Below are 72,089 nucleotides of genomic sequence, written 5' to 3' on the forward strand. Positions count from 1 at the left end.
GTCCTTTCTTTTGTAGATTGGATTCGTACCTTCATCCCCGGACCCTGTTTGGTTCAAGACCTTATGGAGTAGTTGACGGTCCTTTGGATTGTCTTTTGGGTTTACAAGTTCCTAAAACTTGTTGGCGACTCTTTTTGCTCTTTGTCTTTCCCTTTGGAACGCCACCGTACTTTAGTGTATGATCACAGTGGGGTTCAAGTTTGGGGTTATCGTAATGCTTGAAATATTCCCTACAGTTTTTGGCGACTCCACTGGGGAGGATTTCTATTTATATTCCTGAAATTTATTTAATTTTGGCAATTATTTAGAATGAGCGGATGAGACTTGAAAAATTCTAAGTATTTCATGTGCGCGATTTGATTAACATTATTGTCATATGCATTAAAAAGGTCCTCATGGGAGTACCCCATGAGTCAATCCATAGGAATTTTACACGTAGGAAATTTGGGAAATATCTTTCATGACTAGAATCGAAAAGATGATGCGAAATCTGAAAAATTCGAAGGACACAGAAACTTGCCAAGGCATGTAGGAACTAGCGTCTAGAAAACAGGGCTTGTCGCTCGTAAAAAGTTTCTGTCGCCTGGCGACAGAAGCTTTTTTGCAGCGACAGTCCCTGTAGTCTGGCGCCAAGTTCTTCCAATACTGAGCCAGGGGTCTGTCTTCTTGCTTTGACCATTTCTAGTGTTGTTGGCTCGATTTTGCTTATTGATTGAGTCATTTTCTCACTTTTCTGAACCCATATGTGTTCTACATATGGAAATAACCCTCTGGGGGTTCCTGCTTCACCTGCCCAATGGAATATCCCACGATCATGTGCAAAGTTCAGATTTGGGTACGTGTAAAGTCTGTGAATCCACCAAACCATGGAGTCGAGTTCGATTTCATCTCGCACTCGCGGAATCCTGTCCATTCGCTCCAACCCTCCTGGTAGGCTTGTGTGCAATGCATATGGATTCTTAACCATGGACCTTTTTTGACTTAACCCATATCCTCGAACTTTAGAGAACTAGAGCCATGGTTAGGTTGCAAACTCATCTTGTGACTATGTGAACTACTTGTGCACCCTTGCTTGTATTTATTATATGTGCTAATCGTTTGTTTGACTTGTGTTAAAGACTAAATAAATTGACTAATGACTAAAAGGTCTTTGTCTAATTAATTAATTAATTTTGAATTAATTAAAGGCTAATAATTTAATCAATTCGACTTAGTACGACTTTAGGCATGTCCATTTAGAGTAAAATTACTAGAAACAGTCCAGATTAATGTTCCAGCAATGGCGCAGGAATTTGGACTGTGGCGCTGCAGTCTAGTGTCTGTCGCCTGGCGACAATTTTGTCGTCTGGCGACAGGCTCTAAACTGTAGCGACAGTCCTGTTGCTTTTAGCGACAGTCCAGTTCTTTTGCTCGAGTCATCACGACGAGTTTAATTAACAGTCTACTAATCGGATTAATCAATTTGTTAATGGTTCAAACCATGTTTAAGTCTTTAATTGAGTTTAGGCACTTAAAGTCCCATGGTCATACACTAGTAGTCAAAGCATGTCACTCACATACACATAAAGCACACACATAACATGTTTGTCACATCATGACCATGTCTAGAGAGTCTTGAATGCGAATTTTCCGTCATTTTTTTAGGGGGGTAAGTCGGATATTAATCCTCCAATTTTTAAAATACCCTTAAAATATATACCCCATTTTTTCACTTTTTCTTTTAAATCTTTTAAACATAAGTCAAGTCAATTAGAGTCAAATATTAAAACAAATATGGTTTAAATTACAGCGCGTGGTTAAGAAAGGAAGGGCGCTTAATCAAAGACAACACTTTTGTTCAAGTTTTACTTTTCGACAAACCAGTCGGTAGGAAAAGGAAAGCTAAGAAGGCAATGGTTAGTCAAGAAGAACTTAATGAAGTCAAGGGACAGGTAGCCAACTTGGCTGAAATGCTGCAAAACCTATCGCTGCAAATAAGTAATCCTGAAAAACAAAAACAAATGGACCTAATCCAGGAAAGCTTGGGCAAACTGTCCAGCGACTTTAGATTTCAAGAGATTAGCTCCCAAGGGGTCTCGGTGGATAAAGACCTTCTTCCACAAAAGTTCAATCCCAATGACATCCCTAAGTTCAAGGCCATGGATAACCCCTATTTTCATTTAAGAGCTTTTGAAACTGTAATGAGTATTAAGAGGATAGATAGAAAGGCATTTCACTCTGTATTTTCACTATCCTTAGAAGCTGTATGTCAACAGTGGTACTTTTCACTTGATAAAGAAAAAACCTCTAGTTGGGAATCTATTGTGAGCGCTTTCATTGAAAGATATAAATGCAATATACAAGTTGAAACCGATCATAGAGAATTAGAAATGCTGAAACAAAAAGAAAACGAGGGTTTTACTTCCTTCTTTAATAAATGGAGGGAAACCACTGCAAAAATGGTTGAAGTGCCTAGTGAAAAGGAATCCGTCAGGATGTTCATTAAAAACCTCCAAGAAAAATATTCTAAGCATCTCAAATATCAAAGCAATTTAAATACTTTCAAAGCGGTATATGACATTGGAATTAACATTGAAGATGACCTTGCTAAACAGAAAATTGCTAATAACAACTCAAGTAGTGGCTGGAAAAATAAGAAGAACGACAATCCTTCTTCATCCAAATCTACCCACTCAAATAATGTTAGCACTTTTCCTCTTAATGAAGTATTGGCAATGAATAATAATCAAAGACAAAAGAAACCATTTAGGAAGAATTATACTCCTATTGGTATGAGTTATGACACCGCATTTGATCGTTTACATGCAAAAGGTCTTATAACTCCTATTGGACCATTTGGGGACCCACCTGTCGAAAGGAGAACGGCTAGCTGGAACCCAAATGAACATTGCAAATATCACCAAGGTAGGGGTCATCCTACAGAGAACTGTTGGAGATTAAAGGAAGCCATTCAAGATTTGATTGATAGTAACAAGCTCCCACTACCTCCTGCAAGTAAGAACCCAAGTATCAATACTGCACCGCTATCGGATTCTTTGGCTATTTCCGACGAAGAAAACCAAGAGGATCCATCTAGCCTCATAGAGCCTATCGAGACCATTGAAGAAGAAATCTTTGAAGATGCTCTCGAATTCCATGGCCAGGAACCCGCAACTAAGCAAGAAGTAGTAGCATTGACATTAATACTTTCGGAATTGAAAAAATTAATCTCACAAACCTTCGAGGCCATAAAAGAGAAAAATGAGTTGCTTAAAAATAAACCTCCTCTTAAGCAAAAGAAACCATTTCCTTTCCAAGTAATTGACACTCCCAAAAAAGACAATAGGAAATATACTCCAATTGGGACATCATACACAAACATGTTCAAAATGCTCTTCGAGAATGGAAAAGTTCAACCTCTCGAGCCAAGACCATTTGAATCGCTGAAAAGGACAGACAAATATTATTGTGCATATCATCAATCAGGAGGACATACAATAGGGCAATGCTTCAAGTTTAAGGACTTGGTTCAACGTTTGATTGATGAGAAAAAGTTAGTTCGACTTCCACAAGATGCCATGATTAATGGAGTATGGGACAGTGACGATGAGGATGTGTACCTTAAAGACATTGAAGAAACTCCTCTATCAACAATATACCCAGTAAGTGACATTTGGGACGAGGAGGATTCACCCATAGACGTCCTCACTAGGTCCGGGAGAATACAACCTCCCATTTCAACACAACCCACACCTTCTATTCAGCAAATTCCCGTGCCTATTATAGAAGACAACGATGTTGTCAAACAGCTAAAAAAGACTAAAGTAGAAATGAATGTATGGAAACTTTTAGCCACATCTCGAGAACATAGAGTTGCAGTCATGGATGCACTGGCTAAGGTAGGCATAGATTCGGACACCACTCCTGAGGGACTTGCAAACTTCCTCACGAGCGATCTCCCAAGTCCAATTAATTTGGTCACTTTTTCGGATAAAGATCTACCACCGGAAGGTGACAAACACAATAAAGCTCTAAACCTCACAGTCATATGCAAAAGAATGAATGTCCCTATGACTCTTGTGGATAACAGTTCAGCAATTAATGTGTGCCCACTTAGAACCGCAAGAATGTTAGGAATAAGAGATGAGGATTTATTCCCGTCAACCCAAGGAATAAGAGCCTATGATAATTCACGTCGTCAAGCATTAGGGACGATCACTATGAATGTAACTGCAGGCGCAATTGAACATGCTACTACATTTCAAGTAGTAGATATCAAGGCATCTTTTAACTTGCTATTAGGACGCCCTTGGCTTCATGATTTAAAGGCCGTCCCTTCGTCTCTCCATCAACAAGTAAAGGCTATAGTTGGAGGCATTCCAATAACCATTGATGCTTCATCTATGAGGATTAAAACAGTAGAAAATCCACTAATTAATGTGGAACACGACGAGAACGATGAAGATTTGTGGGGCTTTAGCGAAGAGGTCTCCTTAATAGAGGAAGATGAAAGGACCCCTCTTCATTATGACCTCCACTCAAACATGATAACAAATGCTATCCTAAGAAAACAAGGACACTTTCCTGGAATGACTCTAGGAAAGAAGAAAGGAGTAGCTAAACACATGGACTTACCTGGCCTCCCTAAATTGGATACTTTCGGACTTGGTTTTGAACCAACCCGCGAAGACCTTAAACGAGCCCAGGAAAAATCAAAAGCACGAAGAAATGCCCGTATACAAAAAAAGGAAATACCCATGGATCAATATCCTCTCACTTTAAACGGGCAATTTATAAGAGAAGGAGAGGATTACCCTTGTCACGAATTTCCTGAACCTTTTGTTGTAAATGGTATAAGGCAGCCTGGATTCGAAATCTTTTTGGATTGTTGTTTCCTAGACGAGATCCCAGCCCCAACATATAAGGAAAAAGCACCCCCTTGTTTCGACTTTAATGTCATGGGACTCCTCTTTGGAAGGGAAAAGAACGAATCAAGATATGCGGAAGATGATTCTTCACTTATCCAAGCAGTTCTCCAAAGCGAAAATTTCGATCCCTCCGAACTTATCACTCCAATAGAAGATCAAGAGCGTGGATGGCGTAAGACAGTGAAGATAGTTACTATAAATGGAAAGAAGATTTCAATAACTACAGGGCAAGGATCAATATTCGAAAAGTCGTCTGAGTTAGAGTCTGAGTTAGAGTCTTCCCTCATCGAGTCTTCTAAGTCTTTAGTTGTAGCACCCTCACCTTCTTTTTCTACTCCTAGGATAGTTAGCAATCAACTCCCGACGGACACGTCTTTATTTGATGTAATGATTTCTGAGTTCAATAATATGTCTTCTTCCCCTTATTCCTCTTGTTTTTCTTTATCTAAAGATGACGAGCATTGCTTAACTAATGATGAAAATGACAAAGAAATAATTAAAGCAATGGAAACACTTGAAAATAAGACACCAATAATTGAGGATACAGAAACAGTTGATATCTCAAAAGATCCAACCATTAAAAGAGAAGTTAAAATCGGACTGACGCTAAACAAAGAAGAAAGAACCGATTTAATTAATCTACTTAAAGAATTTATCGATGTATTTGCTTGGTCATACGAAGATATGCCAGGCATTAATAGAGAAATAGCTCAACACACTATACCATTAATTCCAGGAATGAAACCTGTAAAACAAAAGTTACGTCGAATGAAACCCGACGTGGCCCTTAAAATAAAAGAAGAAGTACAAAAACAAATAACTGCAGGTTTTATCCGGGTATCCAAATACCCCGAATGGGTCGCCAATGTTGTCCCGGTTTCGAAAAAAGATGGTAGAGTTCGAATGTGTGTCGACTACCGAGATTTAAATAAGGCAAGTCCAAAGGACGACTTCCCTTTGCCACACATCGATATTTTGGTAGATAACACAGCAAACCATGCACTTCTCTCATTTATGGATGGATACGCAGGATACAATCAAATCCTCATGGCCGAAGAAGATATGGAGAAAACAACATTTATAAAACCTTGGGGTACTTATTGCTATACGGTAATGCCATTCGGGTTAAAAAACGCGGGTGCTACTTACCAACGAGCAGCAACTGCCCTACTCCATGATATGATGCATAAAGAAGTGGAGGTCTATGTGGATGACATGATTGTAAAATCAAAAGACTGCCAAGGACATCCAACAGCCTTAAAGAAATTCTTTGAAAGATTAAGAAAATACAATATGAGGTTAAACCCCTCTAAATGTGCCTTTGGAGTTACCTCAGGGAAACTTTTGGGTTATGTCATAAGCTCTAGAGGAATAGAGATAGATCCCACCAAAATTAAAGCAATCATGTCCATGCCACCGCCCAAAACCGAAAAGCAAATTCGAGGATTCATTGGCCGGTTGCAATACATAAGTAGGTTCATATCCAAGTTAACCACGATATGCGAACCAATATTCAAAAAGCTTAAGAAAAATGTACCAATCATATGGGACGATGAGTGTCAAAAGGCCTTTGAGAAGATCAAAGCCTATCTCGCGAATCCTCCCGTATTAGCCCCAGCACTCCCCGGAATACCCTTAAGACTATACTTAACCGTCACAAAGGAAACAATGGGAGCTATGCTCGCACAAGAGGTAGAAAGCAAAGAAAAGGCTATTTACTACTTAAGTAAAAAAAATGCTCGAATATGAAACACGCTACACCCCATTGGAAAAGTTGTGCCTCGCGTTGGTGTGGGCCACAACTAAATTGAGACATTACATGCTCGTGCATACCATTTACGTAGTCTCACGGATGGATCCCCTAAAATATCTATTCGACAAATCCTACAGAAGAACCAGAGGAGGAACCATGGTTCGTAGATATATTGAATTATGTCACCAAAGGAGAATATCCTCCTCATGCTGACAAAAGAGCGAAAAGAGCATTAAGACTCTTAGCTTCCCAGTTTGTACTCATAGGAAATGAACTACACAAAAGGGTACCTAAGGGACGAGCTCTATTATGTGTAGATAAAAAAGATGCTCAAAGGGCTATGAGAGTAATCCATGAGGGTATATGCGGAACACATGTGAACGGCAAGATGCTAGTCCAAAAGATAATGCGAGAAGGATATTACTGGACTACCATGAATAAAGATTGTCATCAATATGTAAAAAGATGCCCAAAATGTCAAAATTACGCAAATTTGCAACATATCCCACCATCTCTTCTCTACACCTACACTTCACCATGGCCTTTCTCTACATGGGCAATAGACATAATTGGAAAGATTACACCTCCCGGAACAGGAGGCCATGAATACATCTTGGTTGCAATAGATTACTTCACAAAGTGGGTGGAAGCACAATCATACGTTAAACTCACCGCCAAGCATGTAGCACTCTTTATCGAAAGAAACATAATTTGTCGATACGGAGTCCCACATGAAATGATAAGTGACAATGGAACTCATTTTCATGCAGAATGTGAAGAATTGCTACAAAAGTATGGTATTCAACATCACCATTCTTCCCCTTATAGACCTCAAGCAAATGGAGCAGTTGAGGCCGCTAATAAGAATTTGAAAACGATCATTGAGAAAATGACTGAAAATTATAAAGATTGGCCTGACAAACTTCACTTCGCATTGTGGGGTTATCGCACATCAATCCGAACATCAACAGGAAATACGCCATTCAACTTGGTATATGGAATGGATGCCGTACAACCTGTAGAGTTAGAAATACCTTCTCTGCGCATTGCGTTAGAAAGTAAACTCGATGAAGTTGAATGGACTAGAGCACGATATGAAGAGCTAATCCTACTCGATGAAAAACGACTAGAAGCTCTACATCATATCCAATGTTATCAAACCCGCATGGCTAGACATTTCAACAAAAAGGTTAAGACTAGAAATATCAAGGTTGGGGACTTGGTATTAAAAGCATTAAGGAAAAATGTCTTAGATCCAAGAGGCAAATTCCGGCCTAATTGGTCTGGACCATATATTGTCAAAACAATCCTGTCAGGAGGCGCGGCTAAATTAACTGATATGGATGGCAATGAATTTTCAAACATGACAAACCTTGACCAACTTAAGAAATACTACCCATAAGTACTTGAGTAAAATACTCAAGAGAGCTACGTTTGGCCTGATTCCTTAAGCAAAGGATACGTAGGCAACCCAGACAGGGTGCGGCCGCTTTAATTTCTTCAGATTCTGTATCTCCGAAGTAAAAAACTCATGTCTGCAAAATTTCAAAACTGGCGCCAGACGATAGTCTCTGTCGCCAGACGACAATTTTGTCGCCAGGCGACAGAGCCCAATCGTCAGCGACAGTGCATCAGATAGCAGCGCCAGTCTTCTGCGAGTGTCTAGACCAGTTTTGCATATTCTGGAAATTTATTCGACTTTCGTACTCGAATTAATTCTCCGAAAAATAAATGTTGTAATTGTTTTCATTGCTTTAATTGAAAGTTAATTAAAATAAAAGCTGAAATTTTATTGATTAATAAAGAAAGGACATTATTGATAAAATAAAAGCTGAAAAATTAACTAAAACAAATTAACTTTGTCTAATAAATCAAAAGAAAAGCAATGTTCTAATCTTTTTTCTCCTTCTTCATTCTTTTCCAATTTGTGTCTTCATTCTCTTCCTCTTGATCCATAACCTTCTCTAGGAGACAACCGTTAGAAGATCTACACTCTATGTTAGTATAGATAGTTTCTCCTTCCGCTAGGACTCCATGTTTCTTCTCTATCCAAGCTTCCTTCTTAGTAGAGTCGACTTTTCTTTTTCCTTGGTTCTTCTTAGCACTCTTCTTTCTAGGCATAATAGGAGTCTTGAACTCAATTCTTTCCCCTAGGAGTTCCTTAGCAGGGATCTTCTTGTCACCTAGACGATACTTCACATTGGTCTTTTCAATTGTGACTTGAGGTTTTTGGAATCTTCCATCAAGCCATTGCTTCACTTTATTTGACAAGCAAGGTGGTTCCTTATGGGTAATCACCTACCATAAGGGCCTACCACTCCAGTATCCATCAAAGCGCTCAATCTCTTGTGACACAGGAAATTCATAAGGACGGCGAAGATCTCCTGTAGGGATGGTTTGTGCGAGACCATATTGTCTCATGACTCTACAAGGAAAGTAAAAGGTTAGTCTCGACAAGCTCGGGAGACGACAATATGCTTGATTACTACAACCAATCATCGCCTCAATCCTCCACCAAGGAACAATCCAGTTTATGGTAAAGTCACCGGCAGCGAACACCTTGCTCCACTCATGGCGACCGATTTTCAAAAATCGTTTCTTTCGGCGGACTATGCAATTTGGAATATATGTGTGAATATCATCGGGAGGATTAATAAGCTTCAGCCTCTCCATGAGCCATATTTGCAAATATGTATTTAAATTAACATTACAGTGTAAAAATAATATTCTTTAGTTCTTGATAAATTAATAATAATATTATTTTTTACCTGTAATAAAATTGGAGAACCTCTTAAAGGTGCCCTCGAATCCTTTCTTAGTGCATCTAACCACAGCATAGTCTCTCCAACAATTAATGGCATTGGATTTCTCCCAGATTCAACTTGTTCTATAACAGATATAATTATCGATTGCCCTTCATTATCTTTACCACTCACTAAGAGCAATTGGTTAAATAAACAATAAAGGAAAGCCCTTCTTTTATAGACACGGAAATCGGGATTGGGATTATCATAAAAATAATGTGCAAATTCTGTCAAATTAACTATGTTACCATGCACTATATGTTTTAAAGCCGTCCCCCTCAAATCAAAAAAGTGTTCGAAATCTTTATAGTAATATTCATTGATTCTAGGCATTACCGCAAGGTCTGTGGAATAATAACCTATGATGGCCCCAAATTCTTCCGGTAAAGGACATATCTCATCATGGAAAAATCTAAAACAATGAGTATCAATATTCCAATAGTCTATGGCAGAATAAATAAAGTCAATATCAAGTCTCATCCCCTTGACTCCAAACATACCCCCCATATGAGAAAGATCTAATGCTTTTTTATCCTTAGCAGTTAAGTGACGACACCATTCATCCATGTACCCACAAAAGGTTCTTTTAGCCAAAGGCATGATTACTAGTTAATTAACTATTTAATAAGCTGGTTAAATTATGCAGTAAACAGATGATTCGGGGGCTATTTATAACCTTTTCTGCACGACAGACTTCAATTCCTGTAGGAAACAGGAAAGCGCGTCTGTCGCGTGGCGACAGAATGGATTACGCGGCGCCAGTTGTTTCCTTAGCAGTGTCACCTATTGCGCGTAGGAAACCGTGTTTTTACGTATTGGATTCCGACTTTGACTTGGCTTATTGTTCTATTCCTCTTCTCATACCCTCAATATTATAATTTTTATTATTTTTATTATTTTTATTATTATTATTTTTATTATTATTATTATTCTTATTATTATTCTTATTATTCTTATTATTATTATTATATTAAAGCTTAATTAACTTTCCTTCATTTTCTTTATTCTTTTTTTTGGGGGAGAGAGTCGGTACCCTCCATTAATATTAAAAATGACGGAAAAATTTTGCGCAAAAATTACACTTTCTCACACACTTACATGCACGACACATTTGTTATACAATAATAAATCAGGCAAATAAAATGTTAATAAATAATAAAATGCATATATATATACAAGTGTCTGGTACATAAGTCATATAAATACAATAGACAAAGTCCCACAAAAGTCAAACATAAAACAAACACAGGTACAACTATGGCGCTGGAGGTCGCAAGTCGCGAGGGATGCCGAATGTATCGAAAAATGTCCTACTCCGTGGAGTATGTCCATCATCGCCCCCTGAACCACTAGGCGGCGCGAACTGCAGCTCAGGACCAGGCCATCTAACCTCACCCTGAAACCCGACGGAAAGAGGCTGAGGCTGCAAAGGCTGCTGCGACGACGAGCCAAACTCGTATGTCCCACCACCCATCCCACCTCGAACGGTCGGCCCGGTCGGAATGTCCTCAGGTGATGACGCCGAATCCTCTACAGCGGCGGCCTCAGAACGACCACCTCGACCACCAGAAGTAGTCCGGCGACGCCTCGAGTCGGACTTAGTAGTCTCCCTCCTAGGCTCGGGCCTCGATCGAGTGCGTGGAGAAGGAATAGGTTGCCCCTGCAAAAGTAAATCAAAGTTAGCAAATGCAACGAAAATAAAGCCAAAAGTAGTAAAAGTAAAAGTAATACCTCCTCAGCGTCGTTGCTACGACAGGTAGCACGGTTCCGCAACCTCACAAGCTGGCTGCGAAAGGCGTCAATGCACCTGGCCATAGCCGTCACCACCTCACGAGAGAACTGCCAGTTAGCCCCTTTGAGCAATTGACATGATTTAGTTAGCTTGATCAAAATGCACTGAGTGATCGACTTGATGAAAGATCGTCTCACTTTAGCTTAAAGCGCCTACGTATTGGCTCATAATAAGGCACCGAAATAATGGTTCAAGGCACCGAAATAATGGTTCAAGGCACCGAAATAATGGTTCAACAAATAAGGCACCAAAATATTGGTTCAATAGATGCACCAAAGTAGTGGTTCACAAAGGCAAAAGCACCGAAGTACCGGCACAAAAATATAAAAACAATGATAAATAATGATATTAAGGGTCAATAGGTAAAGTGATTCTTTGGCAATGTCTCAACATAGAGAGGAATTGTTTAGTGGCGAAGTACGGTCGTGACGAGGTAGTGTCACAAATGGTGGAGATGGCGAAGCAAGGCCACCTTCGGCGGTCCCTCAAGGTAAAGAAGAGATTGTCTATAGCGGCGACATACTGCTGTGGCGACATATGGCCACACCCAGAAAATGACGACATACAGTTATTTTCGACGATGTTCCCGAAATACTGTGGAGGATTGTTACCAAGAATATTGAAGACGACGACATATGGTTATCTTCAACGATGGCGTTCACGAGGCACAGTGGAGGTTGTCACAAACAACAAAAGAAGCAACAACAAATGGTTACTTTCAGAGACGTGTGCTCGACGGTGCAAGATACGCGTTTCTTAACTCTCTTATCTGTTTAACTAATGATTGGTTTGCATGTATCGGCGTTATAAGAATGATTTGGAATTGCAGAACATTTTGAATCATTCTCCGTCCCTATCGATACTTTGACTCTCGTTTTTTGAAACCTAAGTTTCTCCAAACTCAGTCAAAGTGGGGGCTTCTGTAGACACCCATTTGTGTTTCCCCAAAACCAAACCCAGTGATGAATGCCTTGCACGTTGTGTTATTATCGAATTAGGTGAAAGTGATTCGAAAGTCAAGTGTTGCGGTTTAGTTTTAATTAAATTCTTTTCTCTCTGTTTTTGAAAATGACTTTATTTATTTGAAAACGTCCAATTCAGTTTATTTTGGTCCATGATAAGGGTCCAATAATGGTGTAGATGGATGGGGTTTGAAGAGACCTTTCCAACGATATATTATAAGCCCGATTCCGATGAATATTGAGGAAGTTATGGCCAAAATAATAACTGGGTCTAGTTATTTGTTTTTAATACGGTCCAATGATCTAGAGGAGGGCCCAATATTAATTATTATTCCTAAAAATTGTTAGGATTAATTATAGTTTTCTAGAAGTGTCTAGAAAGTTCCTTTTAATTCTAATATTGTTAGATTTAATAATTAATTATTTTTAAAAGATTTTTATTTGGAATAAAATATGGTTTTATTATCTTAAAAATATATTTTTATCTTCTGTACGGATTCCGTAGATCAAGTTGATTAAAGATCAGATTCCGCGTGAAGAAAAACGCGCTAATACAGGCTGTCGCCAAACGACAAGTCTGTCGCCGCGCGACAGAGTCAATTCCTGGCGACAGCGTGGAGTTTTATTCCTTATCAAATTCTATGTTTTTCCGGATTATTTTCATTACAAATAGCGTCCGAATCCCTGTTTTCAGAAATCATCTACCATCATCATTCACAATCATCTACAAACAATATTCTCTTTCTTAACTCTTATTCTTTCTCTCTCTTTCTAAACTAGCTTTTTACATACAATATTCCGCATTCACAAGACTTAGAGTCTCTTAGCCAAGTTCGAAGTTGCCTTCGCCTTAGACGTGAAAGGTTGATATTTTCTGAGGGTTTGGTCCAAATCTAGTCAAAACTTTATTTCACTTGATTTCAATTTAATTCTTTAAGTGTTCTTTATTATTTTCATTGAAGTTTACTAACTTGTGTATTTTGTTATTAGAAAGAGGTACGAGGCTTCAAAGTAAGTAGATTAGCTTACTCCCTATTTCTTTCACAATGTAGATTGCATGCTTATTATTGTTTAATATTCCTAGTATCATGTTAGGATGTTATTTTATGCTTTCTAGTATCATGTTTAGGATGCCTTTACTCTTTCTAATATCATGTTAGTACCATGTTAGGTTTAAAGCTTTGATCTTTGTTGTTTAGTGACATGCTAGGGTTTGTTATTAATCTTATTAGTATCATGCCTAGGATCTTGCTATTATTATTTAAGCTTTATTATGCCTTATCATGATTGTTATGATTATTGTTTCTTGTTTATTTATTATGTTGCTTGATTATATTTTATTGTTGTTGCTTGATCACGCCTTTTATGCAGGTTTAAAGGGAATTTGTACTTGAAATCATGCTTAATAAGATAACTAATAATTTGGTTTAGGCTAATGTGATTTTAATTCAAGTGATCGCCAATAATAGTATTATTTGTGCATTAATTTCAACCAACATAGATTAAACAGGGTAGGTTCAATATAATGTTTGTATGTTATTCGAAAAGCGCACATGAATACGAGCAGAACAAAGTAGAGGCCTATTTTATAGGGCGGGTCCTTTCTTTTGTAGATTGGATTCGTACCTTCATCCCCGGACCCTGTTTGGTTCAAGACCTTATGGAGTAGTTGACGGTCCTTTGGATTGTCTTTTGGGTTTACAAGTTCCTAAAACTTGTTGGCGACTCTTTTTGCTCTTTGTCTTTCCCTTTGGAACGCCACCGTACTTTAGTGTATGATCACAGTGGGGTTCAAGTTTGGGGTTATCGTAATGCTTGAAATATTCCCTACAGGTGCATTATGTCATCTTTGTAAACATTTTACATTGATTTCATAACCCTTAATCCAGTTTAGAAAGGATAACTTTTGGAACATTTCCAAATCATAACTCTTACGACATCTTTTCTTCTACTTTGGTTAAGTTTCCTATTTAGTATATTCGCAATAGTTGTTGTAAATGCATATCCTCAAAATGATATTTGTAAATCATTAAAGCTAATCTAGGATCGAACCATGGAAAGAAAAGTTTGATTCCTTCTTCATAAACATACATTTTAATTGTAATGTTTCTGGATTGTGAATTAATTCAACAATTCCCTTTTAGATGATCATTGATTTTGAGTTAAACATTTATCACAACAATCATATTGTGGTGTTAAATTGCTTATCTCAAACTGATTTTACATTTCATTTTGGAATTCTTGAACTTTTAAATGATTCCAAGCTTTACTTCATTAAGTAATTATCAATATATTTACTTAAATCGTTAGTAAAAGCAATGAAATAGTTAAATCTCTTTGCTAATTCTTGAACTCATTGGTTTACACACATCATATGTTTATGTTCCAAAAGGTCATTTTAGGTCTTTTACCCTTTCAACTAAAAGGCAACTTGGTCATCTTACCTTATCAAGCATGACTTCTAATTCTCAAATGATTCATAATCATATAAGGACAAGAGTCCATCCAATGCAACTTTGGATGTGCAAATTGGTTATGTGACCTAATCTTACCTTGTTTTAAGTAAGTTTACTTTAAATCATCTAATATTACTTTTGTGATCTACATATATCAATGTCATAAAATAAAATAACTCGTATCTAGTAAAAATGAAAACAATTTATTACCTTGGTCATGGATCAACACTTGTCCAAACCAAGTAAAAACAAATCAGTATTCAAACTGACACTGAAAATTGTCTCATCAAAACCGAAAATTGTTCTAAAATCATGATAAAATATTCAGAAATTAAAACTATAAAGCTTCCTTGGTCACTCGAACACTTCTAGTGCAACCTTAAGCTTCATTTCCATGCTAGCTTCACTTGTTTGCAGTTCCTGCGCAACATTCATAATGTTAAGCACTGCAACTTGGTATCACATACCTAAGTGAAAGTTAAAATGTTTATAACATAATACCTGAGGTTGATGCTCTATTCTTTTTTAGGATGTCAAGGTATTTCTGGCAATTGCGTTTCCAATGCCCCTTCTTCTTGCAGTAAAAGCATTCACTTTCACTTGCAGCCTTGGGTTTTGGATTCGCCTTAGGCTTCTCAGGAGCCTTGGCAACTTGCTTGCCCTTGCTCTTGGCACTAGCCTTTTGCCCCTTTTTCTTGAACCCCTTTCCCTTTTGAATCATAAGAACTTCCTTCTTAGGTTCCTTAGGGATTTGCTTTTCAGCACTAACCAGCACTGCGTGCAATTGATTCATAGTCTTTACAGTCGCAGTCATGTTAAAATTCATGATAAACTGGTTAAAAATTTCTGGAAGTGAGTGGAGAATGATGTCTGTTGCCATCTCATCACTGTATGGGTGCCCCAGTTTCTCCATACTTTGAATAACGTCAATCATTTTGAAAACATGATCATGAACTGTGGCATCCTTCTCCATCCTACAATCCAGAATCTCACGATGAAGCTCGTAACTTTCAACTCTTGCTTGTTTCTTAAACAAGGCTTTGAGTTCTTGCATGATTGTGTACGCATCTTGATCCTCAAAACGCTTTTGAGGACTAGGTTCCATGGTAGCAATCATCAAGCAAGTGATGGGCACAGCTCTATCATGAGCTGCCTTGTGTTTCTTGACTTCTGCCGTAGTTGCAATTTCTGGCAGAGGTCCGGGCAATGGGGTGTCAATGACATCCTCTCTACCTTCAAATTTCAGAACGACCCTTAGCATTCTTTCCCAAGTGGAAAAGTTTTCTCCTGTCAACCTATCCTTCTCAAGGAATGGTCGAAGATTGTAAATGTTGTTGTCATTATGATTACGGCTACCCATCTATGTCAAAATAAGGCAAAGTTTAATAATTATGTTTAATTTAACATTAAAGTACCATATACGAATTAATTAGGTAACTTTAAAGCACTTTATTCAATAATAATTGATCCCAATTGAATTTTAAGTGATTCCAAGATCCTTTATTTGTGTAACAGTTGACCGGACTGAGGCCCTACCATCAAGAATTACATTTTCAAGGTGAGTAAACTCTTTACTGATTATAACTCTTGGTTGAATAATTAACCATCACATGCTTAATTATTACCCTTTGCTTCAAGGTTCTAAACTCTTTAGGTAACCTTGTTGAGCGTAACCAATTAAATATGTAGAACGTGATCCACCCCAAATTACCTAAAATAAAAGTGACGCTCTGCTGAGGCCGACCTATCACTCATGATTAAAGGATTGTTGGGTATCTAATTGAAAAAGCAATCTTAATATTACTGGGACCTAGATTCATTTATGTCGTGATTATTTAGTGAACTCTAGCACATCATCAATCAACATAAATAAAATCTAACATGCATAATCTACTAATGCAATAAAACATGACATAGTATGGCCCCTTAGTTCTAAGAAAACTAGAAATGAAAAGCTCCCACTTGAATCATCATGGATCTCCATCCACCTTACTCCTTTGGGCCTTCACTTCATGGGTTTCTTTGGACTAACACTATTTAAATAACTAATTTATTTACTTTAAATAAAAGTTACAAAATACTTAACGGTGCGCAGACCGTATTTAGATTACAAAAATACATCACGATGCGCATATCGTATTTTAGAATCTATGGGCCACACTAGTCTATATATAGCAACATAGTATCATATATTATAAAAGTGCCATATAATAAATCACTTAACATGCTTGTCTAAACTACAACATCGAATGTTCATAATTAAGGCAACGTATTTCCTAAAATATCTTATATTTTAATCATAATTAGATAATATCGCATATTATTCATGACCAATCATAAAATATCATATATTTTAATTTAGGCATGAGATAGAATCAAATCTTATTTTAATCTAGAAAGATAAATCATATTTAATCTTCCATGATTATCCTAACTTTAGGAGATTCTATCCTAATTATTAGCCAATCAAATAATTTTAAAACCAATTATCCTAATCTAATTATGGGATAATCACATTATTTAAATCAATTATTATCCTTTTGGAATATGCTTAGAATATCCTAATCAATCTTATCCAAAATTAATCACTTTAATTATGGATAATTACCATTTTAACAACTTTAAATATGGATAATATCAAATATAACAACTTTTGCAAGATTTGATTTTATCCAAAATAAAACTAATTATATCCCAAAATAATTTTGTAATTATCTTGAAATATTTTTCAAAAAATAATATTTTTTTTTTGAAAACCGAGCACCACCACGCTGGCCACCGTGGTTGGCTAGCCGAAGCTAGCCACGGTGGCTGGCTGCCAACAGCAGCCACTTCCGCAAGGGCAGCAGCGTGGCAACAACACTGGCAGTCGTGGCAGCAGCCATGCAACGCTTGCACGCTACTGCCCACAGCCACCACGGACCTCTGCCCTCCCTTCCCCTCCCACTTGGGCTGCCACCAGGTCGGCAGCCGCCGTGGCTGCGCCACCCAGCCGCGGTTGCCGGCCTTAAAACAATTTTTTTTTTTTTGGTTTTTAATTTAATTAAAATAACATTTATCAAAATTAAATCAAATCAGTCCAAAAATTAAAATTAAATCAACATTCAACTTTAAAATTAGGGTTCATCATAAAATTAATCCCAATTTAATTCTAACTCTTAAAATTAAATCAATGATCATACATAAAACATTTTTATGCATAAATCAATCCGATTAAAATTATGAAACATAAAACAATTCGAATTAAATCAAAAATCAAGCACCAAAATCATATTTTAAGGTATGAATTTTCGAAAAAATCGAAATTAGGGTTGGGGGTTCGAAAATTTCGAACATTTTAGGGCTAAAATTCGGTCCTCTTCATGGCTATTTGAGCATAATTAAATCTCATTTAATCAATTCCAAAAGTTTAATCACATTAAATATAATAATTGAACCATAATTAAATTAATTTCTCCCTCTTAATTGATTATAAAATTAACATGGACTTCAAATTAATCGTATTAATATGATCAAGCGCGTTCATGCAAAAGGCTAACTGATACCACTGTAGGAGTTTATAGGTACTACGCAACGGAAAAATCATGAATCATATTCATAAAAGTACCTAATCCTAAGAACACATGCATAACACACAAGACACATAATTATACCTTTGAAGCGTGAATTCCACGTAGCAATTTGATTGACAAATCAGGGAGATAATAGAGTCCCAAGCGTTGCTCCTCTACTTAGTCCACGAGCTTCGAACGAGCCGTCCACCAATACTAGATTGGTCGAGTGATTGAGGAAAACCGCGATCACCACCTTTAATGGACTAAGCCGACCACTATGATCCACCACCACCACGAACCACCACACTGTCGCCGAGGAGGAGAGAGAGAGCCGTGAGATAGAGAGGAGTATGAGAGGGGTTGGTCTCGTGTTTGCTAATTAGGGTTTGATCACACTGATCAGATAATTGCATACATCTCAACAAACCCTAGGCACCTAGTCTATTTATAATCACATTATAATTAGACTAGGGTTAGGAAGCCCAAAACCCTTCAATCCACTCCATGTGGCCGGCCATACTAGAGGATGAGGCCCATCATGGGCCTTGTCCTCTCGTGCCCGATCTAGACCCTTTGTGTGACCTTATAGGATCCGTACAATTGGGCTTAGGCTACTTTACTAGCCCAAAGATCGTTAGTACCTCTAGTTATGATAAAACGACGACCCAAATGTCCGAACTTAATTATCTCCATAATTTTATCCATTTATATATCTAGTAATTGCACACGACGAAGACATAAATCCTTCAGGAAGATCCAAAGGGATGGACTTTCAATATCATTAGATTATGAATCTATTGATATACGTAAACATCATTCTAATTTGAAATTTTGACAAAGTCATCGTTTAGAGAAATGATGATATGAACTCAAAATCTAATACATATCGATGTAAGAAAACCTAAGGTTCAGTAACTAGAGACAGACAATGAAACTTCATTTGTGATACAATCCTTTGTGCTTAGTTGAAGCATAACTGTGAAAGTTTTAAAAAGTTCAAAACGTCCAGTATGAAGTTCAGAATCAACTTGACAAGATAATAAATACACTATAATATGATTGTAAATGTTGAAAGTTTGAATCAAGACATTTACCTGGAAATATATTCAAAATATTGCAATATAATCGTAATAATGAGAATTTGAGCCAAGACCTAGATAAACATCCAAGAGTTGTGAAATCGTTTTACAACAAACTCCGAAAGAAAACCTTGTGAAGTGTTTATAAAAGGAGCTATCAATCTATATGAGATATATTTTGATAATGGATGAAAATACCCTATCTTTCAACCATTATTCAGGGGATATACTTTTAAGATAAGCTACAAAACTAAACAAAAATACATAGGTCAAATCAAAATGTAGCAAAGGCTTCATATGTGATATGGATAAGAAAAGTTCTAATAAAGTCTTTCTACAAAGCAAGGAATAAAAGATGTATTAAATCGTTTAATGCACGTTCATTCCTATATAGAGCACGGGGTACTACTACACAAACCATACTTAGCACAAAATGTTTGTTGCTCAAGTAGGTGCCCTTATGGAAAATTGTTCCAAAAGGTCAAGTGGGAGTAATATATATAAATCTCGAAAGAGTTCGAGAAAAGCAACAAACAAACATGGTTCAAACCATGGTTGGTTCACCCTATGCTGAATGCGCCTCTTCAATAGGCAAGTGGGAGTATAAGAATCTCGAAAAAATTTGAGAGTCTTGAAAGAGTTCAAGAAAAGTTCATTCGAAAATCTTGAATAAATTCGAGAAATAATCGAATCAAAGCAACAACATGAGCATGATTCACCTCATGTTATTAATAACAACGCGTGGTCTTATTAAGTGTAATGGGAATAATAACCATGTGTTGAAGGTAGTACATTCCAAGTGCACATCCTCTATTGTCGTTTCTTATTGAAAACTAAACAAAGTTGTTGTATAAGTTTCAATTGTTGCATCAAAACCCACTATGATGACTAGCATGTGTAAAACTTAGTTAAAGAAGTATGATTTCATATTGACTAAGAGTTCTAAAATATTTATTTTGGAACATTATGATTATGCAAGTAATAAAGATGATTTGACAAGTTATAACTCCAGGTGGTTGAAAAACCATGAAATCTGAAATAGATTCTAAGTCTGTAAGCAAGTGTATGACACTTGATTAATTTGCCTAATTGGGTGAGACCCATTATAAGCAAAATAGACAAGAAAGAAAAGTGTTTTCTAACCAAATCAAAGACTTGTTAAAGGATTCAACTAGTTCATAGTATGACTATGACTACGATGAAACCTTTACATTAAGTCATGTTGCAAAGATCTATTAAAGATATTTTTAGTGATTTCTGCCTTATGTGATTTGTCAGATGGATTTCAAAACAGTTTCTTGAAATTGTTCAGGAAAGAAGATTTGTATATGATACAATCAAAAGTTTTGAAAATCCAATAATCTTAAGGATGCATAAAAGATCCTTTAATGGATTGAAGTTAGCATCATGGAGTTAATGTTCTTAATTTTGTGACTTAATCAAAATTGTTTGATGTTCTCATAAATGAAGGCGTTATGTATACAAGATGTTTAGTGGGAGCTATACAATCTTCTTGGTCTAGTACAGAGAGCAATTATTCATTGCTTGAAGGGTCAAGTGATGGCCAATGCATTTTGTATGAAAACCTGGAAGAGGAAGATGAGTACAGTTGGGATTCAAGATCAATAGAGATAGGTTTTGAAGTATGTTTGAGCTTAGTTAAGAAACTTATATTGATAAGATTCCTATTAGGTTCAACAATTGAAAGGAGTTTCAATCCCATGTAACATGGCACGTTGCTTAAAGATTCAATACCTTGAGAAAGGATTGATGAAATTAAGGTTTTGAGTGATGCTCCTTATGCAATTTGCAAAGGAAGCATCATACATGTCATGGACTATACTCGTCTATTTGATTCACGCGTTTTAATTATGGTTTTTGAAATTAAATAAAATATCCAAAATAATTATGAATAGATGGGCTCATCAGGTTGATGACCTAGTGAATGAAACCCCACAGGTGAACTAAATTCATATATTATTTAAAGTTCCTAGTTCGAAGTCATTAAAGTGGACATAAATGATTTCAATAAACGGACTAGCATGTAAGATTGATTGGATAGCGCAGTTTCATGGGCTATAGGAGCATAGTGATGATGCTCGGTCAATCACATGGATATGCATGAATGATACATGATCGAACTATATACCTACTTTGAAGTTCAAGTATAAAGCTTCTGGATATATTAATGGATTCCTTTGACATGAGTGGAACACTGATTCCATTCAATAAATGATTTGACTGTGGTACATTCAAACGTCTTCCCGTAACTGGAGATTATAAAGGATGTTTCCTGGCCATTTCAGGAGTTGAGTGAGAGCTTTGGTTGCCACAAGATTGGATTGAGTCTACCTATTCAATTAGGAATGTGTCTTAGCCCCTTGAAGAGGGAGAATTCAGAAAATGCATGGCCATGCTCAAATGCATTACATAGTAATCATTTGTTTTGTAATTCTAACTCAGATTTCAAGAAAAGATTTGTAGATTAATATGATCACGACATGAGATACAATCATATTATCAAATTGACACACATTGACTTAAGGAATTTGAATATTACGCACTTGTCTCAGACAAGTGGGAGATTGAAGGAATTATGTCTTCGATAAATGCAATTACTAGATATATCAAGGATCACTATTATAGAGATAATAAGTTCGTTCTTTTGGGTCGTCATTGTCTATTGCTAGATTATGATAAATGATTTTTGGGCTAGTTAAATAGTCCAAAGCCTACTATAATGGATCCTATGAGGTCACACAATAAGGGTATTGGGTTAAACAAGGGTATTAGGGGCCCATTATTGGGCCTCATGAGGATATGACAAGCCATGTAAAGAGTAGGGCTAGTGTAATTAGAAGTGGGCTAAGAGTTTGGGCTTCACATGGACTCTAATTATATATGTGATATATAAATAGAGGCCATGCCTAGGGTTGGATATGAAGTTATAATTCACCCATACAGTGAATTGTGAAGCATGCAACCAAATACTCTCAACCCTTCTCTCACACGCCTCTTTCTCTCTCCCCTCATCCGTACAACCGTACGGACCACCCAAGCAAGGTGGTTCCTCACGGTGGTGGTGGTGGTTCGTGGCTCGTTTGTCTCCTCTCCTCTCCGTAGAAGGTTGATTGAAAGGTTCAATCACGACTAACTAGCATTAGTGGAGGTTTAATCCGTGCCCGTGGACCAAGTAGAGGAATCACGCTTGAGGTTCTTTATCTCCCATTGTTCTTGCTCGATCACACGTGGAATCACGCTTCAAAGATATAATTACTTGTTCTTTATGTGTTATGCAATGATCTTTGTTATTAGATGCTTATGAATATGGTTCATGAAATTCCGCTTAGAATATCTAAAGTCATACATTTGTGACCATATGGGTGGATTTGTCTCAGCTTTTTTAGCCTGCTTTGGGGTATGTAATGCATTCAGGGCAGAAATCCTTGCACTGACTCAAGGTATCAAGCTTGCTCGAAGTCTACAAATTCAGCATCTTGGAGTCCAATTGGACAACCTTGCTTGCGTCCAAATTCTTCAAAAAGAAAATATAGGCATAAGTGAATGCGTAGATGAAATCACATATTGCCAGAATATGCTACGAGAGGCTAGTTGGAGGATCAAAGTGGCTCACATCTATAGAGAAGGCAATCGCGCGGTGGATTGGTTGGCCAACTTCAGAGTCTTTCAAGACACAGGAGTTTATTTAATTGAGTCGATCCTGTTATTAGTAGAATTTTAGAGGACGTTAGAGGTGTGGCTATACCACGTCTAGGTACTTTTTAGTTGGCTTTATTTTTGTAATTTGTTGTTTGCTTGTTTTATTTTTCTTTTGGAATTCTTTCCTCATTCGAATAAAAAATACTCCCTCTATCCCCTTTTGATAGTCATTTATGCCATTTTTGGTGACCCAAAATGTTAGTCACATTTGCTTTTTTCAAGTACCATTAATATTTTATTTTTTTTTACCAAAACTCTCTCCCATTTGCAAAAATATTTGTGCAAATTTTAACTTTTCCATGTAAATTTTACTTTCCCATGTACTTTAATTACTTTCTCTCTATACTTTTTTGCATACCCAATGTAAATTTAATTTTTCAATGTACTTTTGCTACTTCTTATTTATGTTTATTAATTCCCGTGATTTTCTACCAAAAGTGACTATCAAAAGGGGACAGAGGGAGTAATATATTGGTAAAAAATTAAGTCAATAATGACATATGAATAGTGAAAAATCGCAAGTCTAGCTTATAAAAAAAAAAACGAAGGGAGTAACAAGAGAGCATAATTAGTTTTTCTTTTTCAAGTGTTGAAATTACTTATCACCTCATGAGTCATGAATCATGATAGTGATTTTTCCTTGTTAGACAAAAAATTATCAAAAGTATCAACCTGGGACATTGTTCGAGACACACACTAATATCTTATTTAACCATTAAATTGTAGAATTAATCCTCATTAGATATAACTTGGGGCCTGGGGCTAGTATTTTCTTTTCTTCTTTCCAACTTCAACTTTTATGCTCCGATCTAATAAGACATCTTTTCTTTATCCACCTACACTACTTCGTACTTTACTACTCCCTCCGTGTTTTAATAAGTGTTATACTTACCAAATCCGACCGTATTTGAATAAGTGTTACACTTCCTTTTTTGGTAAAAAACTACATTAAAATATTATATATCTCTCCTCTCATGGTCCCCACCCAAACCCACTACTACTTTTTCTATTATATATTTCCTCTCACATTCATTATTTTTCAGTAAACTATTAACCCCATTATATTTCTTTTACAATTCTTTAATACTCCAACTACCCTACTTACCTATTATTTTATTTAAGTCAATTAAATTGCCTAAAACTATGTATCAGTCAAATTGTAACACTTAAAAAAACACGGAGGGAGTGCTCCATATTATGAATAGCGCACCTCAACACAACTTGGCAACTTGCATAATTACCCGACATACTTCATAACATGTTGTAATTCTTGTAAATTGCAATATCACAATGTATATTTTCAAATTTACTATGATCAAAGTATCATTAATATACTATAGTTAATTAACACACATTAATCATGTCTTTCCTTTTCACCAAAAAAAAAAAAAATAATCATGTCTTTCCTTGAGTAAATTTAAAAACTCATAAACAAAGAATTCAAAAAACCCCACCATATATATACCCAAAATAGTGAGAAAATGAAATAAAACCGCCAAATAATTAAACCCATCATTTTTTTATTTCGTACAACAACATGATTCAAAACATCCAAACCCAAAAAAACCATCCAAACCAACAAAAAAAAATAATAAAAAATTCAAAATACAATCCATGCTAACGAACATTTCTATATAAAGTTGACTACTTATTCGGTTATTCCCATTCTCTCTCTTCTTCTTCATCACATCACATTTTCTCTGCAATTTCTTACTCATCTCCATTTTTCTCTCTCCTCCAGTATTCAGCTACCTCTTCAAACCCCCACTCGTAACTTTTTTTTTTTTTTTTCAAATATAAATTATACTGCATTTATTTCTCACACTCGTCCATTTTTTCTTACTATTTTCTCTCTCCTCTTCCAGATTAAACGATGTCGTATCATGGCGGTAGCAGCAGCAGCAGAGACGGTGGACAAGGCTACGGCAGAGGCAACTCTAGCGGACGTGGTCGCGGCGAGTTCGGCGGTCGTGGTCGCGGCGAGTTCGGCGGTCGTGGTCGTGGCGAGTTCGGCGGTCGTGGTCGCGGCGAGTACGGAGGTCGAGGTCAGGGCGACTATGGCGGTCGAGGTCGCGGCGATTACGGAGGTGGTAGACGTGGAGGAAGAGGCTACGGCGGTAGAAGTGGGCGAAGAGGAGGAGGTGATGGTGGTTCAGGGGCACCGGACGTCGGGATATTGACGAAGGAAAGGTGGGATGCAGCGGCGGAGGGTGTAAGGATGATCGATGCAATGAAGAAGCTGAAAGTGTCGGAGTCATCGTCGTCGTCTTCGCAAGGTCAGGGTCGAAGGATTCATGAACCGCTAGAGATACCGAAACGGCCTGGGTCTGGTACTGTTGGACTCCGTGCTGCTGTTCGCGCTAATCACTTCCTCGTTCAACTTTCTATTAATGACGACTTTTGTCACTACGATGTAATTTTACTATCTCTCTCATCTTCTCCATTTTTGTGAAAACTTTTATTCCTTGATGATCACGTCATTATTTCTGTGAATCTGGTTGAAGAATGGGTTGATGGATGTTTAAAATATGTTGAGTTTTTTTTTTTTTTTTTTTTTTTTTTTTTAAACTGGATTTTGATGGTAGTTTTGTCTTAATTTTGATACTACCTTGATTTTTGTTTTTGAGTATTTTTTTTTGTGTGTATTTTTTTTATTATTTATTACTTATTATTATTATTATCATTATTTATTTTTGAAAAAGTGGGGTTGATGGGAGTACGAAGAATGTCACAAACTCACAATATTTGTTGTAAAATGTGTGAGTAATTTTGGGTATAATGTTTTTGTGTTGCTGTTTATCAATGATTCCGATTTAAGTGAGAATGATGATCTGACGTTGTGTATTTTGGGTCCTCTTTCAAAACGATGATTCATTACACACAGAAAAAAAAAAAAAAAAAAAAAAAAAAAAAAAAAAAAAAAAAAAAAAAAACCCTCCCTAATAATAATGGTTATGTTATGATCGAATAATATTGTTGGGTTTAAACTGTTTCTGTAAAAGGGAAATGTAAAACCCACTTTTTAATTTTTTTTTTTGTTACAATTTCTGAATATTGGGTGTTATTCTGTAACGTTATGCACATTGATGGGTTTTTAACGAATTTAGCTTACACACAGTTTAATGGGTTTTTCTTTTAAAATGATGGGTTTTATGGAGTAGTTAGTAATTTATATATTTATTTGTTTTTTACTTGTTTTTTCGTGGTTATGTTGATTTGGCAGATTTTTGCGAAAGATGATCTGTAAATAATTATGCTCTTCATTTAATTGTATAACAGCTATTCATGTGTAAATGAATTCATTTTATTAGTTACAATGTTCATATATAGTAGTTGTAATTGGTAAGCTATCGTTTGGTGTAATTGTTTTTTTCTTTGAGTCTTTTTAATCTTGTTTATTTGGGGCGGTTTATTGGGTGATTCGGGTTTCAATATGGTTTATCAATAAGTATGCCTCTGTTCTAGTCTTATAGAGTTGGACTTGAACAAAGTGGTCATGTGTTATGCTGGCTAATTCAAGTCATTAAGTGGGCAATGTAATAATATTTTTCCATGTACTCCTCCATTGTGCTGTAAGGGAAGTCATTAATTGAGGATTGAAATACTTGTATTTTACTACTAACATTACATTGCTGGAAAACTGACCCCCTTATATTTAGCTTTCACTTATCTTCTCACAAGTAAAATGCTGTAAGAAAGTGAGAAGTAACATTTTGGTTCTGTGCTCTCAATAACAGACTAACAGTAAAGAGTCAGTAATTAAATTGCTATTATTTCTTGAAGCAAAATATGCAAGTTTACTTTTGGAATTCTTCGTAAGTACTGTACTAAATTTAGTCAAGGAACACTTGTTTTATTATTACTTGTACTAAATTCTTCGTGAGTACTGTATTTAGTATTTGTTTTCAAAAGGACGCTCATATCTTGATAATGGGATTGTTTGTAATGGTTTGTAGCTATGAATATTAGTATGACCAACTTTATGTCTTTTGATATCTATTAAAACTTGATGGAGCAGGTGTCAATCAGTCCAGAGGTAGCCTCCAAGAATTTTAGTAGAGAGATACTTAATAAGCTTCTACAAGATCACGAGTCATTTTTCGAGAGCAAGATTCCGGCGTATGATGGTAAGAAGAGCCTCTATACTGCAGGTCCTTTATCATTCACACCAGAGGACTTTGTCATTGAAATGAAAAAACAAAGAAGAGGCAGTTCTGAGAGGTATTTTATGCTTCTATCTCTTTGAAGTTAAAGGTTGTCTATTTATGAAAATAACAAGTTTTCGCTAACCTTGTTTGAATTGTTATGTTCGATTGTCAGTGAGGTTCAGAAATTCCAGGTTACTATCAAACTGGCTAACGAGGTTGATAAACATTTTCTGCAAGAGTACCTTGCTGGTCAATCCTCAGTTCCTCCCCAAGATGCCATCCAAGTGCTTGATGTTGTTCTTCGTGCAGCAAAGCCTCCTACAGAGTAATATTTCTAATACATCAATCTTTTTTAAGTGTTGAACTCTCATAAATTCCTGTTGCTTTTTGTATCTTGTTAAGATGCTGACAAATTTTGCTTGTTTTTTGTAGCTATGTGTTGATTGGAAGATCATTCTTTAAAGAATCACTGGGCAAGGATTCTCCTGGGGAAGGTTTAGAGTATTGGAGGGGGTATTATCAAAGCATTAGGCCAACCCAGATGGGCCTGTCTCTAAACATTGGTACACTCTTGGCTAAATTGTTGCAATGTTGTATTGGCTCTGATTGTAGTTCCACCTGTGCTAACCAGATTGACTCTTTGATATTATAGATGCATCTGCACGGCCCTTTTATGAACCAATAATGGTTGATAAATTTGTGGCTAAATATCTGAATCTGAAAGAGGGAGATTTCTCTAGGCCTTTTTCTGATACAAATCGTATCAAGGTACTGTGGTACTTGTGTTGCAGTGGTCATGTGTTGCATGACTTGCATCCATTATTTCATCATTTTCATTCTCTGTAACTTTTATGTTTGTGCTTATTTCAGGTCAAGAGGGCACTCAAAGGTATCATAGTGGAAACAAATCATTTAGCATTTAAGAAATGCTACAAAGTGATAGGCGTGTCAAGTGAATCCGCAGACCAGCTGAAGTATGATTTTGGACTATAATTTTAAGCATGTTTTGTTTGACATTGAGTGTACTAACATTCATTTGTGTTTTGATGTCTCAATTTTTGCTATTGTTTGTTGTGGAATGTGTAGTGTTATCCTTCTACCTCTCACATTTTTTTTTCCTCACCTCTTGTTGGGTTGATGCTTAATCTAACCTTACATGAAGTACATTATATAGAAACAAATTGTCTTACAGGATTTTCAATGTTGTTAGCTTGTAGATACTGTTGGAGTAATTGCGATTCTAGTAATGCAAATCGGAGATTTACCAAGTGAGTGTACGAGGAGTTAACGAGGGAGTGATATGTGCAAGCTAAAGATCTAGCGAAGGAGCTATAGCTCTAGCAAGGATAGATAGCTTTGGCAAGGCCGAGCTATAGCTCGGGTAATAGAGAGCTATAGTTCGCTGCTGCTCGTGGTCGCTGCAAGGCCGAGCTATAGCTCGGATACGAGAGAGCTATAGCTCGCTGGCCATGTGCTTGCGACAGGGGCGAGCGAGAGCTCGAGCGATAGCTCGCTGCCGTAGTTGCTCTCTGCTAGGCCGAGCGATAGCTCGCTCGACTGCGAGCGAGAGCTCGGTCGATCAGTTTGCTTTTGGGCGGTGGGCTTGCGTGGGCTAAAAGACATAATTTCTTGGCTTGTTCTTTACTCCATTATATTCATATAAATACCCTCATACCCCAAAATCAATATACGTTAATTTCATTATTGAAAATAACCAAAACACAGAAACACAAACCCACCCTTTGAGATCTGAACAGTTCTTGAGCAATTCCAACCTTTGATTCGGGTACACGAATTGCAAAGGTCGTTGTGTAAAACTTGGGGGGCGTGCGTCATCGGAAAACCTGTACCGGTGGTGGCGTATTTCGCTTCTAAGTCAGTGGGTTCCAAACCACGGCACAACAGAAGGAGGACAGGTCTATGTTTCGAGTATGGCGATCGAATTTGCTCCAAGGGAAGTTCTTGATTTGTCTATTATTATTCATGGAATCAACAGGTATTTTTCCAACAATTTAGAAGCGAAATAATATTTAATTATACTGTTGATTTCTTGAATTTGAAGATTGTCTATATTTGACGATATTCAAGAACCCTAATTCATGAAGACTATAAAATTTGGTCAACGGAATATTATTTGTGTATCTCCGGTATCGTGATGGAATTTATAATGGAAGTCCGATTCTATTTGTATAAAATTAGTTTTAATTAGAGACTCTTGCGATTAAGATCAAGACGGGTCATGCGTTTCTCAAAGATTTGATCTTGTGTTTGTTCGACGTAAATTTAAGGAAGTTTAATTCTTTATCATCTGAGACTACCAATCTAGTGGACTTTATGTCAGCATGAATTAAAAGGGAAAAACCGGAAATTTCCATTGAAGGGTCGGTGGAAGCGGTGCAATTCAAGGAGCTTATTATTTATTTGGTATTACCTAAAGTACGGTTGGAGTATCAAATCAAATGGCATTACATATGGCTTCGCTATTTAATTATAGCAAGGAATAAAATGGACTAGTGTCAGACATGTTATGATTGAAGAAATTTGTGAGTTCATGTGCTAATCAACAGATGCAATGGGTAATCTTGAGGAAGTATGCGGGTAGCTCGTGCCAAGTTTGGTAGAGTGTGTAACAAGAAGTTTGAGATGTGTGGCCATGCGAGTAGCGGACACCAGTCAAGAGTGATCAATGTCACATAGATGTCGTAGGCCGTAAGGGTTGAACAAGCTAAGTTCCTTCTCAACTTATTTGATTACCTCATGTCTAGAAGTGGCCGGGTTTTCTCCATGCTTGATAGCAGAAGTGAAAGGTATGATTTGACAAGGACTAGTAAAGTTATGCTAGTCTAAATGTTATGAACTCCACATAAGGTAAGAATAGAAAGTAAGTTTCTTTGTCTTAATTATAGCTTATATATACTGTGTTTTTGCTATGTGGGGTTAGCCTTATAGTTGTGTTGTTCACCCAAGTTGTAGTTGTCTTCCCTGAAACGTTGACAGGGTCAAGTTTTATTTTCACAAGGTGTATGATGTGAGGGTTTTCTAGCTATGAAGTTTATTCAGTAAAGTACATTTCATATGGCATGTGTGACCAGTATGTATATGTGTGGGTGACGTATAAGTTGAACTATGAGCTATGTATGTAAGTCTCTATGACTTTAATTTGACGGTTGATGTATGTGAAGTTTCTCAAGTACAATGTATATCATGTATTAACTTATTAACCTTGGTTGATCATGTCGATGCTTTTGTCTCTAAGCTTTAGTCTGGCCAAGTAGTTGAAGAGTGGATCAACTAAGGTAAGCATAATGGTTAAGGCTTGAAGTAGTTGAGTTCCGTCTTATGTTTACTTTCTTCTTGAAAGGTTTAGATGGATTGAATTCTTGGTATTCTAGTAATGGTGGATAGGAATCCGGAACCATGTAAATAGACCATGTTAAATGCTACCTGAACTAGTTTTGAAGAGAAGAAGCATGTTAGTTTGAAAGTAAGCTCTTGTTGAGTTTTATGTGCTTGAGGTTTATGTCTTGCCTTGCCATGATATGTCTTTCAGTAGTAAGTTTCTTTCAAAGAAATTGAAGGGTGTTTGTTTACATTGAAAGGAGGTTGAAGGTAAGATATTGTATTTTAACAATATACATGTAAGTTTGGTATTGACCCAATTTTGTTACTCACCTGTGTTATGAGTTTGTCTGTTTTGCAGTAAGGTTGTGTAAGCTTCCTAGCATGATTGACTAATGATCATAGGGTTTGTTGTTGATACAATCATATGAGACAACTCAAGGTATGAGGAATAACCTTCATATATTAAATTAACTTTTGTGGTTAATGTGGTGAGTGGACTAGACAAGTCATGTGGGGGTCAAGTGTCTTAATTTAATCTATGCCAAGATGAAAGTACGAAATGATGAGATGAGTGGTGAGATTCTGGATGGTAAGATCATTGAATCGACCAAGGTATGTATCGAACTCATTCTCACTATGTAGAGAATTTAATATGATGAATATGTTGATCATGTTAAAAACCAGATTTATTGGGTGTGAATTAGCTTTGATGTTTGATTCAATATGCTAATGATTTGCAAATATTTTGGTTTAAGATTTTATTCTTGACATGATGTAGCTTTGCAGAAAGGAATTTGTTCGTTCACTTAATTTGTCTAGATAGCATTGTCCAATCGTTGTTGGAGTTGGAGTGATGCAGTGGACAAAGGTTAAGTAAATAACAAAGCTTATGATTACCCTGCCAGTGTATGTTTTACAGGTTGATGGGTTGTACTTTGTTTGAGTTAATTGCAAAGCAAGTGTGACGCACTATCCGGTAGGAAGCAAAGATCATTGCTATTTAGGGATGATAAGTGTCAAGAATATAAGTTATTGCAAAGTGAACTATGGAAGTTTGTCCGTTGTGGGGGCAAGTTGATCCTCAAGTTCTCAACATTATTTTCTCAAGTGTCTTTGTGTGTGTTGATAGGAACTACGAAGGTAGTTACCTAGTAAGACAGAGCTTGTGGAAATGGTATTCTGGTGAAAGTATGTAAAAGCAGGAAGAGTCAAGCAGTTCCTTAAAAAAAAGGATGGAGCACAAGTAAGTGCTTGGTCGTCTAAGGAAATGGTGTTTTAAAACTCCCATGTGGTTTTTCATTCCAGTGACGAAGTGTCAGATAATGAGTCTACGCAATTGAGGTGATTCAGAGACAGGCTGAGTGTGGCTCTTAATGTCATTTGTCCAGATATTCTTTGAATAGGACTGATAATGACGCCGACGTAGAGGTTGAGCATACTCTTAATACCTTTATCCCGGTAATCAAGAGTGAGGAGTGATGGTGGTCTTAAGTGACCTGGACTGTCAGCTCTAAAACTGCTTGAGTAGGGAATGTGCAGTGAAAGGTACCGAAGAGATAGGTTGAGCGTAGCTCTTAATGGCTCTAGCCCAGTCGCTCAAGAGTAGGGAGTTATAGTGATCTTAAGTGATCAGGAACTATTAGCCCAGATACTACTTGAGCAGGGACCGATAGAGACACCGAAGATGAGTGCATCTTGCCCGAAAGCTCGTTAAGCTGCGGCTAGATGGTGCACTGTTGAGTGCATCTTGCTTGAAAGCTCGTTGAGCTGCGGTTAGATGGTGCACTGTTGACTGATGGAGGTTGAACTTAAATGTTCTTAATGTTTAGTTCCATTGCATAAATAGTCCTTGGATTTGCAAGGTGCATGTGAAGGTTCACATGTCTGCATGAATAGTCCTTGGATTTGCTGGGAATGCTGAGAACACCTACGTGGGTACGAAGAGTGGCGCTCTTCAAGGGAGGATTGGGCGTGATCCTTCTGAAGTACTCATGAGATCCCAAGTGTAGCCAAGATTTGCGGAATTGCTTAAGCTCTAAAGTCAAGGTATGTGTTTACAAGGTCCCTTCTTCGCTCCTAGGAATTCAAATCTTAGGATATTCACTACGGAAGTGTTGAAAACCTTGTGCACTAATGTGTTAGTTCAAATCTTCGGATACTAGCATTTAAGTACTAAGACTTTCATTTACTGTTCAGATTTCATGATCTTCTGTCCGTTTTGCATTAGTGGGGGATTGTTGGAGTAATTGCGATTCTAGTAATGCAAATCGGAGATTTACCAAGTGAGTGTACGAGGAGTTAACGAGGGAGTGATATGTGCAAGCTAAAGATCTAGCGAAGGAGCTATAGCTCTAGCAAGGATAGATAGCTTTGGCAAGGCCGAGCTATAGCTCGGGTAATAGAGAGCTATAGTTCGCTGCTGCTCGTGGTCGCTGCAAGGCCGAGCTATAGCTCGGATACGAGAGAGCTATAGCTCGCTGGCCATGTGCTTGCGACAGGGGCGAGCGAGAGCTCGAGCGATAGCTCGCACGCTAGCTCGCTGCCGTAGTTGCTCTCTGCTAGGCCGAGCGATAGCTCGCTCGACTGCGAGCGAGAGCTCGGTCGATCAGTTTGCTTTTGGGCGGTGGGCTTGCGTGGGCTAAAAGACATAATTTCTTGGCTTGTTCTTTACTCCATTATATTCATATAAATACCCTCATACCCCAAAATCAATATACGTTAATTTCATTATTGAAAATAACCAAAACACAGAAACACAAACCCACCCTTTGAGATCTGAACAGTTCTTGAGCAATTCCAACCTTTGATTCGGGTACACGAATTGCAAAGGTCGTTGTGTAAAACTTGGGGGGCGTGCGTCATCGGAAAACCTGTACCGGTGGTGGCGTATTTCGCTTCTAAGTCAGTGGGTTCCAAACCACGGCACAACAGAAGGAGGACAGGTCTATGTTTCGAGTATGGCGATCGAATTTGCTCCAAGGGAAGTTCTTGATTTGTCTATTATTATTCATGGAATCAACAGGTATTTTTCCAACAGATACAATGTCTTGTAAGCATATAAATAAATTGATAATGTCGAGCAAATTGTCTCATCTGTACATGGTTTCTTATTATCTTTGAAGCTATTGTATCTGATGTAAACTACTTCCAGTTGGGATTTCGAACTTGGAAAATACAATACTAAGCGTAATGATGTTGCATTGTAGGTTCTCCCGTGACAGTAATGACACCCAGGTGTCTGTCTCACAGTACTTTGCAGAAAAGTACAAACAGCTTAATTATCCAGCTTTACCATGCATCCAAATTGGGTCGGCTAAGAGGCATATTTATCTGCCCATGGAGGTCTCCTTTTTAATTCACTTTTCACTTTACTTTCTTTGTATCATGCGTAAATGATAAATTTTTTTCTTATTATCCTTGTAGGTCTGCAAAATTGTTCATGGTCAAAAATACCCTAAGAAATTGAGCGAGAGGCAGGTGACTGATCTTCTTAGGGCAACCTGCCAACGACCTCCTGAAAGAGAGAAAACAATCATCAAGGTAAACTTCATTGGAGAGTTTGTCATTCTTCTGTATTCTAGAATGTTTGTAGGATTTGTTATACAATGCAGTTGGTTTTACTAATCACCATTCTTTTTAATCTCTGAAGATGGTGAAAGAAAATCGCTACTCTGAAAATCGGATGGTCAAGCAGGAGTTTGGAATGAATATAACTGAAGTGCCTGTAACTGTCGATGCCCGAGTATTGCCTCCACCAAAGGTATGTTGGTTTTGTTGTTACAATCTCTGTTTAACTTTTTTTAGTAAAGCACCCCTTGCACCTGCTGACTTGACAAATTGATTCTTCCATTATCTAGCTCAAGTATCATGACAGCGGAGCCGAACAAGAAGTTGCTCCAGGGGAGGGCCAGTGGAACATGATTAAAAAAGTAAGATTTGGCCATTATAACCTTCGTGTGGTTGCAGCATTCTTTATATCTAACTGGTCAATTTGTATTTGTAGAAAATGTATATTGGTGCTACTGTGTCTCAGTGGACTTGCCTGAATTTTTCAAGACTAGATCAAGCTTCAGTGCAAAAGTTTTGCGATAAGCTGGTTGCCATGTGCTCTAGCATGGGAATGGTATGGATTCAATAGATGAAAATTATTAATTTCTTTGTGTGAATGTTTCCTTTTGTTGATTTTGTTCTGTCATTGTCAGAACTTCACCCCGAACCCTGTTCTTCGTATACGCTCTGCTTATCCTGCTCAGATTGAGGAAGCTCTTTCAGCAGTGGGAGATTATTCAGCTAAGAAGTAGACCGTGCAGTTGCTAATTATTATTTTGCCAGATGGTGCTGGGCACTATGGTATGTGAGTTTGTGACTTTGTCTATTCTCTAGATTTATATGTTGTGCTTGCTTGTTGGTTGAAAGTAATAGAGATTTCTGTATCCATGCAGGGAAAATTAAAAGAATATGTGAAACTGAGCTCGATATAGTTTCTCAATGTTGTCAGCCTACGAATGAAAATTTTTCTACCGTGCCGTGTCTTGCAAATGTGGCTTTGAAAATCAATGTGAAGGTGAGTGCTGAAAATTACGAGTCTAATGTGAGTACCTAACCACTTAATTTAGCATTTTCTTACCTACTGCTAAGCCAATGTTTGCCGCAGGCTGGAGGAAGCAACACAGTCTTGTGTGATGCGATACAGAAAAATATTCCCCTCTTGACTGATCGTCCAACGATAATTTTTGGTGCTGATGTCACACATGCTCAACCAGGGGAGGATTCTAGTGCCTCAATTGCAGCTGTATGGTTTTTCAAGCTCTGTTGTCTAGCTTTCTTGTTAGTGCTATGGATTCAAGGTGTTCAGCTGTTAATTGCTGCTCGCAATTGCAGGTTGTTGCCTCAATGGACTGGCCTGGGGTGACCAAGTACAGAGGGCTTGTTCGTGCCCAGGGTCATCGGGAGGAAATTATTAAGGATCTGTATGCATGTGTTAGGTAAAATAATTGTAAATGTTGCTCAGGAAGTTGCCAAAATCATTATTCTGACTTGTGAGTTTCTAATCTATCTCTTGTGCTTGAAGAGAACTTCTGATAGCATTCTTGGAGGCAAATAATAAGCAGAAACCTGAGAGAACTATCTTCTTTAGGTACAATTTGTTGCTCAAATCGTTTGCTGCTCAAAAACTTTGTTGTCTCTGTCATACTCACTCCTTTTTTATTGGGCAGAGATGGAGTAAGTGAAGGCCAGTTTGCTCAGGTTTTGCTGTATGAGGTTAATGTGATACGGCAGGTATCAGTCTTTTGACAGAAAATCTGAGCTTAATTTTCTAAATGAGTTTTGATTATTATGCTGTGACATGTAGTTGGTAGCAACAAGCGAGTCTGAATTGCAGTTGAAGTGCATTCTGCTGTTATTGAATATTTACTTCTGTTCAATCATTATTGTATAATGTTTTTGTTTTCAAGGCCTGCGAATCCATAGAAGCGAACTATCAACCACGTGTGACATTTGTGGTTGTGCAAAAAAGACACCACACCCGGCTTTTCTTCGTAGATGACAAAATGGCTGATAAGAGCGGCAATATTTGGCCAGGTAATTATATTTCCAAATTTATGCTATTCTTGTGAAGCACTGTCTCTATTTATTTGTGATCCTCGTAATGACTTTTTCCTATCCCAGGAACTGTGGTCGACAGCAAAATTTGCCATCCATCAGAGTTTGACTTCTATCTATGCAGTCATGCAGGGATACAGGCAAGTCATTTTGGTTGGCTTCAGACTGTCCAACGATAATTACTGGTCATTTGACTATGTGCATATTTCTGCCTAGCCATGGCCATTGATTTCACTTCCTGCAACCCAATCTTGTGGTTTTATTGACATTGTGAATGACATCACTATCATGTGCTCTACGACGAGTACTATTTTACTGCAGATTTGCTCCAGCTGCTGACCTATAGCTTGTGTTACACGTAAATACCCGTTCTTACAATTAGTTTCTCAATGAATGTAATTACAACTTACAAGATTTTCCTTTCTGATTATCAACTGTGTGTTTGAATCCTGTTTTCAGGTTTGCTAGGTGCACACGCTCAGTATCTGTAGGTAAGTGTTAAATAAAAGGTGTTTCTTTCTTTCATCACCTCTCTGTGTTAGGATACACTAACCATAAACTTTGTTTGGCAGTTCCCCCAGCTTATTATGCACACCTTTTGGCTTTCCGTGCTCGGTATTATGTTGAAGGTATGACCACATCTGATAGTGAATCAACAAGTGCCAAAGATCTGACCAAGGACAAAAAACAAGAGGTTCAGCCGCTTCGAGAGATCAAGAAAAATGTGAGGAATGTCATGTTCTATTGCTAGGAGGAATTGCAGCATCCTCTACCTGTTACTAGTTTTTGCAGTTTTCACTTGTTTTCGGGAGCTATGAAGTTCGAGTTATGTGGGTGGAAAATGTGCCCAGGAGTTTTAATGTAAGGTGCACTTTTGAAAACACTGAAGTTTGGTCTAGTCTCAAGTTTTACACTGTTAAAGTTTTTGTTGAGAATGTGAAGACTAATGTTTTGAAGTGTCAATATTTGGTCAAGACTTTATCAGTTAATTTTGGAATATGTTACTGTTTTCTAATTGTTAGCTACTGTATAGAAGTAACACTTACTAATATTACTACTACCGACTAAGCAGTACCTACTATTTTACATATCACCTTTTTTTTTTCTTTCTTTCTTTTTAATTTCACATGTTTTTTTTGAAAGATAATTTCACATGTTTGACATTAGCAGAGTTTATAAAATTTGATATCTTTAGTTGGCCTAAATTAAACAAGATCTATTATGATATGATCGGTGGATTTTGATATTTTAAATATTGCAAAATAGATGAACTTGTTTTTTATGCTCATATTTTGTGATTGATCAAGATAGGAGCTGATTTCCAGCTATCCAATTTTTTCTTACAACCATGTTTCAAGCTATTTCCCAAGCCAATAGCTTGAAATAGGAGTGAGTTTAAGGTCTTGTTTAGTAAAGAACTTTTAGCTTATTGAATCTATTAGAGTCGTTTGACCATTATCAAAAAGTTAATTTTAGTGTTTGGTAAAAAGCTTACTAAAAGAGCTTTTTGAACTCAAAAAACTTTTTTTTTTTTTTAAAGTTGTTACATATAATAAACAATTATTTATCAAACACTTTTATACAACCATCTATTTACAACCACCTAGTTAATTTAGTTGATACAATTAGCTAATCAAACCAAAGAGGGCCTAAATGACTTAAATGATTTCCCCCAATGTATCTTAGTGTTTCTTTCCCCAATGCTTGATCACAATTTCATGAATGACTAGTAAGGTTACTTAACCATAGTTCCTATTATCTATCATTGAATCTACTACCTTTTGTCTTAGCAAGTTTACATGATTATGTATGGTAAGATCCAAGATTCGATCATGTAACGTCAAATGTAACACTATTAAGGTGGCGTTTGGAATAAATTCCGTAAACGGAATGGAAAGGATTTATATAAGTAAGGGAAAGGGTTATAATACAAGTTACCTTTGTTATATATATGTTTTATATCTTTATGGAATGAAAACAAATTGAGGAGTTAATGATTGAGGAGGGAAACACATTTTGTTTCCACTAGTTGGGTAAGGGTAACAATTTGGGGGATTTTGTTACCCTTTGAAAACGGTATTTGTTACTTGTAGCTCATACCAAACTAATAGAAAGGAAACACTTATTTGTTTATGTTTCCTACATTACAAATTTTCATACCAAACACCCCCTAATTGTCTCAATATACTATGTGTTTGGGCATACAATTTTTGGTCTAGACTCCAGCCTGATTCGAAGCTTTGGTCTAAAATCGACCAATTCATTAGGTTCAATCTAAACTAACACACACATACAACATTCAATTGAATCAAGCAAAGGTTTTATTCATTATAATTTATAACTGCAATTGTTGAATAAGTTGTGCATTGTAACAGTCTCACAATCAATAAATACCAATTCATAAATTCATTCCAATTATAAAAACTTAGTTTTCCTTTTACAATTAATAACCGTTGAAAAACGTAGTAGTGACGTAAACAACTACTCTACTTAATTTAGAAGTCCCCTAAAATTTCCCGGCAAACTTTTTAGACGGCGGCCTAATCCTTTCCTATCTAATTTCTGCAAAACCCTAATTTCAAACTTTTCTCTCTCCTCCGACAAAATCATCTCAAAAATCCTCAATTAATCCAGTTTGTTTCGAGATTCAAGCTCAAATTAGGGTTCTAATTGATGTAATTTGCTGCTAATTGCTTTAATGGCGGAAGATAGAGACGAGGAGAGCGATTACACTTCGGATGATGAAGGAACTGAGGATTATCGAAGAGGAGGTTATCACGCAGTTCGAATTTGTGATACTTTTAAAAATGGAAGATATGTGATTCAGAGGAAGCTTGGTTGGGGCCATTTTTCCACTGTTTGGCTTGCTTGGGACACTCAGAATTCTGTAAATTTCTTCTCTATTGATCTTTAATTTATTGCGATTTGTTCGTTTTTATGTGGTTTGAAATTTTGGTTGAATAATTTGTGTTCTTCGCTCTGTTATTGATTCTCTATACTTTGTTTTTTCTGCTGAATTAGTGAGTTTGATATGAATATTTGGTATTTAAGATACTGAATGTTTTTTAAGTTAGCAAAATAGTGTTTATAATGAATGAAATGTGAAAATACAATTAGCAGTAGATTTGCAATTAGAATGAGGGTAGGTAACTTCCAGAGTTGACTTGGAGATTGATATAAGTTTTTGTGGAAATTATAGTTGCTGATGAGTAGGTTGCAGCAGCATTGATGCTGAGAGTGATGTGCGGAGACGGGAATGTGAATTGGAAGTTGGAAACGTAGAAAATGTGGCATCGTGTATTTTCGAAAAATGAATTAAGGAAATGGCTATAAAAGTACAAATTATGAGAGTGTAAGGTAGTCAGAACTCAGAAGTTTGTTTTGTGAATAGCTATTGGAAAGGCTACTTTTGTGTATCTTTAACTAGACAAGGGATTTTGGGAGCCAAAGGTGATTCTTGATGACTGAAAGTGTGAACATATAGGTAAAGGTCCGGTTATCTGCTTTTGATTTTGTAGTATGTATCTGAAACGAGGAAACATGATTTTTCATGTAACACTCCTTGAGATTAAATATGTTGTATCTCAGATTAAGAAAATCAGAAGTGAAAGGCTGAAGTATAAAGAAATCTTGTATTGACTTTTTTGGATTCATGTCTATGGTGATGTTTGAATAGGTTGATAATATGCTCAAGGATTATTGTTAGGAAAATGATTTATGATTTTGTCGCTGCAATTTTCTCACTTAAAATAGGAAAATAATTCTTTTCCGTTACTAATGAACATAAAAATACTATTACTTGCCTCTGGTAGATGTATGTAGCTCTGAAAGTTCAAAAAAGTGCAAGACATTACTCGGAGGCTGCAATGGATGAAATAAAAATTCTCAAATTGATCGCAGATGGTGATCCTGATGATAAAAAGTGTGTTGTGAAACTTTTGGATCATTTTAAGCATTCAGGTCCAAATGGGCAGCATGTGTGTATGGTGTTTCAATATTTGGGGGACAACCTCCTGACCCTTATCAAGTATTCAGATTACAAAGGGATTCCACTTCACATGGTTAAAGAAATTTGTTTCCACATTTTAGTTGCTCTGGATTATTTGCATCATCAACTGTCAATGATACATACTGATCTTAAGCCAGAGAATGTCTTACTATTGTCCATGATGGATCCATCAAAAGATCCTAGGAAGTCAGGCGCATCTCCATTGCTTCCAGCTAGTAAATGTAAACCTAAGACTGAAATGGAGCCTCCGGTAACTACTGAATCCACAAATGAGAACTTGACTAAGAACCAGAAAAAAAAGATTAAGAAGAAGGCCAAGCGGACTGCACAGAAGGGTACTGGAGAAGAAACCTCTGGGGATTCTGAATCCAGCATTGGATTGCCCGGTCTAGAATTATCTAGTCATGAAGTGAAATTAAATGGAAACTCTGCTGAACAAGGAAAGAAGAGTAATAGAGGACTCAGTCGTGCCACAAAACAAAGATTATTGAACTCAGTAGACGCTAAATGCAAGTTGGTTGATTTTGGAAATACTTGTTGGACATACAAGCAGTTCACATCGGATATTCAAACCAGGCAGTATAGAAGTCCAGAGGTTATTCTTGGATCCAAGTACTCAACTCCAGCAGATCTATGGTCGTTTGCCTGCATATGTTTTGAGCTTGCCACTGGCGATGTTTTGTTTGATCCTCATTCTGGAGACAAGTACAGTAAGGATGAGGTATGGCTTCTAGTATCATTTTATGTCCCTTGATAGAAGACCTTCTTTTCTTTCTTGAATTATGGAATCATGTTTCTGTGAATGGATTGGATGCTAAATGAATCTTTTCTCAAGGATGAAGATTATTTCCTAAATTCCTCAAAGGATTTTTTTTTTTTTTGGCATATTGCTAATTTTGTTGATAGTGAATGTTGTCTATTTATAGTAATTCTTCCTTGAAATCCTTTTGTGGACTTCTATTTACTGACAAGTGAGTGAACTGTTAAACTTGAGAGCTTATCTTGTATCCCGTTCACTGCAATTACCTGTCATTGAGTTGTTATCTCAGTTCCAGATTGTTATAAATTAACCTATTAGAACATTCATCCGAAAACTATAGCTTGACATGCCTTATATTTACGATGTATGAAGCTGTTGTTTACTTTTGTTGTTTACTGTTTCTATGATTCCTGTAAATGTTGAACTCTTTCTGTGCAAGGGTCGTATTTAGGTTGTGAGCATTGATTTATTGGTTCTGTCTTTTTTCTTTTGGTTTTTATCAGCAAGATTTGGGTAAAATTGTTAATGATGTGAGCATATCTTTTGATTGGTGGTCTGTGGCTTAGATCTTTTGAGCACTGCCTCAGTGGGTTGACCTGGCCAGGAGTATGTGTAATGGCTAATGGGTATCTTAATGGCCAAGAATTTATGCCGATGTCAAAACCTCTGTGAATATGTATCTTTCAGCGACTAGTTTAAATCAGTGACTTATGACTATAACGTTATTCCGCAGGACCACCTTGCTCAGATGATGGAGCTGTTGGGCATGATGCCTCGCAAGGTAAACTAATATGTTCTTCCTTTATTGTTTTTGTTTCCTTGAATCTTTTGTTCTTTTTGATGTATTTGTCATGGTTTCTTTATTGTAAATTTTTGAGAAGACAGAATATTTAAACCTTGTTGCAACTTGCATGTTGATTTTTGTGAATACTGTTTGAAATTGCACAACTTTTGCAGGTAGCTCAAACCGGACGTCGTGCAAATGAGTTTTTCAACAGAAATGGGGATTTAAGACACATTCGTGATTTAAAAATTTGGCCACTCAATAAAGTGCTTGTTGACAAGTATGGTTTTGGGGAGCAAGATGCGAAGGACTTGGCAGATTTCCTCATCCCTATCCTTGATTTTGTTCCTGAGAAGAGGCCAAAAGCTGCACAATGCCTTAATCATCCATGGATTAGTTCAGGTCCTCAGCTTTCGATTCTTAGCAGTCAAGTCCAGGCTGCAGGTAGTGAAATTTGTGATGATAAAAAGGCAGAGATTGGGGATAGAGGGGATATTGAAGCTGGAGTGAGGAATCTGGTTCTTGATACTGACTGCAACATGACAGAAGATTTGAAACCTATCTCTATCTTGTCAACGACAACTGCAGGCTAGTTTGTGCTTAAATTGGTCCTGTTCTGTTTCCAGCTTCAAATTATGCTTCTTATAGGGGGCAGTCTGAATTTTTATTGAAGTACTTGTCAAGTTGTCATGTGGCATGTGCTTAACAAGACATACTTCGGATCATTGGTAGACGGCGCTGGAGGTATATATGATTGGCTGAGCATTTTCAGTTACATTATATAATGCAGTGGGGCTAGTAAAGGAATGATGTACCTGTCGGGAAAAAAGGAAGGATGTGAAAGTAGTCTTCCAAGCATCCTTCCTAGTTCTGGGTCAAATTTGGTTCTAATTTTTGCCGGATATCAAATGTACATTTGAGTGGGATTATACAACTTTGGAGCTTGTTTCTTTTACACTTCCTGCATTTTATATACTGCTATTTGAACTTCCATTTTTATTTATTTATATTTTTTTTGGCGGTGGGTCTCCAACATATGGCGGTAGCCCAAGAGTTTAGAAATTCATGAAGTGAGCAGAAAACCTGCGCCAAGGATAATTCCTTATGGAGGAGGGTGGTGTTAAAACTTTGAGACATTTTCTTATGGTATGCAAAATGAGAAGATGGATGGGGGAGGAGATTTGGGGATAAATAGTTAAGTGGCGGAAGGGAGTTCATAATGAATGGCAAGAGCGACATATTGCCAAATTCAGCATTCCAAATTATATCCAAAATATGAATTCATACAACAGCCAGCAGAGCAAGGGGTTCTTACATATCTTAAGAAGGTAATGCCTTTGACTCTCAGTGAAATTTATTTTCGTTGTGAAATGTAGTTTTGTCATGTAAAGATGCTTTCATGAAGAAATCAAGATATGTTCAACCTGTTATATTAATGCAGCAACAATCCAACTCAGTAACTCGTAGATGACCTGATGCAAATGTTTTAATTCCTTGTGACAGATCTTTGCCTATGAATACTAACATGGCAACAAATCGAGGTCCTAAGGAGCAGTAATAGTTCCTTGAATATTTTGATCTCATTCTCGGTGTCCCTTATAGTACATACGAGATGTCCTTTGAGGCAGCTGCATTACAGTAAGAGTACAATATCAGCTGTTTCAAGGCGTGATGACTACGAACATCTGGAATTATCAGGTGGAGGAATCCACTTGATGTTCTTTGGATGATCATACATTCTCCATATAACACAAGACATTTATAAATTATGCTATACTAAAAATGTGTAAATCAAAGCAGCAAAACTGACCTCGACAAATTACCATAAATAATTATCAGGAATATTCACAAGAACCTCGAATGAAATCTAAAGTTTGTAAGTGTATATCAACAACACTTAATAGAGTATCCTTACCCAAAAGAAAGGTTGTGAGTCATTGGTACTTGGTAGTTGACTCATTTAAATAGTATGCATGTTAAATACGAGTAATTTTGTTAACTTTCCTTATCATTTTTCCTCGCCATTCATGCAACTATCGAGTGAAGCGACTCCCTAATAGTGATATTTAACCAATTATAATGCATCCTTCCAATTGAGGTAGAGATATTGCTACAATTTGTATGGGTGGAGTAAAATTAGAGAGCATGACTAGAACTCCTCTCAACCTCAATCTAGATATAAGCCATTTAAAACGTTAGTGTTAAGAAATTAAATATTCCCCTCCATTCTATAAAGTTAGGCCTGTTTCTCTTCAACAACAAAAATAAAGTTTTAGTCCCAAAAATAATATTTAGTTTAGTAAAAATCAGTAATTGTATAGAAGAAATAAAATGGCAAACCAATAAAAATAATTTCAGAATAGTTAATTAATTTCAATTCATTAAAAATAATCTAAGTTCAACAATAATAATTTCAGTTCAATAAAAATAATTTCACTTCAACAAAAAAAAAAAAGTTGAAAAAAAGGTCTTATACTCACTTTTATTCTATGCAATCTTGAATAACTTTGATCATTTACATCTTTAATTATGTGGAATTATAAAACATGAAAATTTGATATTTTTAAAATAAAAATTGAAACAAATCTAATTACATATTATAGAGTACATCCTACATTCCTACATGACCATGTAAGTGAATACAACATTCAAGTATAATTTAACAATCAAAGTTATAAAAATTTAACCACACGAACAGACAATAATAACTGAGTGGAACTTTATGAAACAAATGTAGTACGAGTAGTATTATCAGTGATAATAAACATTGTGTTCATACAGAGTATATGACAATAAATACTTGTATATACGATATACCATTATAGTACAGAATGCTTCTTAGTATGGTAGAACAAATTTTATATACCAACAATAAGTTAATAACAAAATTAATTGACTTTGAAATAGGAGATTAGAGTACTTGACTAGTTGTCCGACTTCCAGGCATGAGGTCAGGAGTCGAATCTCACCAAGCTCATTCCAGGAGGGATTTCCTTTAAATTCTCCCTTTCTAGGATGAGCCTTCTTCTTACAAAAAGAAAAAAGAGAAGAAAAAAAAGAAAAAGAAGATTGATTGACCTATATCTGGAATTAGACTATTAGAGGGACTAATTCACAATTTGTTTCAAAAAGGTCAAGTAAAAATTGGGCACAGGAATGAAACGGATGAAATCATAAGCCAAACAGCTTGCTTTATTTAGATATTCTGTGATCTTGTCAATTACTACCAGAAATAATGAGTTTTTTACATGAAAAATACATGTAGTAATACACCCCCCGTTTACATGATCTCTCTTCTACACTTATACCGCCTTCCACCCTAAAATTACAATACAATTAAATTAAGCTAGCTAACCTAGTGAAGCAGCCCAACAATGAGATGATTACACTAAACTAAGATACCCAATTTACTTTGATTTTTTAGAGAACCAAGCTACAATATTTTCCTCTTCTTGAGGTATACATACATAAGGTAAAATCCAACCACAATACCAATCATGATCCCTGCTGTTGTCGTCCAAAATGCAAACTGCATCAAAAGAGCGGACTATTAATTCCACCTCAGATTGAAAATCGACAAACAAACAGTGCCTTAAATGAATATGCACATTTTTTTAAATGAACATGATCGTGATCCATACAATACTTGTCTTGTATGTAACAAAAGTCATTATGAGTATATAATCATAAATATTTTGGAAATTGGTGTTAGTAGAAAAAGAATATAGATTGTGACTTGTTTTAAAAAAATATATAATGAAAAGTGTGAAATTAAGTGAGCATTTGAAGGGAGAAGATTTCAGGGTTTACCTATATCTTAGGCATGCAATCTACTTAGATCTCATATTTACAAAGAAGCTATATTGTAGTGAAATACATGTACCTTTGAAATAATGATGTTTCAAAATATAACTAGACTACCAAAGACATACCACATGTTCTTCAAGATAGGACCTCAAATTCATGCCAAATATGCCTGCGATCAAAGCTCCAATTGCTACGCAGAATGTGCCTACTTGGAGGAGTAACTCCACTTTGCTTACTTCGAGTCTCCGGGAACTGAATTATGAGAAAACATTTCTGTCATTAGCAAATGTCCACAACAATAACTAAAGTCTAAGGAGCAAAAAATGATATAAGAGCATAAACGATCAATATATACACGCTTCTTGATTTGCCATAAAAATGATCTTGCTCTTTAAGTTGAGGAATAATGGGTAGGCAGGGCTAACATTGTATGCAAGTTCTGGGAATACTAACTTCGTTAATCTAAATTAACAAGTTTAACATTACGGTTTGGGAAGTAAGAGACATGCCTCGAGCCTCCAATTGCACAAGAGTATCCCCAAAAGAATGAAGGACAGGGGTACAGAAAGTATTCCCAAAACTGACCTTAAATTTACAGCAATGGAGTCTTCCATCTCTTTGGCAGAGTCAAGAAGCCTTTCAGCTTGACCATGGATAGATTCACACCTGCAAATGCAAGCAATGAGATTCGTCTCACAACTCTAAAACTTTCGTAAAATGAATAGGAGCTCTCTTAGACTAGCTTCCCCAAAACACACTACATATCATTGCAGATTTGAAAGTGTTACAGCCTACTAGTCTGCATGATGCATATGAAAGATATTAAATAATGTACGGAATTACTGAAATCAAGTAGATCATTCTGGCAACATACAGTACAAGCATTCTTAATAAACTGCCTGGTCATATTACCTCTGAAGATAATTTTCCAACAACATTTCAATTTCTTCCTCCTCTTCTGCATCAGACACAATATGTTAGAATCCCATTTCAAAGATTTCATGATAAGTGCACACAACAATTTTCCCCTTTTGACTCACCCTCTGCAATATCTTTGTCCAAGGCGACTGAGCATTCTAAGGAGTGAGTAATTCTATCAACTGTGCAATTCCTTCCCATGATACATATCCTGCGTAATTCCTGCGTGTCTTCCAAAAGATCAAGCAGCATCTGCCTGAGATCCCCAGCTCGAGATCCCAACTCAACCTTGTCAAATAAAAAAAATATATTTCAGGTTGTTTATTGCTAAAATGGAAGTGCTACACTGCTTGTTTATTGAAAAAACGACAAGACATACCAATGTTTGCTTGCTAGTGCGAAGTTGTTCCAAGATATCACCTGTTAATCGATTAGGGAGAACCTCAAGTAGTGATTGAACCTGAGATGCATGAAAGAATACTTTCTTACAGTTTGGAATGGAATTACAAAACCAAAGGAATATAGAATAAGTGAATAACCCCAATCTCTAATGATTTTCAGAAATTTAAGAATAAGTTGGCATAACTTTCCTATTGAAGGACAAAGCTAGCTAAGTGATAAACACCCAAAACACAATTGGAATACAATTTTAGTTTCCAAGTTCTGGATTGCCAAGATATCAAATAAGAAAATAACAAAAGCTATACTCACTGTGTTGCCATACTCACACGAGGTTCAATTTCCATCATCCTTTGCTCATAGCGCTGTATTCTTGAAACCAAGGCTGCTTCGACAACCTAGAAACGTTAACCCTCAGAAGTTTGGAATTCTAAAGTATTGCATAGTATAACTAGATATTTCAACTAGTAAGAAATCATCCGACATTTTAAAGCAAACTTCACCACATAATAAAGTTTCTAGTCCATATGGACAGATTAGAGCCTAAGATAAACAAATTCATGACATTAAAATTTACCTCCAGTACAAATGGCATAGACAGTACTCCATTTGTGTTTACAGACTTTAAACGAGGCAACAACGAGTCAATGAAAGCTTTTCCTCCCCTCCTGAGATGATTAACAAATACACACATGCATTGTTAATTCATGTTGAAAGGTACGTTAGAAATCAGCAGAGAAATAATTTTCAAACAGCAAAAGCAATTCTGTAAGGAAATAAATTTACCGGTTATAGTTAAATATGAGAACACGTTCCTGCATCACTATCGCCCTTAATGAACCCAAATTCAGTAGAATAGCATGCTCCCGAACCTATAACATATGTTCAAATGGATGATAAATCTGAACATACGAAATAAAACCTGAAATTGCAGCAGTGAAAAGGGTTTCGAGCCAACATAAGCAATTTGATAGGTTGTAACCCAAATCAGTAAACTGCCATTAGTTCATTACTTAGTTTGTTCAAACATGTAGTATTGTGAGTATTGTCTATGACTTTTTACTTAGTTTATTTTACTTCCTTTATTGGCCTCAATTACTTGTATAAGCAGTAAGAGATCTGATTATGTACCAGTAACGATGGCATCGAGTTTGTCAACCACAAGGACGGATCAACACTGCGAATATCACGAGGACGAAGACCTGACAATAAACAAGCTCATAAGCAACTGGCCAAAGTTGCAAAAACTAATTATCAAGTTAATAGTCATGTTGATCATGTAATTTGAACTAGTAATACGACAACTAAATTCGAACAAAGAGACCATGTATGATCTCAAACTCACCACTAGTTTTCAGCAAATTCCTTCTATTAATCGTTTTCGTCGATACCATTCCATCCGACTTCACCTCCACCACCTATTCATCCATTACATCAGAACATAATATAATCGAATTCAACATAACAAAATGATTTTAAGAACAAGCTACTAAAATTGCACATCAAGTGACATTTTCGTAAATAAATCAACAACTTCACGCGCATTTTATAATTAAAAATTATTGATCCTCCTTACGAAACTGTCATTTGATTTGCATTCTTTGTTAAGTAGTAACAACATTGATAAACTTGGATTTACTCCGATTATAAGCATTAATTAGTAGAATTATTCACAAAACTACTGGTGAAAGTTATGAACAAACCTGATAAACAGGCTCAGGAATTCCAAGAGGAGAAGGAGGAGGCGAAGAATTCACTTTGGGAACATCATTACCAGAAGCAGAATAATGCTCAACTTTAACATTACCAGCAATTTCTCTGTCATCAAAATCAACAACACTGGAACCATCACGAGTCTCGGAATCGCTAATCTGATCTTCGGCAGTAGATTTGGCGAAGCATCTAGATTTCGGCGTAGATTTTACGGCAACAGAGAGGTTGAAGTTGCGGTGGAGAGAGAGGGAGAGGGAGGGAGTTGAACATGGCGGACGAAGGAAGAGGAGGTCGGAGAAGAGGTGAGAGGGTGGAGGAGAGAAGAGGGAATGCGGTGGTAGAGATGGCGGCGAGGAAGTTGTTGTCGCCGGAAACATGGAGGTTGTGGAGTTGGGAGTATGATCATCAACAGAGGAGAGAGAGAAAGAAGGAGGGATTTGATTTGAGGATAAAGTGTTTGGCGGATAATGTTGTTGTTATGTTAGTACAGTAGTCAATTTTTGAATATGTGGGGTTTATAGTTTCTGTGGCTTTGTGGTTGTAATTGTAATTCGTCATTCTAAACAATAAAACAATGTAGTGCCAAAGGGGAATTTTTTTTGAGTTTTGATCACGCAATCTAAGTGGGTAGCAACTAGCACCGAGTGTTAACGAGTAAAAATGAGATCGGGTTAACTTGAGAGTTGAGATAACAAAATAATGGCTTTTTACAGTGTCACCATAACATGATGATGTGTTAAGTTATAATTGGTCAAATTTTAATTAATTTTTAAAAGGCTAAATGTACTATACATGTATATATACTTGGAAATACATGTATTTTTATAAATACATCATTATAGTTTTTGTTAAAAAAAAATCATTTCTAAAAATTTAATTAAATTATAATTATAATTCTGAAAATCAAACCTAAAAAAAAAAAAAAAATTAAAAAAAAAACTGCAAATAAAATATTCAGTGATCTTCAATTGTGTTCATCATCGTTAATGGACATTTTTTTTATGATCTTCCTCCTGGGCAATTAGGGTGCAGCAATTAGGTTGCATGTTCTGTTGGGTTTTAGGTACTTTAATGTGGAATTTCACGAATCATATTCGTTTGCACCTAAACAGAATCTACAAGCATAACACATAAAGAATCACATAATACATACCTGTGACGCGTGATTTCCACAAGCGATTGACTTACAATTAGGGAGATAATAGAGCCCCAAGCGTTGCTCCTCTACTTAGTCCACGGGATAGGATTGAACCTCCACTACTGCTAGGTAGTTGGGCACGAACACTTCGAAGCACCTTCTACGGAGAGGGGAGGAGAAAACCGACCACGAACACCACCGTGCACCACCTTGCACTAGGTTGCCGTACAGTTGTACCGATGGGAGGAAGGGAGTAAGGAGAGAGATTGCGTGAGGCTAGGGTTTGCTAGTCAATTCTCAATTGATTGGTTAAGTGTGTTCAATCAAACCCTAGGCAAGGCATCTATTTATACATCATATGTATATTTAGAATCCAAACCAAGCCCACAATACTCTCTCTTTACAACCCATATGGCCGGCCACTCCATGAGGCCCATTAATGGGCTTCTTTCTTTTGTTCAATCCAGCACCCTTTTGTGCGACCTTATAGGATCCATTCTATTGGGCTTTGGACTATTTGACTAGCCCAAAGATCATTGATCACGTCTAACAACAGATAATGACGACCTAAAAGAACGAACTTAATTATCTCCATAATTCGATCCATTGTATATCTAGTAATTGCACTTGACGAAGACATAAATCCTTCAATCTCCCACTTGTCTGAGACAAGTGTGAAATATTCAAATTCCTTAAGTCAATATGTGTCGATTTGATAATATGATTGCATCACATGTCGAGATCATATTAATCTACAAATCTTTTCTTGAAATCTGAGTTAGAATTACAAAACAAATTATTACTGAGTAGTACATTTGAGCGCGGCCACACATTCACTGAATTCTCCTTCTTCAAGTCGCGATGACACATTCCTAATTAAATAGGTAGACTCAATCCAATATTGTGGAAACCAAAGCTCCCACTCAACTATTAAAATAACCAGGAAACACCCTTTATAATCTCAAGTTACGGGTAGACATTTGAGTGCACCATAGTCAAACAAATCATTGAATGGAATCAATGTTCTACTCATGTCAAAGAAATCCACTAATATATTCGAAAGCTCTATACTTGAACTTCAAAGTAGGTCAATAGTTCGATCATGCATCATTCATGCATATCCATGTGATTGACCGAGCATCACTATGCCCCTATAGCTCATGAAACTGCGATATCCAATCAATCTTACATGCTAGTCCATTTATTGAAATCATTTATGTCCACTTTAATGATTTCGAACTAGGAACTTAAATAATGTATGAATTTAGTTCACCTGTGGGGTTTCATTCACCAGGTCATCAACCTGATGAGCCCATCAATTCATAATTATTTTGGACATTTTATTTAATTTCAAAAACCATAATTAAATAAGATTGATACTTTGTTTCAATTGATAAACATAATTCTGCAAGTTAATGTATTACTTATGTAATATGCTTTCTCAAAACATACACAACTTAAATTACATAACTTGCTTCAATCCAAGAACCTTAATATGACTCTCATACCTTGGTTATGGAAGGGGTTTAGTAGGTATAATTCATGAGATATTCTCATAAATATAAATTTTGCAACTTCTAAATTTTAATAATAATATTCATCTCCATACACTAAGAACTTCCTTCATCCTTTTACTAGCAATCAGATTTTTCTAATTGTATTCCAATGTTACATTGGATTTCGATTGAAATCTATCATCACTTGTTCTTAAAACACGTGAATCAAATAGACGAGTATAGACCATGACATGCATGATGCATCCTTTGCAAAGTTCATAAGGAGCATCACTCAAAACGTTAATTTCATCAACCTTTCTCAAAGCATTGAATCTTTAAGCAATGTGCCATGTTATATGGGATTGAACTCCTTCAATATAATGTTGAATCTCATAAGAACCTTATCAATATAAGCTTGTTAACTAAGCTTAAACATACTTTAAAACCTATCTCTATAGATCTTGAATCCCAACTGTACTCATCTTCCTCTTCAAGGTTTTTCATACAAAATGCATTAGCCATTACTTGACCCTCCCACTAAACATCTTGCATACATAACATCTTCATTTTATGAGAATATCAACTGATTTGATTAACTCATTAAATTAAGAATACTTACTCCATGATGCTTTCTTTGATCCATAAATGAACCTCTTATACATCCTTAGGATTATTGGATTTTCAAAACTATTCTGATTGTATCATATACAAATCTTCTTTCATGAACCATTTCAAGAAAGTGTTTTTGAAATCCATCTACCAAATCTCATAAGGTAGAAATCACTAAAATATCTTTAATAGATTTTGGCAACATGACTAATGTAAAGATTCATCGTAGTCATAGTCATACTATGAATTAGTTGAATCCTTTAACAAGTCTTTGCTAAATTAGAAAACACTTTTCTTTCTTGTCTGTTTTGCTTATAATGGGTCTCACCCAATTAGGCAAATTAATCATGTGTCATACACTTGGTTACAGACTTAGAATCTATTTAAGATTTCCATGGCTTTTAAACCATTTGGAGTTATAACTTGTCAAATCATCTTTATTACTTGCATAATCATAATATTCCAAAATAAATATTTTAGAACTCTTAGTCAATATGAAATCATATTTTTTTGGCTAAGGTTTTAGATATGCTAGTCATCATTGTGGGTCTTTATGCAAAAATCGAAACTTGTACAACAACTTTGTTTAGTTTTCAATGAGAAACGACAATTGAAAGTGTGCACTTGGAATGTACTGCCTTCGACACATGGTTATTAGTTCCATTACACTTAATGAGACCACGCGTTGTCATTTGTAACATGAGGTGAATCATGCTCATATTGTTGCTTTTGTTCGATAATTTCTCGAATTTCTTCAAGATTTCGAATTAACTTTTCTTGAACACTTTCAAGGCTCTCGAACTTTTCGAATTAGCTTATACTCCCACTTGTCTTTTGAAGAGGCACATTTAGCATAGGGTGAACCAACCATGGTTTGAACCATGTTTGTTTGTTGCTTTTCTCGAACTCTTTCGAGATTTATACTACTCCCATTTGACCTTTTGGAAATGACATGTTTTCCATAAGGGCATTTACTTTAGCAACAAACATTTTTGTGCTAAGTATGACTTGTGTAGTAGTACCCCGTGCTCTTATAGAAAAACTTTATAAGAACTTTTCTTATCCATATTACATATGAAGCCTTTGCTACATTTTGATTTGACATATGTAGTTTTGTTTGGTTTTACAGCTTATCTTAAAAGTATATCCCTTGAATAATGGTTGGAAGATAGATAATTTTCATCCATTATCAAAATATATTTCATATAGTTGATAGCTCCTTTTCACAAACACTTCACAAGGTTTTCCTTTGAAGTTTGTTGTAAAATGATTTCACAACTCTTGGATGTCTATCAAGGTTTTGGCTTAAATTCTCATTGTCACGATCATATCGCAATAAAATTGAATATATATAATGCCAAGTAAATGTCTTGACACAAACTTTCACAATTACAATCATATTGTAATGTAATCATTATCTTGTCAAGTTATTCTGAGCTTCATACTGAACCTTTTGAACTTTTCAAAATTTTCACACTGTTGCTTTAACTAAGCACATGTGATCATATCACAAATGAAGTTTCATTGTCCGTCTCTAGCCTTTGAACATTTGGTTTACATCGATATGTATTCGACCTCGAGTTTGCATCATCATTTCTCTAAATGGTGACTTTGTCAAAATTTTCAAATTGGAATGATATTTGCATACATCAATAGATTCATAATCTAATGATATTGAAATTCCATCCCTTTGTATCTTCCGCATGCAATGTTCATTTTTCATTCGAATTAATTGACATTTTAGAGACAATTTATATACTTATAGAAATGGTTTAATTATTTCTATCATATAGAACTTTAAACCAATTTAGCTTTTCAAAACGCATTGTGACTCAATAAATCATAGAATAACATTTACTCCACGATTTTGAATCCTCAATGCTTAGTCATTACTAACATTGAATGGGTACGTTTTGATAATGGCAAGAATAAATAACATTATTTAATTCTAGTCAATTACTAGGTAAGGTGAAATATAGGTTCTACTTTAAAGTTGCAAATTTTGCTTCTAGACTTATAGATTCTACTTGTGAAGTAGTAACATTTGCTTCTAAAGTTGTAGATTTATTTCTCCCTTACCCATAAATTCTTCATTTAGTTCAACCACATTCTTAATGAGAAAGAACTAAACATGATATCACAAATCCAAGAAGTAATATTGTGCTAAATCAATTTCTATAATATACTTCTTTAATTAGAACATTTCCATTCTTTTACCTTCCAACTGCATGAGGTAGTCTCTAATCAATTGAATTGGTCCATTTAATTTGAAACATTTGTTGTTCATAACAAATTTTAGCATGTAAGTAGTTCTAGGTTTGAGAAGTAGCAACTTGTTTGCATTTCTTGGCCTATAACTACTTAATGCAATCCTCACATATTCTTAAACCCTTTCCATTTGAGCCACTTAGAACATTTCTCTTAGGTTCAAAATGATGCTTTGCTTAACCTTTAAGCATTTTTCATGATTTTGCTAAGTCTATTCTATCATCATTCATATTAAAGTTTAATCAACTATTTAACTCCATACGAAATGGATGAAGAATAGTGTCATTTGATCAACTTTTGATCATAGAAATTTCCAATCACTTTCTTACAATCAATCATATTGAAGATAAGAGATTTTATTGAACTTCTATACTTGTCTTTTAGAGGTTTTGTACCTCACATCTCACTATAACCCTTGAAACACTTTTCAAAATGAAGATATGTTGGCATTTTACTCAAACATTTTGAATAAAACCAACTTAGACATGTGACATGGGTTTCTAAAAATTGTCTTTTAAGTACCATCTTAGCAAAATTGGAATATAGGTTTATGGAATATCTTTTAACCTTTTGAGAACATTTCTCAACTTTATTTTAAATCGAGGAGATTCTATATAATAATAAAATTAGAACGACATGTTACTTATAAGTAAACGCAAAATTCAATTATGTTTATCTTTGAAGTACCTAGATTAAAGTTATAGGTTACTTCAACACTTTATTCATAATATGTGTCCCAATTGAATTATGATTCCAAGATCCTTTATTCGTGTAATATTTGACCGGACTGAGGCCCTACCATCAAGCATTACATTTTCAAGGTGAGTAAGCTCTTTACTAATTGCGACTCTACAACTCTTGGTTGAATAATTAACCATCTCATGTTTAATTATTACCCTTTGCTTCAAGGTTCTAAACGCTTTAGGTAACCTTGTTGAGCACAACCAATTAAATGTGTAGAACTTGATCTACCCCAAATCACCCAAGATAACAAGTGACACTCTGTTGAGGCCGACCCATCACTCACGATCAAAGGATTGTTGGGTATCTAATTGGAAAAGCAATCTCAATATTACCGGGACTTAGATTTATTATGTTATGATTAATTTAGTGAACTCTAGCGCATCATCATTAACATCAATAAAATCTAACATGCATAAAATACTGAATGCATAAACAAGACATAACATGGCCCCTAATTCTAAGAAAACTAATAAAGTAAATTCTCCCACTTGAGCCTTCATGGATCTCATCCACTCACTCCTTTGGGCCTTCACTTCATGGGCTTCTTGGATTAACTAAAACCTGTAATTCTACTTTATTCTATTTACTACTTAAATAAAATAAATAAAATTACAAAAAATTACTTTATCGGTACGTAGACCGTACTTTAGATTACAAAAATACATCACGATAAGCAGATCGTATTTAGCAATCTACTGGGCCATACTAGTCATTGTATAGCAACATAATATCATATATTATAAAAATTTCCACATAATAAATTACTCATCATGCTGTCCTAAACTACAACATCGAATGTTCATAATAAAGGAAACATGGCATCTAAATATATCATATTTTAATTACTGCAATTAGATAATATCATATATTATTCATGACCATCAATAAAATATCATATATTTTAAATTAGCCATGAGATAGAATCAAATCTTATTTTAATCTTAAAAGATAAATCATATTTATCCTCAAAGATTATCCTAACAAAAATAGGAGATTCTATCCTATTTACTAGCCAATCACAAAATTTAAATCAATTATATCCTAAAATAATTATGGGGTAATCACATTATTTAAATCAATCTTTATCTTTTTGGAATATGCTCAAAATATCCTAACAAATCCTATCCAAAATTAACAACTTTAATTATGGATAATCATCAAAATTAACAAATTTAAATATGGATAATATCAAATTTAACAAATTTTGAAAGATTTGATTTTATCCCAAATAAAAAGATTTTATTTCAAAATAATTCTATTTTATCCCAAATAAATCATATTTATCTGAAATATTTTAAAATAAAATTAATAATTTTTTTTTTTTTTGAAAAATCTTGCACCAGCCACTGTGGTGTGGCAGCCTAAGCCGGCCACGGTGACCATACACCTGACGATGTACGCTGCCGAAGCAGCGGTGCAGCAGCAGCGGCAGCAGTGCCGCGCAACACTTTGCACGGTGCTGCTGCTGCTCTTTTATTCTCGGACCCCTGCTGCCCCACCCCTACCCTCCCTCTTGGACCACCGCCGGCGGTAGCCACCGTGGCTGCGCCACCCAGCCGCGGCTGCCACCTGAAAAATTCAATCAATTTTTTTTTTTAATTTTAATTTTAATCAACAACTTTTGTTAAATAAAATTAATGTGATCCATGATAAATTATAACATAACTTTTATGCTAATTCATCAAATTAAAATTAAATTCACAATCTAATTTTAAAATCTAGGGTTCTTGATGAAAAATAATCCCCAATTTAATTTAACTTTTAAATTAAATCATTGATCATGCAAAATTCACAATTTATACATGAAATCAACTAGATTAAAATCATGAAGCATAAATCAATCGAAATTATTCAAAAAACCAAAACACAAAATCAAAATTTTAGGGTTTTGGGTTTCAAAAAATTCGAATCTAGGGCTAGGGGTTTCGAGATTTTAGAGCATAATAGGGCAAAATTCTATCAATTCTAGGCTATTTTGAGCAGAATTAAATCACATTTAATCAAATTCCAAAAATTAAACCTCCATTAAATATAAATATTGAACCATAATTAAATTATTTACCCTCTTAATTGAATTAAAATTTATGGACATCAAAGATTTATGATCATTATGCGTAAATGCAAGAGGCTAACTGATACCACTGTAGGGTTTTAGGTACTTTAATGCGGAATTTCACGAATCATATTCGTTTGCACCTAAACAGGATCTACAACCATAACACATAAAGAATCACATAATACATACCTCTGACGCATGATTTTCACAAGCGATTGACTTACAATTAGGGAGATAATAGAGCCCAAAGCGTTGCTCCTCTACTTAGTCTACGGGATAGGATTGAACCTCCACTACTGCTAGGTAGTTGGGCACGAACACTTCAAACCACCTTATACGGAGAGGGGAGGAGAAACCGACCACGAACACCACCGTGCACCACCTTGCACTAGGTTGCCGTACAGTTGTACGGATGGGAAGAAGGGAGTAAGGGTTGCACTAGGTTTGCTAGTCAATTCTCAATTAACTAGTTAAGTGTGTTCTATCAAACCCTAGGCAAGGCATCTGATATGTCTATTTTATATAGTATTTTACCCCCGTCCCTTGGTCATAATTAGTAGTGTTTTTGGCTCTTTAGAGCCACTTTTATTACTAATATGTGTTTTCTAGTGATTTCGTAGTTTTGGTTGAGTTTTGTAGGGAATTGCACCTTTGGAGCATTTTCCCGGGATTTTTTGGAGCAACTACGAGCATTGGAGGAGCACGACCATCTTTCATAGCCCAAGATCGGTTAGAGTAATCAAGCCGGTGAATAAGGGCTCGACTTGTGTGAAGACGAGGCATTTGGACCGAATGATTTAAGCCCCAAAGAGGATATTTGGTTTGGGCCAAGTTACGAGCCCAAACGAGGAGTCCAAGCGGCCCAAAGGTGTCCGCCCAATGGTCCGCCCGATGATCCGCCCGATGATCCGCCCAATAGCGCGCCCGATCGGGCAAAGAAGACTTATATCGCAGCAGCCCTTCGTCCGATCAAAAAGGCGCGCCCGATCGGGCGGTGCCTCGCCCGATCGGGCGCGTGTTTCTGGAGGACGTTTTAACCGTCGTTTAATTTGTTTTAACTTAGGATTTTCTAGCTTAGTATAAATACGCTTTTGTTAAGCGAATTCAGGGGGGAATTCTTTTCTCCCTTCCCTTACTCTCTCTTTTCTCTCTCTAACTTTTCTCTTTCTCTCTTCTCTTAAACTCTTAGTATTATTTTCTCTCTCTACAACTCTTGTTCCTTTTAACTTTGGTAACGATTTCTTCTCTTTTAATCTCAGTTATTTATTTTATTTCTTTACTCTATCATGACTACTTTTATTGCTTCGTTTACTTTAGATTTAATTATGTCCGAGTAGTTTAATTCTGGGGTATATGGGGATCCATAATTAATATGAAGGGATAATTTGTTATTGTTGATTATTGATATTGCATAATAATTTCGTGTTGAATTGTTTTAATTCTTTGCAATTAGATTATGAATCGAGCAGATGTGATTTGATTGTAAAAGTATAGCAATATTGAATTGATGAATCGAGCAGATGTTAATTTGATATTAAAGGCTATTTTCAATAGGAACTTAGATCTAGTAAATTGCGAGAGCCTGTTAGATCTATGTTGATTAATAAATTGCGAGAGCCTGTTAATCATGTTATTTGTGCAATGTTCATTATTGATTGTCATGTTTTATCCCAGAATATTAATTATTGGTGAACCTGTGACCCTTGTACTAGCTAAGCGAAATGGCTCTTCCTTTTTTCTGGTGAATGAATAATATTTGATAGAAAGGAAAGGAGGACTCATTGTAGGCCTTCTTATTATTGTTTTTCTCCCTGAACTTGATCTCCGTAGTTTAATTCCTTTTTACAATAACAATATTGGTTACCTTGATAATTTAGATTATAATAATTAGTTAGGAATAGAAAGATTTGTTTCCCAGTGGATTCGACCCTACTTCCCTATCTATATTTAGTTAGTGGTTTTAGGAATTACTTTTGATTAGGGGATACGACTTTACCCTGTCAGCATCTATTTATACATCATATGTATAATTAGAGTCCAAACCTAGCCCACAATACTCTCCCTTTACAACCCATTTTCCGGCCACTCCATGAGGCCCAATAATAGGCTTCTTTCTTTTGTTCAATCCAGCACCCTTTTGTGTGACCTTATAGGATCCATTCTATTGGGCTTTGGACTATTTGACTAGCCCAAAGATCATTGATCACGTCTAGCAACAGATAATGACGACCCAAAAGAACGAACTTAATTATCTCCATAATTCGATCCATTATATATCTAGTAATTGCACTTGACGAAGACATAAATCTTTCAGGTTCCAGCGACTCTTCCGGCCCACGTAGATCCGGCGAAGGTTCAAGGCGGCTGCTCAAGGTTCTGACGAATTTGCAAGCGGTTTTACCTTTTTGTGCTTTTTAGGGGTCTTTTTGGGTGGATTTCTTGATTAGTTTTGGGGTGTGTTTCTAGTGCGGTTTTCAGGCGACAACATAGGCTTTCCGGCATGGCAATTCTTGGACTATTTGGCGCCTATTTTAGGATCGATTTTGGTCAATTTCAGGAAGGTTTCAGGCGAATTTCTCGGGAAGGATGTGGTCAGTTTTTCGGCGATTTTCAGGCAATGCTTCCGACAGTCATTCTTCACTCCGGGAGCATATCCATGATCCTGACTTTTAATTAAAAGTATATTTTCGAAAATTTATTAATATTATAAAATATATTTTCATAATTTATGAAATGATTGATGAACGATGATGAATGATGAACGATGAACGATGATAAACGGTGAGTCGGTGAACGATGATGAACGTAGATGAAGGAATTTAATTTTATGATTTCTAATTATAATTATAAATTCAAAAATTAATTGTTATTATAAAACTAGATTTTCATAATTTATAATTATGTATTTCTAAAAAAAAATACATGTATTAAAAAGAATACAAAAAAGTATACAATTTTAATACATTATGGACATTAAAAATAATTCAAAATGAAAATAAAAATATAAAATACAGGCCAATCAAATTTTGCCACATCAGCAAGTTGTGGTGTCATTTTTAAAGAATGACATTGTAGAATTTTTATGGGAAGTTGGGAATGTACCAAAACTTGTCAAGTCTAGTAAAAGTCTAGAAAATTGAGCTTAGCTCCTCAAGGTGAAACTAAGTTGGCTTGAGACTTGATCAACCTTGACTCGAATCTTAAATACTCCCTCCGTTTCAAGTTACTCGCAATAAACATAGTGATTGCGGACTCCTAGGCAAAATATTGTAAGTGGATTAATTAAAGAGAGGGGTATGTAATTAAAAAGTGAGAAAGTGGAGGGAAAGTTTGTGGTCCCAATCATTTTGGTGGAAACTAAGGATGGCAATTCAATCCGGATCCGACCCTACTCCGCCCCGATCCGAGGCAAAAAATCCGCTCCGAGTCCGAGAAAAAATTAATCCGAGTTCGACTCCGATAAAATAATCCGAATCCGAATCGGAGGAGGGTCGGAGTCGGATCCTACAAAAAATCCGAGAAAAAAATCCGACTCCGGCGGATGTCCGACTCCGACTCCGACTCCGAGATAATCCGACCCGTAATCCGACTCCGACTCCGACTTATATACAATTTTTTTTGGGATTTGTGTAATTGTGTACTCTAACTTATATATATATATAATATATATATATATATATATATATGTGATATATCTTTAAAGTTATTAATTCAGCTTTATATCTATAAAGTCAATCACTAATTCACAAAAACATAAACATAAACATAAACATATATGTGATATATCTTTAAAGTTATTAATTCAGCTTTATATCTATAAAGTCAATCATATGCTCAATCAACAGAGACCAATCAATACTCAATAGTTAATTCTTGATCAAAAGCTTTAAACATTTACTAATTCATAGTAACACAAACTATTTATAATTATTAATTGTACTTTATATCTATAAAGTCAATCACTCCATCAATGGAATATAATGTTAATCGATTCATAGTTTAGTCTTGATCAAATGTTTAAACTTTTTTAATAATTCATAGTAAGTCAATAGCACACTCAATCGGTCTAAATTCTAAACTTTTTACTAATTCACAGTTACACAAACATAGTTAAAGCTATTAATTCACTATTATATTTATAAAGTCAATCACTCAATCAGCGAAGTATAATGTTAATCGATCTTTATTCCAAACAATTAACTACGCAGTAAATTACAATAACACAAACATTGTTAATCGGTCAAAATTATAAACTTTTTACTAATTCACGGTTACTAATTCTATTTTATATCTATAAAGTCGATCACTCAATCAACGAAGTATAATGTTGATCGATCAATAGTTGATTAGGATAGTTTTCAACAATGTGGACTACCTTGATTCACGAGATCTATTCTTAAACCTTACCTCTAAATCTCTAATGACTATTACTCCATAATTTATTAGACCAATTTTTTTTTTCTTGAATATTAGACCAATTTGATATATAATGACATAATAATTTAGTTGCACAATTTTAAAATTATGTTCTTGTTACACAATTAATATTTGTAATGTGTAAAATATAAGACATTCTTTTTTATGTAAAAGTTAGATTTAAATGAACAAATTATGTATTTTTTTCAAATTAAAATATCTAATTCTAATTTTGTAGTCTAAGTGGTCTTTTGTCTAAAAACCCTAGATCACTCCTCACCCTTTCTTTCACAGTTTCACGCAGCCAGCCCACATTCTCAATTTCTCACTCTCACTTCAGCAGTTCAGCCTTTCACGCAGCCAGGCAGCCAGCCACTCGCCCACTCCAGTACTCCACATAGCTCTTCACGGCGGCGCGTCTCCACGTCAACCACCTACTCGTCACCGCTCTCAGACCGATGCAACGCAGCACCGTCAACAAGTCAAGTATATTTTCATTTTTTTTAATTTTTTTATATTCTGAAATTGAATTATTTGCTCGATTAAATGTGTTGTTTGCTTGATTATTTGCTCGATTATGTGTATTGTTTGCTCGAATATTTTGAAACCGAATAGTTTGCTTGATTTTTTTTATTTTTAATTTATTTTGCTCGATTTTTGGTTGTGTATTATGCTCGAATTTTTTTGAATTCTTTTTTTATTCTGCTCGATTTTTGGTTGTGTATTGTGCTCGATTTTTTTGATTTTTTTTTATTCTGCTTGAATTTTTGGTTGTGTTACTTGTGTATTCTGCTCGAATTTCGAATTTCGGATTGTGTTTATTCTGCTTGAATTTTTTTTTTACTCTGCTCGAATTTTTGGTTGTGTTACTTGTGTATTCTGCTCGAATTTCGAATTGTGTTTATTCTGCTTGAATTTTTTTTTACTCTGCTCGAATTTTTGGTTGTGTTACTTGTGTATTCTGCTCGAATTTCGAATTTTGGATTGTGTTTATTCTGCTTGAATTTTTTGGAAAATTCTGCTCGAATTTTTGGTTGTGTTACTTGTGTATTCTGTTCGAATTTTTGGTTGTGTGTTAAATTATTGATTTTTATCCCCAATTTAATTTTGCATTTAGGTATGGAAGAAGTTTCATCTACTCCTACTAATGGATATGATGATGATGAGGGGTTTGTTGATCCATCCTCCTATGTAAAAGAACCTACTAATGTGACTACAAAACAATCAACAAAGGTTAATGATGAAGAAATGACTCAAGATGATGACGAAATTATAGGTGTTAAGGGAAGGAAGCTAACTTCAATTGTTTGGAAACACTTTGACCAAATTAAGGTGAATGGAGAAGACAAGGCAAAGTGTAAAGGTTGTAAGAAACTTTTTGTTGGTGGAGGAAAGAGTGGTACTACACATTTAAGGGATCACATAAAGAGATGTATGAAAATAAAAAATACTATGGATGTGAAACAACAAATTTTACTAGCTATGTCAAGTAAAAGTGGATCTTCTTCCTTAGGGATTGGAAAATTTAAGTTTAATGCTCAAGTGTCAAGGTCCGAGTTGGTGAATATGATTATATTACATGAGTACCCACTTGCCATTGTTGAGCATGTTGGGTTTAGAAGATTTGTAAGTAGTTTGAACCCGGATTTCAAGGTAATCTCTAGGAATACCGTTAAAGCGGATATTCTACGAGATTACAAGGAAGAAAGATCAAAGTTAATGAGGTTGTTTGCGGAGAATGATTCTAGGATTGCTATTACCACCGATATGTGGAGTAGTAGCAATCAAAGGAAAGGGTATATGGTGGTGACGGCACATTACATTGATGATGATTGGGTTTTGCGTGAACTTATCATTAGGTAATTTAATAGTTTTATATTTTTGTTTGAACTTACATTTAATTGAATATATAATTAATATGTATGTAACTTGATTGTGTTTGATAGGTTTTTGTATGTGCCATGCCCACACAACAAGGAATCAATTAGCAAGGCATTGGTAGAATGTTTGAAGAGTTTCAATATAGATGAAAAGGTATCCACCATTACACTTGACAATTGTACAACTAATGATGCCGTAGTAGATGTTTTGCGTGAAAAACTTAACTCTAGCAAGCTTATTATGGGTGGTTCTTATTTACATATGCGTTGTTGTGCACATATATTGAACTTAATTGTGGGTGATGGGTTGGAAATGATTAGTGGTGCAATTGAGAAAGTTCGTAGTGTTGTTGCCTTTTGTGTTTCAACACCAAAAAGGTATGAGAAGTTTGAGGATGCTTGTAATTATTGTAGAATTCCTATCACTAAGAAATTGACTTTAGATTGTAAGACAAGATGGAATTCATGTTATGATATGTTGCAAATAGCCCTTTTGTATAAAGATGCATTTACTAGGTTGGATTCAAAGGTGAGCAAAAGTGGAAGGAATAAATTTAAACTACCTAGTAAAGAAGATTGGAAAATGGCTAGTGAGATATGTGAAAGGTTAGCACTATTTAAAAGGGCAACGGAGGCTTTTTCGGGAAGAAAATATCCAACGGCCAATTTGTACTTTGATACTTTGAAAAAGTGTGTGAAATTTTACCTGCTTTGAGAAAATGGGTTTGTTGTGGGAATAAGGTGATTGAATCTATGGCTTCAAAAATGATTGTTAAGTTTGATAAATATTGGAATGTGATTAATGTAATGTTGTCGGTTGCTTCGGTTTTGGATCCTAGAAGAAAATTGGATATTGTGACTTTTTATTATAGACTTGTGTATGGTGATTGTTTTGAGATGGAATGTGATAGGGTGAAAAGATTGTTGGTTGATTTAGTTCATGATTATGAGATGGATGCAAGTTATGATGACACTCCTTTTAGTGTAACTTCCTCCATTGTCAATGTGAATGGTAAGAGGCCCATGGATGAATTTGATGAAGTTGAGGGGTTGTGGGCAAGACATGTTTCGCAACAACCTCCTAAGAGGACTAAAAAATGTGAGGTGGAAACTTACTTGTTAGAGGAGAGGCTTGTAGTTGATGAGAGTAAGTTTAGTCTTTTGGCTTGGTGGAATGCGGAGTCACATAGGTTTCCCCCCCTTGCTAAGATTGCTAGAGATATTCTTGCGATACCCATTTCCACCGTTGCTTCCGAGAGTTCATTTAGCACAAGTGGGAGGGTCATTGGACCCCATCGTAGTAGACTACTACCGGAAACCGTTGAAGCTTTGATGTGTCTTCAAAGTTGGAGGCGTTCACTATTGAAAGGTATTTCATTTATTAAAGTTTTTTTTGGTCAATTTATAATACTAATGTATCTTTTTATATGATTTTTAGATACTACAAAGATTGAGCTAGAATTAGCTTTAATTTATGAAGATGAAGATGTGGAAGTTGATGAGGAATAATGAACAAAGGTGAATTTTATATGTTTTTGATTGGTTAATTAATTAAAAATAATATATTATGTAATTATGTTACTAATTCATTTTTTTTATCTTGGTTAGTTTCACAGTGAACTTGATGTTAAAGAATTGAAGTCTTCAAGAGTTGCATGGAGCCATGGAGGAATGAACTTGGTTGTTTTGTATAATTGTATTGCACTTGTAATTTATTATGAATTTTTATGATATCATTGTTCTAATGTAGACAATTTCACAAGTACTGTGTAATATTTTCTTTGTTGTACTTTGAATTTTTATTAATACTGTTTTTTAGTGGAATTTGGAAATTGTTGATTTAGTATTTTTTTAAAAAAAAACCTAAAAAATCAAAAAATAAAAGAAACTCGGATTCGGGTCGGATCGGAGTCGGAGTCGGATGTTGAATTTTTAAGTCGGATCGGATTCGGGGTCTCGGAGTCGGATGTCGGAGTCGGAGTCGGATGTCGGATTTAGCCTCCGACTCACTGTCGGATCGGAGTCGGATTTAGCATAATCCGCTCCGAATCCGACCCGTTGCCATCCCTAGTGGAAACATGTGATTCTTTATTTTGGTGGAAACACTCCCTCCTTTTTTTTTTTTTTTTTTTTTTTTTTGCTATCTTACTTAAGGAGGCAACTATTTTTGCCTCAAATTTTTTCCTCCAAACATTTCATGAAAATTTAAAACCAATTTCTAATTTCAGAAATTTTGAAACAATTTCAAATTTCAGAAACTTTGAAAGTAATCAAATTTTAAAAGCAAAAGGCCCTTATTCCTTATAAAAGGCACAAATCTTACTCATACACCCCTATTCATTCTTAACTAGTTTTTGGGAATAGAGGGGGGAGGAGGGAATACGAAAGACATTAGTTACAAACCACAACCATCAATCCATTATTTTAAAAATTACAAAAACCATCATCAATTGTAATTACTCCTAATTCCTAATTGCTGAGTTAATTGCAGCAGCTGATCTTTGTACAGAATTAGACTCCACTGAAAGCTTCTAAAAAAAACCAGGCACCTCCACTTCATCACCTACCACCAGATCTGTAAAAAAAAAAAAGTAAGGGACTCATGGAAGAAATCTTTGATGATTTTTTCGATATCAACCAACTGTTGATGGAGCAGGATAGAGATATGGAAGCAAATAACAACAACACATAATCAGGGTCAGATTCAAATGAATCTAATCATCAGCAAAACAATGAAGGCAGTGATATTGGGGACTCACAGTCAGAAGAAGAAGAGGAAAATCAGAATGCAATCCATGGCAGGCAAAGCAGAGAACTTAACATTGAAGAAAAAAAGGCAGATAGTTGATGATATACTGCTTAAAATGGAAGGGAACTCACTTTCAAGAAGCCTACTAACCTCATTAGCAATCAAGCACCATGTACACATATCAACTACAAGTAGATGGTTCAAAGAAATTAAAAAAAAAAATTCAGTTGGGGAATGTGGTTGATGTCAGGAGCAAGAAATTAGGCAAGACAAGAACCCAAGTCCAAGGAATACTCAGATGAGCGGCTTATATCTGTGCCACTTTACAAGAGAACCACAAATAGGAGTTATGCTGCAACACTGAAGGTACCTCATGTTGTCATACATAGGTTAAAAAAAAAGGGAGACTGAAGGCAGTTACAGCAACAAATCACCCAACATTAAGTGATTATTACAAATGGCAAGGTTGAAATGGGTGCTTAATCATGTTAACCCTCTTCCTAGTGAGGGTGACCCTACTTTTATGGATTTGTAGCATTACATTCATATTGATGAGAAGTGGTTCTATTTGAACCCATAAGCAAGGACTTTTTACCTTACACCAAATGAAGAAACACCATATATAGCACAACAATGAAAGACGTTCAAGTTAAAGGCCATGTTTATGGGAATGATTGGGAAGCCACTATATGATGAGCATGGTACAATGATTCACTCAGGAAAGTATGGTCTTTTTCTATTTTTGAAGTATGAGATGGCCAAGAAGAAAAGCAAAAACGGAGATGCAGGCACCATGGAAACAAAAGCAATTCAAAGTGTGAACAGACAAGCTATTAGAGACATGATTTTACAGCACATCATTCCAACAATACATGCACAATTGTCAAAGAACATAATCATACAATGGGACAATGCTAGGCCTCATCAAATTCCAAGGGATGAGGAATTTTTGGCTGCCACTCAAGCAAATGGGTTAAATATCCAATTTGTATTTCAGCTTGCCCAATCCCCTGACTTGAATGTGTTGGATCTTGGTCTATTCAGGGTAATACAGTCAATACAATATCAATCATTCCCAAAGAATTTGGATGAATTTTGGAAAAAGTTGTTGAGGTTTTTGATCCAACACTGAACAAGTATTCATGGATCACTGTACAGTCATGTGTTGGGTTTCGGTGAGTCTGACTCACCGCGGAAGGAAACCCGACCCTAAAACCAAACTCACAATAATTATAACCATAATGCATAATTAAAATAAACACAATACTAAGTAAGAGATTATTACCTTTGTAGCGTGCTTCGTTCACTTAATTGAGCTCTTACTTCAAAAGCTCTTAGCTCCGCTCACACGGAGACCTCCTACGAAGTCCACCCGCAACGCGAGCACCGAACTAGGTCTATTGCCTTGGAGTTAGCAAGGCCCGACCTCAAAACCCGAGTAATTAGTGTTCAAAGGTTTTCACACTGTGATGCCTTTTTCAACACTTACTCAAGTGAACAATCCCTAGGCATGCCTTGGGTATTTATAAGGAAAGCTTCCTTGTGAATTCCACTCATCTTTTAATGTGGGACTTTTTCACAAAAAGTCTTTTTTTTTTTTTTTTGCTTGTTTTTGTATTGGTTATGTGTCTTTTGGTAAATAGGATAGGAACATTAGTAAGGCAGTCATTGTAGTGTAGAGTACATGAAATAGGACTTATGTAAAGTGTTAATATTTTGAATATGAAACAAACCAATTAACACATATGGTTGTTGCAGTATCACAGTCAAATAGGGAGCAATATCCATTAGATGGGTTTGTCTTAAACATGGCAAACTCCCTACAAAGAGTACCTCAACAACAACCTCTAATTGAAGTTGTTGGAGCCATCCCTTGGTAGGGAGTATTGTCAGATGAGTCCCTTCATCATGTGGAAATGAACGATGGTATGATGCATGTTTGAAGTGGGATTCAATGCACCAACACAGAGCAACCAACAGATAAGGGACTCTTCATGAGTAATCTGTTGCTCATAAAATACCAACAATGAAGCTCGACATCCATCTACTACGACATTCACCTAAGTTTACAACCCAACAGTTATTTCTCATCAAATTAATACAACACCAAGGGACTCAATCAGTGAACCCAACAACAACAACCAGCACAATGAACCAAACCAAATGACCTAAATCAACAACAAAATCCAAATCACCAACAGATACAGCATCATAACAAATCCAAAGCAACAACTGATAGCACTGCAGAACAAATCCAGCACACAGAACCAACCCAGGGTACAATAAGCCAAACCACAAACACATATAACATAATAACAAATCCAATCACCACCATTAATGAGCATTTTGAAAAAATACTAAATTCAAGGACTTCCAAGTGAACATATTAAACACATCATAAGCATTTTCAGAAACACATAGGATAAGATCATAAAAATCAAAGAGTTGGAGATAGGAATCATTACGCTGCAAGATCAGTTACTGGGAAGGAATTCATGAGGGTATTTGGCCATATAATTAGGGTCCCAGTTGCTGAAGTCCTTCGTCAACACAGATCGGACCCTTTTCTTTCCTCTAGAAGACTCGGTAGTTGCGGAAGCCTTGAGGGAGTCAGGGAAAACTTCGGCAACGGGGTCAGGGACTCAGAGTCGTCCACCATAGCAACAACCGCCTCACTCCCTCCGTGCTCCACCAAATCTGACTCCTCAGAAGGGTTTTCCTTCTGATGAACCACTTCAATTGGCCCTTCTGTCAAAGCCAAAGGACCACCAACCCCAAGATCTGGACCCGATATAGCCTCAGTAACCGTTGTTTTTGGTGGATCTACGCTCACAACATCCTCTTCGTCCTCATTTGAACTGTTCGGACCAATTTTTGCCCCAATTTTTCCTCGGACATACCTAGAGAACGAAATAGAGCAGCGACGCACTAGTTTCATGATTCCAGTTCCTCGCTGCGCTTTGTAAAGTGAGAAGGGAGGGTCATTGTCCTTCACAGTACGATCAAGGGACTCTTTTTCATTTGGGTGGGAACTTATTTTGATTTTGTTTAGGGTTTCACAGAGAGAATTAGGGGGAGATGGAAGAGCGTAGAGGAGAGAGAAGAGGGAATACGAAGGTATATCTAGAGTTTATAAAGGAATTTTCCAGAAGTTGTTCAACTGGCAGCATATTCAAGAGGAATTGAATGCAAATCAATGAATGAGGTAGTTGGGGAGATCACTGATCTCTGATGAAATAAGTATGAGGGGGTTAATTTTTGGTGGGAGTGGTTAAATTAATTGATTAGATTAAGGGTTAAGTAATTGTGGTTAAAAAATGTTAAAACACATTAAAAAAAATAAAAAATAAAAAATTAAGGGCAAGATGGACATTTCACACTAAAAAACTTACTATAAAAGGAAAAAAAACTTGTTACAAGTTGTGAAACGACCATTTTTGGTAATTGTTGCAAGTAACTTGAAACAAAGGGAGTATTTGATTTTATAATGCTTGCAAACCATATTTCGGCTTAAGAACAAGGACAACATTGTTCTCATCATCGTCCTCTGAGTTTCTCTCTCTCTCTCTCTTCTTATTTGTTTAACGCCTTAATTTTAATTTCTGTATACCATACTTTTTATAATTTTCCCAATGCAATTAAAGTGTCATGTGTCTACTTATGGTTGGTTGGTCGCATATTGTTGAGTAAGAAATAGGATATTAACAATTTTTTGGGTGAGCATCTACGCATCAGATAACAAGCCCAAATTTTGCTCTTGCACCAAGGAGTGTACATCCTCTTTCTACAAAGGATGGTGCTTCATCCTCATAAATTGAAGATCCTCTATTAAGATTCCAAAACCTCCTCTTCCTCTAAATTCAGAAACTCACCATTTCCGATGAAGATTTAGTTATTGTTGTGGGTGCTCTAAAGTTTTAAGAACGGACTTAATTACTCATCTCCTTATCATATGACACAAAAAAGCCTACTAGTTTTCTCCGCCTAACAGGAAAACCAAAACTTAGTTTCCTCCGCCTAAGTTTTCCAGTTTAATTCATTGGTACACCGGCGATCGGAGTGGGTGGCTCTTCTCCTCGATCGTCGGCGTACCGCCCCCTCTCTAGCTCCACTCTAGCGCCGTTCTCCGATCGCCAGCGAAGAGCTATTCGTATTTGGGTCTCAGCGAGGTCCCGCTTTTGAGGTCGAAGTGGGTTCGCTTGGACGGTGGTTCTCCGACAACAACCTAGTCGTCGTTCTTTTGACGGTGTTCCCCGCTGTCGTGGCAGTGTTCTCTCCTTTGCCGTGGCTGAGTCAACCGGGTCTCGTGACATCTCATCACCACCGTTCCTAGCCGCTTCTATACCTTGTCTCGGTAATCTATGTAAGGCTCCCGTTGCTTTGTCTTAGTTGTTTTTTTTTCTTGTTTTCTACAGTTTATCAATGGAGTGTCAATCCTTAATAAATGATCTCATGATCATTCACCTAAATGATGACTATGATGATAGTATTGATGAATTTGCTTCCAATAATTGTTCCCGTAATATCCTTCACCATGTCAAGTTCCTGAAAGAGGAAGGTAATGCCTACTTCAAAAAGGGTAAGGTTATTGATGCGGGAGCAAGGTATGACAGAGGTCTAAAATTCCTTTGCTTTGTTTCTCCTAGAAATGGGGAGGACAATAGTTTATTTTGGAATCTTGCAATTACTTTGGAATTAAACCTTGCAGCTTGTGCTCTTAAGGTGCATGATCATGAACAAACTAAGGAACTCTGCTCCTTAGTCATTAAGTATGATGGTTGTAATGCAAAAGCTTTCTACAGAAGGGCCTTAGCAGAGGCTAAGCTCTTCCAGGTTGAAGAAGCATATGAGGACCTTAGTAAGGCAGCTGAGGTTGAACCTAACAATTATGATATTCTCTGGGAATTGGAGATTATTAAGGGGTTACTCCGAGAGATTAGCAAAATAAAGAGTGGGAGGAAAGTCCAGGAAATTGATGAGGATCTTGGCAAGGTTGCCAGGTTAGAGCCTAAGAAGGCTCATGGAAAGAGGAGTGACATGTCTACCCCCCCAACCCATCCTACCCACATTAAGAAAGGTAAGTCAGTGAGGTTTCTATTTCGGGGATTGGTAGTGTGTCGATAGGAAATGGTGAACGGAGCGGGCTGACTAACATGACTGTCACTGACCCCGTCATTGAAAGGGAAGTGGAGAGCTCAGTTATTACCAACAATTCCTTCTTCCCATTGGCCTCCGGGGAGGAAGCTTCAAGTTACTCCAAGAACAATCAAGGATCTAGTCATGCATCGGATCATGAAGTTGGAACTACTTACTATTTTTCCAACGGTAGGAGGACAAACCAATCCCTCAAGATCCCCTACTTGTCTTATTTCAAGCTTCAACAAGGGAAAACAATGAGCTTCTTCAACACATCAACCGACTCGTGGATGACCCTACGCGTGAAGAAATCGACTGCCCCGAATAGGCACCCTTCAAAATTCACTAACATGGATAGCACAAGTCCAGATGTTGTGTCAATGCCTAGGAAAATGGTATGTTCGGTAGAAAAAGAAAACGCAACAGGAAAAATTGCAGGAGGAAGAAGAAGAAGGTCTCCCCCCTACTAGATGTTGACCAGTTTGTTGGCAGTGGCACTCTTTCCACTATTGATTTTGAAAAATCAGGTGATCACATACACTCAAGCACCACTAACTACAGCAATGCATCCACATGCATCGAGAATAGTAACTGTAGACACCCAAAAGTGTCTCCCCAAAACCAAACCCAGTGATGAATACCTTTTGCGTCGAATGATTATCGAATGAGGTGAAAGTGTGAAAGGTCAAGTGTTGCGGTTGGTTTTTTTTATTAAATTCTTTCTTTCTTTTTTCGAAAACAACTCTATTTTATGAAAACAGCCAATCCTGTTTAGTTTGGTCCACGACAAGGGTCCAATAATAGTGTAGTTGGATGGGGCTTGTAAAGAGCTCTCCAACGATATATTATAAGCCCAATTCCGATGAATAATGAGGAAGTTATGGCCAAAATACTAAACTGGGTCCGGTTTGATCTTTACTTACGGCCCAATGATCTAGGGGAGGGTCCAATGTTAATTATTATTCCTAAAGTTATTAGAATTAATTATAGTCTTCTAGATTTCTCTAGAGGGTTCTCTTTAATCCTAATAAGATTAGAATTAATAATTATATTTTGATAAAGTTTTATTTGGAATAAAATATTATT

The 72,089-nt window shown here is 36.2% G+C and overlaps 2 protein-coding genes and 1 pseudogene across 2 annotated transcripts; 2 read left to right on the forward strand and 1 right to left on the reverse strand.

The window, feature by feature from the left end:
• Window positions 1-25,189: 25,189 nt before the first annotated feature.
• On the forward strand, window positions 25,190-37,112 carry LOC145587839 (protein argonaute 5-like; annotated as a pseudogene).
• Window positions 37,113-38,575: 1,463 nt separating this feature from the next.
• On the forward strand, window positions 38,576-42,665 carry LOC145589609 (uncharacterized). Its single transcript, XM_081646259.1, has 4 exons — window positions 38,576-39,008; window positions 39,934-40,851; window positions 41,624-41,671; window positions 41,848-42,665. The coding sequence occupies exons 1-4, from the start codon at window positions 38,820-38,822 to the stop codon at window positions 42,265-42,267; spliced, it is 1,575 nt and encodes a 524-aa protein (XP_081502385.1). The 5' UTR covers window positions 38,576-38,819; the 3' UTR covers window positions 42,268-42,665.
• Window positions 42,666-44,831: 2,166 nt separating this feature from the next.
• LOC145587840 (magnesium transporter MRS2-11, chloroplastic-like) lies at window positions 44,832-48,990 on the reverse strand. Its single transcript, XM_081644516.1, has 12 exons — window positions 48,502-48,990; window positions 48,144-48,216; window positions 47,930-48,000; window positions 47,585-47,670; window positions 47,376-47,466; window positions 47,128-47,196; window positions 46,779-46,859; window positions 46,522-46,687; window positions 46,394-46,439; window positions 46,067-46,147; window positions 45,607-45,733; window positions 44,832-45,203 (listed from the first exon to the last, which is right to left on the reverse strand). The coding sequence occupies exons 1-12, from the start codon at window positions 48,886-48,888 to the stop codon at window positions 45,108-45,110; spliced, it is 1,374 nt and encodes a 457-aa protein (XP_081500642.1). The 5' UTR covers window positions 48,889-48,990; the 3' UTR covers window positions 44,832-45,107.
• Between the last annotated feature and the right edge of the window lie 23,099 nt (window positions 48,991-72,089).

This window comes from Chenopodium album, chromosome 17 (assembly GCF_948465745.1).
Source record: "Chenopodium album chromosome 17, dcCheAlbu1.1, whole genome shotgun sequence".
Lineage (NCBI taxonomy): Eukaryota > Viridiplantae > Streptophyta > Magnoliopsida > Caryophyllales > Amaranthaceae > Chenopodium > Chenopodium album.

What these genes read in the sequence shown, in the direction of transcription:
- LOC145589609 (XM_081646259.1), top strand. Translation starts at nt 38,820, where the DNA reads ATGGCGGAAGATAGAGACGAGGAGAGCGATTACACTTCGGATGATGAA. An exon ending in CTTGGGACACTCAGAATTCT is followed by an intron (nt 39,009 to 39,933) that starts GTAAATTTCTTC and finishes TGCCTCTGGTAG; the next exon opens with ATGTATGTAGCTCTGAAAGT. An exon ending in TGGGCATGATGCCTCGCAAG is followed by an intron (nt 41,672 to 41,847) that starts GTAAACTAATAT and finishes CAACTTTTGCAG; the next exon opens with GTAGCTCAAACCGGACGTCG.
- LOC145587840 (XM_081644516.1), bottom strand. Translation starts at nt 48,888, where the DNA reads ATGTTTCCGGCGACAACAACTTCCTCGCCGCCATCTCTACCACCGCAT. An exon ending in GCACTAGCAAGCAAACATTG is followed by an intron (nt 46,688 to 46,778) that starts GTATGTCTTGTC and finishes TTATTTGACAAG; the next exon opens with GTTGAGTTGGGATCTCGAGC. An exon ending in CCTATCTTGAAGAACATGTG is followed by an intron (nt 45,204 to 45,606) that starts GTATGTCTTTGG and finishes CTTTTGATGCAG; the next exon opens with TTTGCATTTTGGACGACAAC.